General features: G+C 41.4%; 2 protein-coding genes across 3 annotated transcripts in view; both read right to left on the bottom strand.

Moving 5' to 3' along the window:
* The window catches only part of mrps15 (mitochondrial ribosomal protein S15), a 25,062-nt gene extending 8,524 nt beyond the window's left edge, over window positions 1-16,538 (bottom strand). Inside the window, exons 1-6 of the mRNA XM_034174066.1 lie at window positions 16,328-16,538; window positions 12,348-12,413; window positions 9,005-9,080; window positions 6,207-6,255; window positions 5,957-6,041; window positions 4,448-4,506 (exon numbers count right to left, since the gene is read on the bottom strand). Coding sequence (XP_034029957.1) covers window positions 4,448-4,506; window positions 5,957-6,041; window positions 6,207-6,255; window positions 9,005-9,080; window positions 12,348-12,413; window positions 16,328-16,439 — 447 coding nt within the window. The 5' untranslated portion in view covers window positions 16,440-16,538. The remainder of the gene's footprint in view (window positions 1-4,447; window positions 4,507-5,956; window positions 6,042-6,206; window positions 6,256-9,004; window positions 9,081-12,347; window positions 12,414-16,327) is intronic.
* Window positions 16,539-21,292: 4,754 nt separating this feature from the next.
* csf3r (colony stimulating factor 3 receptor (granulocyte)) lies at window positions 21,293-66,452 on the bottom strand. Of its 2 annotated transcripts, none has more exons than XM_034174064.1 (17): window positions 66,301-66,452; window positions 56,424-56,525; window positions 49,165-49,239; window positions 48,745-49,041; window positions 37,429-37,561; window positions 37,173-37,339; window positions 33,053-33,204; window positions 28,775-28,934; window positions 28,413-28,495; window positions 28,079-28,286; window positions 25,503-25,691; window positions 25,202-25,303; window positions 23,052-23,198; window positions 22,833-22,973; window positions 22,223-22,307; window positions 22,059-22,137; window positions 21,293-21,953 (listed from the first exon to the last, which is right to left on the bottom strand). In XM_034174064.1, the coding sequence occupies exons 3-17, from the start codon at window positions 49,226-49,228 to the stop codon at window positions 21,471-21,473; spliced, it is 2,490 nt and encodes an 829-aa protein (XP_034029955.1). In that variant the 5' UTR covers window positions 49,229-49,239; window positions 56,424-56,525; window positions 66,301-66,452; the 3' UTR covers window positions 21,293-21,470. The 2 variants fall into 2 exon arrangements, with proteins under 2 accessions (XP_034029955.1, XP_034029954.1); XM_034174063.1 differs by having other exon boundaries at window positions 66,297-66,433.
* Between the last annotated feature and the right edge of the window lie 5,637 nt (window positions 66,453-72,089).

Here is a 72,089-nt window from a genome sequence, read left to right as displayed (position 1 = left end):
CAGGGCAGCAAACAGGTGCAATTAATACAGGAAAGAGTGCAGAATAAGAGGGCTTCTTAAATAAAAATTAACAAAATTCATACTTGTTGGTTGGTGTTCAAATACTTATTTGCAGCAGTAACATACAAATTATTAAAAAAATCATACATTGTGATTTCCGGATTTTTTTTTTTTTTTTGGATTATGTCTCTCACAGTGGACATGCACCTAAGATGAAAATTTCAGACCCCTCCATGATTTCTAAGTGGGAGAACTTGCAAAAATCGCAGGGTGTTCAAATATTTTCCTCACTGTAACTCCCATGGATGACCCCCCCCGACCAAAGTTTTTTCTCAACGGATTTACCCTGATCGTGGAAATGGCCCAGAAACCCAGAAAAACTCCACAGAAAATTCTCATCCCTGCAATATAATCAAAATTCATGGTGTCTGGAAACAGTAGAATTTCCACCCATGTTTGTTGAAATTCAAGCAGGATGCTGGGAAGGAAATTTAACCCTCTGGGGCTAAGACCAAGCTTTACAAAATTACTGTATAAATAACTTTTGAATGATATGAGATAGAAACTTACTTTTTTTTTTTTTGCTGAAAAGTTAACTCCGCGGACTTTCGAGCCAGCCATTGGCCATCTTTGTACTCTTCATAGACGTTGTATGATGACGTGCGCAATGTGAGCATCCAATCGGAATTGGTTCACCGTCACATGGTTTTCCAAAATCCAATCGTAGGGCAGATTTACCTCACGTGAAAAGCCAAAGATCGTTTTCAGGAGTGATATGTTATTAGTTGGCCCGTTTGAGTAGCTCACTGTGTGATCCAGTGAGCACATACTATTAGTACATATTCAGTGCGCCCTGCGCCATTATGCACAGCGATCAGTGAAAGCAGGAGCACACAGAGAGCCTCTGATGACAATCTCACATGCTGAAACAAAGAGTGTGTAACTATCAGGATTGCTCCACTAGTTTGCATGTGAATGTTACTGGATAACTCTGTTGCTTTCTCGTCATAAAGCACTGTTTACCATATCAATGCACAACAAAACGCATAGACCATTTTGTATACATTGTTCAAAATGTGCATTTGTGTTATTGTTTGAACCTTTTTGTTGTACAGTCTTTCACATAAGACCTCAAATTACCTTTATAAAGTGTCAAAACAGTTGTTTATTATAGTTTGAGGTGTGTTTTGAATAAATGTGTGGAAAATTATTTTTCGCTTTATTTGTTCCTTGCCTATTTTTGATTGTAAACCTTTATTACACTTATAGAACACAACAAAAACATATATATTCTGAAAGCACAGGTTGTCCGGAAAAAAGAGACATAAAACTTGATTGTGGGATGCAGGGAGAGCTGTTAACAGCAATAATAAAACATTTATGCCAGGCGAGTGAACTGTCCAAAAAATGCCCTCAGACCCCAGAGGGTTAAACTGATCTCACAAACGATACAGACATGGAGGAGAGGACAGCTGAACGTGGCAGACCAGCGAAAGTGACTGAAAGTGCAAGAGAAAGATGAAACGCTGAGGAAGAGCGAAAGCGAAGGAGGCAGCTCATAAACATAGGTGATCAGAGGACACATGTCGAAGGCTCGGGAGAGGATGGCTCTCGAGAGGGCGGAGCAGCTCTCGTGTGGCCAATCAGGACAGTGTTTTACAAAAGCTTTTTGTTGACAAATCCAGAAGGCAAATAACAGGGCACAGCAGTCTTGTTCAGTGTTGCCACAGTTACTTTGAAAAAGTAATCCAATTACTGATTACTCCTTGGAAAATTAACTTAGTTACTTTAATGATTTCTCAAATTTAAAAGTAACTACGTTAGACTGCTAGTTACTTAACTGGTTACTTTCAGCAGCTGCCGACAACCCCCCCCCCCCCCACCGTCACCTCATCATGAAAATGATACCCGTTTTGTCAATACTCACTTTATAGCCAGCCTTTCTTGACTTCAATGAACATAAATACTTGTTTATAAAAAAATAAAATAAAGACATCTTTCTTGACCTCATATTTAACTGTTGACAGCATTGTAACGGTAAAACTTACAATTTCTAACCTACATTGTTTATAAATGGAACTATCAAACTCTTTGTAACATTTTCTCACATTTAAATTCTTTCTAAACATTTTAGTTGTTGAAATTATTATTATTATTATTGTAAGTAGTATTGGTAGTAGTAATAGCATTAAAAAATGTCTTCAAAAGTGGACCTTTAATGTAGGGCTGTTGTGTGGATCCACGCCCCGCCCCCCTCTCCCCCACCCACATGGATTCGCCCCTGGCTGAGAGTTAAGGCGCATTTGGGTGAAAAGAAAAAAACAAACAAAAAAAAAACCAAACGTTAGTATGTGCTCGTCGCAGATAATCTGTTTTTAATGAGGACATGCACAGAGTTTTACAGGAAAAAAGCATAAAAATGTCTTTGTAAAACCATAGCTCTGAGCATTACCACACAGAGGCAACTGTTCAACTCGGAGCTGAGCTGCACAGTGGATGCTGCTCTGTGCAGCAGCTCACTGAAAGCTGGCAGTTCAGACCTCCCCTGCATCTCGCCGGGACACCTGTTTTAAAGCTGCGATCGACCCACAATACAAACATAATAGCACAGTGACTCAGAGAAGTAACTTTAATCTGATTACTGATTTAGAAAGATTAACACGTTAGATTACTCATTACTGAAAAAAGCAGTCAGATTAGCGTAATGCGTTACTAAGTAACTGGTCTCATTTGAACCCTGCGTGATATCGCAGGATTTGACCACTTGACCACTATATTGCACAACGGAGTACCTGTGCTCCGTTGTGCAATATATACACAGCATAAATGGTGTACTGTTTTGTTTTCGGCTGCAATCACCGAAGCAGTTGTGAAAAGTTATTTTTTTCTGGTTCCCAGTAGAGAAGAAAGAACGAGGCGAGTGAGAGATGTCATGTTGGTAAGTGTTAGCCTACACAGCTAACCAGAGTAGCTCCGTTCTCTTGCCTGCAAAACCACCTCAACACATTTGGGTTCGGGCTTACAAACAAACTGCAACACATGTCCACACATCGTCACATTTTCTTTGCGTGTAATTTGCCCAAAAACCCACAGAAAATGCCATGGTTTGTACCCCGGAAGAAAATTACATCATATGCGTCATATTTTACTCCTTTAGCGCCCGCCCTCAAATGAGACTGGAGTCATTTCAAGTTACTTTTGTTTACAAATTAAAACCATAGGTGAAAACTGTTTTGTGTTTGATGTCTACTGCCACACGTCTGGCGCACTATATGTTGAATGTAAATAACTCTTCCTTACAGCAGTGGGCAGGGAGCACAAAGACAGAAGCTCCGACTCGTTTGTGTTGGGTGTGTGATTACCTTTGATTCTACTCAGAAGCGTCAGTGGTGCTTAAACTCAAAACTGGCTTGTCAGTAGATGACAGTGTCTCGGAGCCAATACTAAAAGTCATCAGTTACCTGTAGCTTCCGCTAAATTTTTTACTGGTTTATCGGTTTAGCGTTATAAAACTTAACTTTTCAGTTAGCGGATTAGCGGCTATCAAAGCTAACTTTGTGGTCAGCTGTGCCCACCACTGGATTTAGGTAGAAACTAAATGTCAGTTCTGTGAAATCTGAAGAACTGTATAGCTTTAATTCCCAAGCACTTCACAAACCATTTGCTAGTATCATTTGACAAATCAACCGCAGTCACAACTCAGAGACAGAAGACATCAATTATTTCCAAAAGCTGTGAGATCAGACAAACCCTTGGAGGCTGGCCTGCTGCTGTGGAAAGCCCTCACCTCATGGATAGAAACCGACATCAGAGATAAGTCCAGAAGGATGTGGCCATTGATTATGACTTTAAGGAAGTGTTTAAATTACCCAGCACAACTGAGTGACTGGCCAAGAATTCAACGTGTATCTGTACAAGTATTCTTTGTAGTGTTATTTCTTTTCTCCATGGTCTAGTCTTATAAAAAGCAAAATCTCAATATACTGCAATACATGTGGAATCCAAATTCTCCAGTACTGGAATACGCATTGGGTCGGCACCCGTTTACCGCGATCCATATCGTATTGGGAGCAAACTGTATTGTCCCAGCCCTAATTTTGATCCAGAAGATTCTCAAAGCACTTCACAATGATGGCTTACATTAATTTTCCCAGCCAAGTTTGGAACACATTTTTACAGCGAAGTGGACAGCAATAATGTAGATTGTCTTGTTCAAGGACACAGACAAGTACCATGAGCAGGAGTCAAACCCAGGTCTACATACTGGCAGACCAGCTCCTTATCCACTGAGTTACCTGCTCTACAGTGATGTGTTTTGCTCTCTCTTTCGCCACAGAGAGAAACACTGTTCATTCCATGTCCTAACTTCTTTTGACACGAACTCTGTTCACTAGACAGAGACATGAAATAAAATCCTCTACAATCCTCCAATCCTATAATTACTCACCTTGTGATGCTTTTGTAGGTGTTCACGGCAGTTTCGGATCATTGTTGTCAACTCAGCCACTAAAAAACAAGGAAAGAAAAAAGCAATTTATACAACATGCAATTAAAGGATGAACAGACTTTTCTGTAATAACTCTAGTCACTGAAACACTGATTAACATCTGATTCCTCAACTCAGTTTAGAGAATAGCTTTGACTCGTAAAAAACATTTAAAAACAGTTGTTTATGAAAGAATGAATGAATGAATACCAAGGTAGCCAACACGGTAAGTATAAATAAATCTACCATAAACTCAAAACAACAATAAAATAACTCTAGAAGCCTCCTTTGTAGATTGGTGGCACAACCACATTTGAAAAATATGGCCACCTGGGTGCATTTTTTTTTTCTAATATACTGGTTTACAGCCAATCTTACATCAGGTCAGTGGGATAAGAGTTGGGCTACCAATTTGGAGGCCTGAGTTTGATTCCTCATCACACCACCTGTCTGTGACACCTCATCTGCATCATCTGAGTGCACTCAGCAGTAAGCGGGTACCGGCATTCGCTAGGCAAGTAATCTGTGAAGGACTGCTGTCCTATCCAGCTTTAGCTGATACAAAAGACATGCATCTCGGCATGACTCTCTGATGGTCCATTTTCGCTTTCTGTGCGGCCTCTTCAAAAACAGTGCCGTAGACAACACTTGGTCATGCCTCCATATATACACCATCAGGGAGTTCAGACAGACACTCTCTGGAGCGTTGTACTGACCTATGCACCTGTGCTTTCATCACCTTGAACTCCACAGTCAGGGCTTTAACTGGGAGCTGTAGCTTCATTCCTCTACCATACAAGCTGATGTAATGATAAATACTGACAAACACCACAATCACCAGTTTTATTGCAGTATGCATAGAATGTGCAGAACTGCAACTTTTTTTCTGCATATTATGCAGAGTTTTATCATATTCAACCAACTTCCCCTTAGAATTCTAGTCGATAGCCAATATATGCCTACAGTTCAGACTTAGTTTTGTTTAGCTGTTGATGTAATGAGTGATTTTGGTCCAATTTTGTGTCCCCAAAACTGTGTCAGACCAAAAAGTGATTGTTGTTATTCTTCTTGAATTAGCGAGTGCTGTGTGTCAATCCTGGAGAGTCCTGGCTTGTGCACAAAAGGGGACACACCATACATGGCACGATAACAGTGAGGAAAGCAGAGACCTGAAACACTTTTTTATTTATCCACAAATTGATAAAATTTATCAGTGATTGCCGAATATTTTATGTGGACATTTAATAATAATTACACATTAAACAGAAAGAGAGAAAAAAAAAAAAAAACAACAGTTGGAAATTATATTATGGTTTACTGTGAAAGTCCTTTCATTACTCCAAATACATTTTGATGTAGTCAGCTCAAGACAGTGCAATTCCGTGCATGTGTATGATGGGTAAGGAGATCAGGTCTTCAGCCTGTCATGTGATTGAAACATATGATTGTGACTGCAAAGCAGGAACTCACCCCTGACCTCCACTGAGTCACGATCAGTAGGATCCCTCTGGACTTTCGCTATGAGCTGTTCTTTTTTAACCTCAACTTTATCCCTCTGGAGATATATAAGAAGAACAAAAGAACAAAATTCTTATAAGTCCACATAATTAAAATGGTAGTTCATTTTTACCATCAACTCAAGTGAAAAAAATAAACACACAGTCCAAAAAACAAACAAAAAAAAAACAACAAAAAAAACAATAAGGACAGACGAACATACCTTACTTGCCAACTCCAAAGAAAGAAGTCGCTTGACAATATCATCAGTTCTATTAACAGAAAAGTCAGTCAAAGTCGGCTTTATTGTCAATTCACATGTACTAGACATACAAGGAATCGAAATTTCGTTTCTCACCTTCCCTCTGTGATGACAGGACAAGACATTTCGACAATAAGGACAGTAAAGTGCAAAAGTATTTACAGTGTAGTGTCTGAGGTAGTAGTAAAAGTGTAAAGTGCAGAACTGCAAACCATTCAGTATTTGTAGCAGCAGCAGATTTTTGTTAAGACAGTGTGCAAGGGAGTGATAAAGTGAAAGTGCAGGACATTGGTCATGGGAAACAGATTATATCTTACAAAATAGTTGGTTCTTTTGTGTTTGATAACCCACATTAATTCATACTTTTGTCCACATTTATTTTATACGTATTTGTTAATACTGTTACTGTAGGTTTAACTACGCTATTATACTTTATACACTAATTAACATTTTTGTTTATCGTGTTAGCTTGCTGGGTACGGTTGGATTATTAACGGCTAATTTAGCTCTTCTACTATAACTACATTATTTTCGCTATTTACAATTTTATTTTACATGGTGTAGCTTTTTAATGATTCATCAGTTTATGTGTTCCATTAAAGATATCAACATATAGTACCTAAGATCTTAGGTTTCCATTTTATAGCATAATGATTATACTTTTTATTTTCCTATAGTAGGCTAACAGAGTTACTTTAGATAGATAGCAGTACACACACACGCACGTGTATATACACACACACACACGCACGTGTATATACACACACACACACGCACACGCATATACACACACACACACGCACACGCATATACACACACACACACGCACGTGTATATACACACACACACACGCACACGCACGTGTATATACACACACACACGCACACGCACGTGTATATACACACACACACGCACACGCACGTGTATATACACACACACACACGCACGTGTATATACACACACACACGCACGTGTATATACACACACACACGCACGTGTATATACACACATATATATGAAAATTCAGTAAGGTATATATTGTATTCCAATTCTGAGGTGGAACTATGCTAGTATATAAAGGTATATCAAAAAAGGAAGAGTAAAATAGGGTAGAGTAGAGCTGAGCCACTTAGGTGCCTGGTCTTGAGAACCAGGGATGTTAGGTTGAAAAGCTTTTTTATGCCATGGGAACTCTCCCTACACCCAAGCGGCTCAAGAAAAAGGTATATATAATAAATAATAAGACATAAGAAGGATAAGACATCACAGGAGAAGATTGTAGTATAGGTAATTTAGTATGTAGACTAGTCGTAAAATTAAATATAGTTAGTAGGCTAAGCTATAAATCTGGTATTTTATTGTAGAAACAAAAGCTATGAGTGTGTGAGTGTACTGCTATCTATCTAAAGTAACTCTGTTAGCCTACTATAGGAAATAAATCATATATATATATATATATATACATACATACATACATACATATATACATATATACATACATACATACATACACGATGTCTATTAGAAAAGTATCCGACCTTATTATTTTTTTCAAAAACCATATGGATTTGAATCGTGCGATTGCGTCAGACAAGCTTGAACCCTTGTGCGCATGCGTGAGTTTTTCCACGCCTGTCGGTTGCATCATTCGCCTGTGAGCAGGCTTTGAGTGAGGAGTGGTCCAGCCCCCCAGCGAAGCCTCCACTCCTCTTTCCATGACAAAAACTCCTATAACAGTGGAATGTGCCATTCATTTCCAAACTGGACGCTGTGTTTTATCCGGGACGTCGTCTGACTAGCACAGGAATTGTGAAAAGACGTGGACATCAGCACTTTTTCGGCACATTGAGACAGACGTGCGGAGGAATTCCGCACGTTGCGGCGGTGCCGCATGGCGCAAAGCAACGCCGTGATGAAGCCTCACGGGACATGTTCTGGCATGTCCAGGCACATCCACAATTTCTCGGATAATTACTTGATGGAAAAACCACCGACAGCTGTCTGAACGCCATCTCAAAGCCGTCCTGTGAGACCAAAACGGAGGTGGTTTTGTCTCGCTCCAGTAGCGAATCCATCGTGACGCACGAAGCCTCCGCTCGGCTTTCCATGACAAAATCTCTTGTTAAAAGTGAAATCTGTTGGAAAATGGTTGATGTCCAGCTCTTGTGATAACCAGAGAAATGGCACACGATGGTCACGGATCCAGACAGCCATCCGTTTAGAAATGAAATGGTCGTTCAGCCTGTCGATGGCGGCTTCGGAGCGCGGCACGCCCCACAGCCGCTGGGGGCTGTCCTTAAAGTGACAGTGACACTCCTTATTCTCTACCAAGTCCGTAACATTTTCACCAAAAGCCAGATAAATTTTTCTAATGGTTTCCAGCTGCCAGTCTCTAACAGTTTCTGAAAAAATTCTGATGGAAAAAAAGCCCAAATCATTCCACCATTTCCTGGCAATGAAAATCCGACGGGAGGGCTGGACCACTCCTCACTCAAAGCCTGCTCACAGGCGAATGACGCAACCGACAGGCGTGGAAAAACTCAGGCATGCGGGTGAGGGTTCAAGCTTGTCTGACGCAATCACACATGATTCAAATCCATATGGTTTTAATAAGGTAGGATACTTTTCTAATAGACCACACATACATATATACACACACATATACATATATACACACACATATACACATATACATATAGCATGAGTGCAATGATACACATTCTTTTATTTTACTTGCATAAATCAATGTGTGCCCATACGTTGCAGCGAGGGGAACAGCTGAATATTCCTTCTTCAGCATAGTGGGAGGAATGTCGCTCAGTTGGCTTTCCGGCACTGGAGGTGAAAATGTTCGGACAAAAAGTGAGCATGGAAATTCACAGGTGTCAACATGTGATTAGAGATGACATGACAATGCTCCCTACCACATATAGTCAGATCCAGGCCACCGCAGGGGTGCTCTATTATTATTTGCCTTATTTTGAAGAGATTTTCAATCAGCTATGCTTCCTGTTGTGCTCTAACCAGTGCAGCAAGTGTTAAAAACACATCCAATAACTGCAAACCAGTGTGGACAAACTACTAAATGCTCGTACAACAGAGCCGCACCCCACTGATGTTACTTCTCCTGAAACTGCACACAGTAGTTGGTATGCAGATGATCGTAATGCTATCCACAGCTGCTTTGGGCTTTGTATGCTTCAATACAGTGCACCTGGAAAGTATTCACAGTGCGTCACTTTTGCCACATTTTTATGTTACAGTATTATTCCACAAGTGATTTCCAAAATGGATAATTTTTTTCCCTCAAAAATTCTACACACAATGCCCCATAATGACGATGTGAATAAACTTTTTCTTTTTAAGATTTTTGCAATTTAAAAAAAAAAAAAAAACCCCAACAACTAATACATCACATTTACATAAGTATTCACAGCCTTTGTCATGAAGCTCAAAATTGAGCCTAGGTGCATCTTGTTTCCACTGGTCATCCTTGAGGTGTTTCTACAGCTTAACTGGAGTCCACCTGAGGTAAATTCAGTTGATTGGGCATGATTTGGAAAGACACACATTTGTCTACATATAAGGTCCCACAGTTGACAGTGCATGTCACAAACCAAGCATGAAGTCAAAGGAATTGTCTGTAGACCTCTGAGACAGATTGTCTCAAGGCACAAATCTGAGGAAGGGTACAGAAACATTTCTGCTGCTCTGAAGGTCCCAATGAGCACATTGACCTCCACCATCTGTAAATGGAAGAAGTCCAGATCCACGAGGACTCTTCCTCGAGCTGGCCGCCCAACTAAGCAATTGGGGAAGAAGGGCCTTAGTCAGAGAGGTGACCAAGAACCCGATGGTCACTCTGTCAAAGCTCCAGCATTCCTCTGTGGAGAGAGGAGAACCTTCCAGAAGGACAGGCTGCTCTGCAGAAATCCACCAATCAGGCCTATATGGCAGAGTGACCAGACAGAAGCCACTCCTCAGTAAAAGGCACATGGCAGCCCACCTTGAGTTTGCCAAAAGGCACCTGAAGGACTCTTAGACCATGAGAAACAAAATTTACTGGTCTGATGAGATAAAGATTAAGTTTAAGTGTGATAAAGATTAGGTGTGAATGCCAGGCGTCACGTTTGGAGGAAACCAAGCACCATCACTACAGTGAACCATGGTGGTGGCAGCATCATGCTGTGGGGATGTTTTTCAGTGGCAGGAACTGGGAGACTAGTCAGGATTGAGGGAAAGATAAATGCAGCAGTGTACAGAGAAATCCTGGAAGAAAACCTACTCCAGAGTGCTCTTGACCTCAGACTGGGGCAATGATTCATCTTTCAGCAGGACAACAACTCTAAGCACACAGCTAAGATATCAAATGATTGGCTTCAGGACAACTCTGTGAATGTCCTTGAGTGGCTTAGCCAGAGTCCAGACCTGAATCTGATTGAACATCTCTGGACAGATCTGAAAACGGCTGTGTACAGATGCTAGTCGTCCAACTTGATGGAGCTTGAGAGGTGCTGCAAAGAGGAATGGGCAAAACTGCCCAAAGATAGGTGCACCGAGCTTGTGGCATCATACTCAAGAAGACTTGAGGCTATAAATGTTGCCAAAGATGCATCAACAAAGTACTGAAAAAAGGGTGCGTCTACTTAAGTACATGTGATTTGTTAGTTTTTTTATTTTTATTTTTAATAATAAAAAAAACTTTGTCATATGGTCATTATGGGGTGCTGTGAGTAGAATTTTGAGGGAAAAAAATGAATTTCATCCATTTTGGAATAAGGCTGTAACATAAAGAAGTTGTTTAAAAAGTGAATTGCTGTGAATACCTCCGGATGCACTGCATTTCAAAGTTCTACTTGATGGTCATTAAACATCGGATTGCCATCATCACCTTTGTATCTTTTGACTCCTTCATATGTCCAGTCAGAGTCAATATGCTGGGAAACTTGCATATACATCGCTAACAGCTGGCAGTGCTAAATGCTTCAAAGTCCAACATCTACACCAGGGGTGGGCAACTTGTTCCTGAAAGGGCCAAGAGGGTGCAGGTTTTCTTTGCAGCCACTGACTCCACCAGGTGATTTCACTGATTAATATCACTTTGAGCAGATGGAATCAGTTAATCAGTGAAATCACCTGGTGGAGTCAGTGGCTGCAAAGAAAACCTGCACCCTCTTGGCCCTTTCTGGAACAAGTTGCCCACCCCTGATTTACACCACAGCTATCCCACTTAGATCACTAATTTGATGTTGCTTCTTCTCAAAGACGTCATGGTCACAGGCTTACAAAGCTTAAATAAACTTGTGCAGCTTTCTCGTAGACATGCACACAAACATTATGAACAACGGGACTGCAAAATCGATTGAGTAAAAATAAATACACTGATAAATAAAACAAAACAGATGTTGATGAAGCAATGCTTTGTGGGTCAATTTTTTCCTTTATGCGAAAGGGAGAATTAGGGAATAACCCTGTTGTGTCTGATGACTTGTGGATGTTCATGGTGTTATACGGTCGCAAATAGCTGGTAAAACTCCTTGTGAGACCGTATAACCAGCATGAACATCCGCAAATTATCAGACACAAGGGGGTTATTCCCATTGCAATTTAATTCCATCGTTTGCATAGTTTATTTTTCCGTAGGTAATTCGGTTGGCGAGGTTTACCATTGAGCCGAGGCAATGTCGCTCCAACAGCGGTCAGGGCACAGACTAATCCATCAAATGTGAAACTGTAATTCTGTATCAGAATACACATCTATACGTTCGTATGGTAGCTTAAATTCACCCATTTCGGCAGCGGCGGCGCTACGTGACTTTCTTTCACTGTCAGCTAACAGCGCTAAAAGCGAGCAGCGCGCGCAGCCAGTGTTCTGTCGAACTGTCCGTCTCGTTGCATGAATCAACAGTTCCGCTTCCCGACAATATTCCACAGAGGACAGGAATGACATCTCATCAGAACACCGGTCAGGGCGCAGAGTAATACATGTGAAACGGTGGAATATTTTGCCACCGTTACTCCAATATCATACAGTCTGAAATCTCACATGCTTAACTAATCAGATTTGCGGAAAAAATGTAATTGGATTAGAATTAAGCATACCTGTCTCTTTTTTTGGTGGTTGAGCATAGTGTCTCACTGGTGGATGGATAGCAAAACATCTCGACCCTGAGGGAAGAAAAAAAATAGCCACTTATGCATTTGTACATGTAGATCAGAAACATCCAAGAAAAACAACCAATGCTAAATTATATCAGTTTCAATCCCATACAGTTTTTTGTTTTGAGAAGTGATTGCCGTGCCTGTGGCCTGTTTATCGAGTCACCATACCCATCTCTGTCACGTATACTGAGCTCTTATCCCATGCTATTTGAACATAATACACACGAGGACAAAATTATCAGCATCCCTATATTTTATGTACACATTTTAAAACATGGTCAAAAATGAATGCAAAGAAAGCAAATTTGTTTCATCAACATATTTTTTAAAAATGTGCAAAGTTTTTTGGCAACAGGAACTACTTCATTATGAGGCTGTGGTGTAACAGACAAAAGTGGATGCACTATGCACAGTTTCTCCAATCATAGCCACAGAAGCCTATCACTTCTTCAGAGCTGTCATGAGTGTCTTGGTGGCTTCCCTCACTGGTCTTCTTCTTGAAAGATCACTCAGCTTTTGAGAACTGCCTCCTCCAGACAAATTACCCATACAGTACCATACTGTTCGTCCTACTTAGATTATGTCCTCCTTCTTTTCTTTCGATTGTTCCTGTTTGCGATCGCCACAGCAGATCAATCGTTTCCATCTCACCCTGTCCTCTGAATCCTCCTCTGTCACACCAACCACCTGCATGTCCTCCCTCAGCACATCCTAACGTCATCCAAATACAGCTAAATTCAGTAATCTTTCAATAATGTGAGAGCGTATAGATGTGCTCAGCACCCTAACGTGGAGTGCAGTGTGAGTGCAGGCCAGCAGGTGAGCGGGAAAAGTCATGCACAGGCATGGTCCAAGGCACCCCAACCTAGTGCCAGTATGCCCAAACAGTTTGAGGGGTAATACATGCTGCTAATGGAAAAAGCCCAGCAGTCTTGATCACAAACTGCCCAAGCTGAGATACTGATTAGAACAGTTCTGAGGAGCGGAGCTCAGCTATCTGAGAAGCTAGATAACACAACACTGTGCAGTGGTGTGCAGTAATTTGCTTTCTACTATCACTATCATCAGAACATCAAATGATTCTATTTCCTGTGAAACTGATATTTTCTTCCCCTAAACACATACACAGAGCCCAAAAAATGACACTGTTCTGCTGTTGCAGTGTTTCTCACCATTATAATAGTTTCTGCTAAATGTTTACTGTTTTGATGCTCAAAAACAGTTGACAGACTACTGCCAAAACAAGACAAGATTTGGTGGCAGATATCTGCCTGCAGCAGAAAGTGTCAAAAAGGTGTCAAAATTTAGTACAACACACTCTTAACACAAAACTTTCTTTAAACTGTTTTGCGGCATATGTTTAATTCACAGAACCTTTCAACATGACCTTCACACAAAAAGTGCAAGGAGATATAATATTATTATGGCGAACAATTTTAAAGAGCCGACAAAGCTCCAGTCTTCACACTGCTGTCTTCTTCTATGCCAGTCTGTGGGACAGCAGCCTTCAGCACTGGTGGGCTGAACTTGTGACATCTAACAAATCAAGTTGTGCTGTGAGAGGAACTTTGTTACAAACCAGAAAGTAGCTATTGATATTTTAAAAGAGCGGCATGGGCTAACAGCCAATCAGTGACTGACGTCAGGGGCCACTGGCTCGATACAATGAACCCTTCACGCACGTCAGTGGGCAAAATAAATTAAAGTAATTCAAGATTTTTAATGTTTTGTAATCTACTGTAAAAGACAACTTGAGGCATATGAAGCAAACTAAACCATCAGAATCAAAAACCCATCAAAACTGAATTGTGGAGAAATAAAACATTTCATTTGCCCTGTTTTGGACTGTATTTTCCTTGACCTTTGACCAAAGTACTCCAAAATCTGGTCACCTCTAGAAATTGATTCAAGTTATAGTCCCACCTACTTTCAAGGAAATAGAGCATAAAAGGTCCTCTCTGTGGAAAGTATGACAGTGTGGTACTGAAGGATCATTCACTGCATGGCTGTGACCAGGTCCAAACTTAACGTTGCTCATAGGGTTGGACACCTAGAACATCTTTTCTCTTAGCAAGATGACATTGAACAGTTTTGCACTGCAACTGCAGTGCACTCTGTGTTCTGAATAAAAAGAAATGTGTCAAGTTGGACAGAACCTCTAATCAACTGAATATTAATGTAAGTAAGTCCCTTCGGTTTCTCCCTTGTTTTCACTTAAGGTGTCGCTACAGCAAATCTGAGGTGGATCTGCATGATAATATGGCACAAGTTTTATGCCGGATGCCCTTCCTAACACAATTCCACATTACATGGAGAATGGGCAGGGGTGGCCTTGAACCAGGAACCTTCTGCATTGGAAACAAGTGCCTTTCTGTGTGGAGTATACATGTTCTCCCCGTGTTTGTGTGGGTTCCCTCCGGGTGCTCTGGCTTCCTCCCACATCCAAAGACATGCAGGTTAGGTGGATTGGAAACTTTCAATTGCCCATAGGTGTGCACGCAGGTGTGAATGTTTGGATGTGTTTGTTTGTTTATATGTGAACCTGCGACAGACTAGCGTCCTGTCCAGGGTGTACCTCGCTTCACATCCATGACTGCTGGGATAGGCCCTGCGACCCTTAACTGGAGTAAGTGGTTGAAGATGAGTGACTGAAAGATCTGTGTTAATAATCGGAGTATTATGTGGGTAGAGCTAAAAAAAAAAAAACCTATTAATAAAGAATCGTTCATCAATCATAATAAAAGGTAACAGCATGAAATTATAAACGATACTGATCTTGAGATACATCATGCAATCCTAACTCTGAGGCCAGCATACCTGAAAGCAACAAATTCTCAGTGGGTGGATACACCTACTTTTGCTCCAATGGTCAGCATACTGAGGAAGTTACGGTTGCTGTGGTGGAGCGGCTCCTCCACACGCTGTCAGACAACACATCTGATACAGTGTGTCTTATGAGGCTCAGACTTATGTTGTGCCTGCCTTTCATTTATGCAACTACAAGTGAAGCAGACTAGACACACAACCTGTTAAATGCCTGAGTACAAAACGAGCAGTGACTTAGGGAGACGCAGAGACATTAATTGGACTCTGAGGAAACGTCAGACAGGACATCTTGGCCATGTGGTGCTGTGGTTTCTCTGGGCATGATCCAGCATTCAGATGCAGCATTGTTGAGGGCTCCAGCAGCTAGAGGACACCAAAGGAACACCCTCGTTTCACCTAACTGAGGCAGACAGACGGCTAATTTTGAGAAGTGGAGATGGGCTGGTTGACTACCTCGGTGGTTGCTGTCCAGGACCCAGGTCAGTTCCATAGTGTGCTGGATGTGGCCAAGTGTTGCAGCAGTGCATATGTTCTGTGCATTTTGCAAATCTGAACGCTTCCCGAATGGGACCTGGACCATGCTGGAATTGTGCTACTGTGTAAGTACGCAAAGTTGTGATCCAGATTTGGAAGTACTGTTCAAACTTACAAACATTACATGTAGTTTACAAAAAATTCTTCCCCAACCTAAACCTAACCCAGAATTTTAGAGCCTCCTTCCGACCCTGGAAGCACTTCCAGAAATGGCGGTCACATGTGGGAGTTTACAAAAAAATAAAATAACTAATAAAAAGGCAGTATTGTTCAATTTCCAGTCGTATCATACATTTGAGAGAAATCAAACCCTAACCTTTAATTTCAACCAAAACTACTGAAAAGAACGCCATGTGTAAGGTTGCTCGGCAGAATCCAAAAGCGCGTAGCTTCCCTTCTGGAACTGACGGTCAGATTCCGGAGGGTAGCATTCTGCGGTAAAAAACACTGGCGTCCCAGCTAACTGCTGTTAACATTCGTGACAGACAGGGAATAAACCTTCTATCGTAAATAAATACTCAACGTATGTGAAGGAAGCTTTTAGCAGCTCGTTAACTTACCACAGCTGAGTCTCCACATTAACGCAGAGCTGCATGTAGGGGAACAGAACGAGGGAAACAAAACGCCTACTGACGACTTCAAAACACTTCGCAAGGCTAAACCAGACAACATGTTTGAAAAATACCTCACAAATTTCGAAAATAAAGTGTCTAAAGGGAACAGCAGCTCGACCCTACACGAAGCTCGCCATCTTAACCAGAGAAAACTAGCAGAGCAAGAATCGAAGAATAGATTCACCGAGGCCAAAGATAACGATGCCAGAACACATCGATAAAGCAGACACCCACTGATCTGATCAGTGCAGACAACACGTTCCTGCCTTACAAAGCTAACAGAAGCGTTGTAGGAATACTGTTTTTATATAATCTGTGATATAGAATTGGTCTGATTTTTGTGCTGTGTGTAAGGCAGAAAATTAATTTAACGTAAAACCAATTGTGCTCGCACAAACACAAGTCACATGTCACAATCCCTTTCATTTTAAGAATCTTTTATTCCTTTTTTGAACAATAATAAAATACGTTAAAATTAAGTACGGTTAGGGTTAAAGTAATTAGGGTTAAAGTTATGATCAGGGTCAAGGTTAGGTTTAGGGTTGTGCAGGATCTGTGATGCAAGGCTGAGTAGGATTACTTTGAAAGAACACATGTGTGTATGTACATACATTTGGATTACTTGTATTTTGATTACTTTTGGATTACATTTCAAAGTGATCCTACCCAACTTTGGATGTTGGGTATCTTAAATAACATCTGTACTAATAGCATCCTATTAGTACAGATGTTACAGTGTCAGCAGACCAAGCAGCTCACCCCACACTTCCCTATCCTCGGTCAAGTCCTGTGACTCTTCCCCGGGGGATCCTTCCAGTTGGATATGCTCGTAAGCCCTCCTTCAGGGGACAACCTTTTCACTATATGCCTGAACCACTGCAGCTGGCTCTTTTTGTTGCGAAGTTCTCACCCTGTCCTTAATACATCAAAATGCTTTTATTTGTAAAATACATCTGCCCAGACTTCATATTGATTTCTTTTCAAGATTGTAGGAAATATGTCAGTCAGTCTGTCAGAGATGTACAAATGAAATCTTTCTCATTGTTGTGTTTGTTCCACTTCAGTCCCAGTTTCTGCAAAAGCAAAAAGGTGCAAATGTCATTTAAAATGAGGTGAAAACAACACAAATACAAAATGCAAATTTTGAGCATGATATATGAAAACAAATTTTTAAAACATTTTTGAATTCCTCATCTTGCCACTTCTTTTGTCGCAGACTCATAATTCACTATAATTTTCTTATAAAACAACAGTACAGCTGATTGTCTGTGAGTACCTTTTGTTCCTTGCATTAATAATTTTGAACCAAGACAAACAATCAAACAAGTTACAATCCATTTCTGAAAAATGTTTCATTACCCACTCAGGGGAAAAAATGACAACAACAACAATACTAGTCCTACAACTACCAATAATAATAATAATAATAATAATAATAATATTTATTGGGCACATAAGGTGGTTGTTTAAATATGGCTTAGTTTTATATGTTTATATTTTGTGAATTTACATTCATTAACCGCATAAAAAGATCGTTCCAAGAACGGGTGCAAATGGACCAGGTGTTTATATTTGCCTCACAATACTCTTTGTTAATGTGACAGCGGCACCTAGTGGAAGTGATGAACAATAGCAACGATTTTTTTCAATTCCTCTTTTATAAATCATAAATAATAATGAGCTATTATTGCCAGAATGGAAACGACAGACATGTCGTTTTCTGATTTTTGCTTCAGAATCAGAAATCCAAAGAATAGCAGTTATATGGACAATTTGTATCAGGAAAGCAAATGTCGGTCACTCAACATATTGATATTTCATTTTTATTTTCAATTATGGAGTGAACTGTTTTGTGAATTGTTTGGAAACTTTAAATAATGTTTGAGAGTATATTTTATCTATCTTTCAAAGACTATCAATCTGCCAAATTTGGATGTTGATCAGAATTTGGGGGAAACATTACATTACATACGTTACATTAGTGGACAGACAATAATCTGTGCAACACTGCACTACACTACAAATAAATAAATAAATAAATACATACATAAATAAATCAAGAAACAAATTATCTTAAAGTGATTATTGTATATGAGACGTGGCTCTAACTCACCAAAATTTAATGGGTAGCACATTTATATTCAACCCACAGGTTCAATTCCTGGTGATTCAGCTGACTTGTCTGTGTCCTTGAACAAGACACTTCATCTGCATTGTTCCAGTCCACCCACCTGTGCCGGCCTTACCTCGAAAATAACCTGCAAATGACCACCGTCCAGTATGGAGTCGTGAACTTATATATATATATATATATATATATATATACAGTGGGGAAAATAAGTATTTGACCCCCTGTCAGTTTTGCAGGTATTCCCACCTACAAAGAATGGAGAAGTCTGTAATTTTTATCGTAGGTACATGTCAACTGTGAGAGACAGAAACAAAATCCAGTAAATCACATTGTACGATTTTTAAATAATTAATTTGCATTTTATTGCATAAAATAAGTATTTGACCCCCTAGAAAAACAGAGCTTAACAATTGGTACAGACACATTTGTCTGCTATTACAGAGGTCAGACATTTCCTATAGTTCTTGACCAAGTTTTCACACACTGCAGCAGGGATTTTGGTCCACTCCTCCACACAGATCTTCTCCAAATCTTTCAGGTTTCGAGTTTCAGCTCCCTCCAAAGATTTTCTATTGAATTCAGGTCTGGAGACTGACCAGGCCACTCCAGGACCTTGAAATGCTTCTTACGGAGCCCCTTGTTGTGTGGGCCGCCAGAAGAGGAGGTACTGCTGGCCTACCACCAGAGGGCGCAGCCGCCTCACAGGAGCAGCCAGGGTGACAGCTGTCACGCATCACCTGCAACAGCTGTTACCAATCATCTGATCGGCAGGAGTATATCAGCAGGACGACGTCTCCACCTCTTTGCCGAGATATCGTTTCTACCGAGAAGGTAATAATCTCAGCTGACTGCTTGACAGTAACTTTTGTGATTTTTGTGAGTGATTGCAGAACTTTCCAACGAGAGGTGGAGGCAGCTTACCTGCCGTTCGGATTCCTGGGTGCGAACGCGCCCTCCTTTAATTGTTTATTCCTCGCCAGCAGTACCAGGTCCGACACGCGGAGGCAGTGGCCACCTGGGAATTCGGGACTTGGCGGCTCCAGTATTCCTGGGGTCTGGTGGCGGAGGAAACCGTGTGGTTCCGGTTCTACTTTGGAGAGGCGTCTCCTATCTTCGAGCCTGCCCACACGACACCTGTGTGAATTTGACTTTGTCCATTATTGTAATCTGTTGTACTTGTGCATATTCACAACAGTAAAGTGTGTTATTTGACCTACTCCATTGTCCGTTCATTTGCGCCCCCTGTTGTGGGTCCGTGTACTTACACTTTCACAACACCCCTCCTTACTTGCCCTGGCTGTGTGTTTGGGGTCATTGTCATGCTGGAAGACCCAGCCATGACCCATCTTCAATGCTCTTACTGAGGGAAGGAGGTTGTTTGCCAAAATCTCACAATACATGACCCCATCCATCCTCCCTTCAATACGGTGCAGTCGTCCTGTTGCCTTTGCAGAAGAGCACCCCCAGAGTATGATGTTTCCACCCCCATGCTTCACGGTTGGGATGGTTTTCTTGGGGTTGTTCTCTAAACATGGGAAGAGGAGTTGATTCCAAAAAGCTCTATTTTGGTCTCATCTGACCACATGACCTTCTCCCATGCCTCCTCTGGATCATCCAGATGGTCACTGGTGAACTTTAAATAGGCCTGTGCATGTGCTGGCTTGAGCAGGGGGACCTTGCTGCCCTGCAGGATTTTAAACCATGACAGCATCATGTGTTACTAATGTAATCTTTGTGACTGTGGTCCCAGCTCTCTTCAGGTCATTGACCAGCTCCTCCTATGTAGTTTTCTCAGAATCATCCTTACCCCACAAAGTGAGATCTTGCATGGAATCCCAGTCCGAGGGAGATTGACAGTCATCTTGTGTTTCTTCCACTTTCTAATAAATAATCATAACAGTTGTTGTCTTCTACCAAGCTGCTTGCCTGTTGTCCTGTAGTCCATCCCAGCCTTGTGCAGGTCTTCAGTTTGTCCCTGGTGTCCTTAGACAGCTCTTTGGTCTTGGCTATGGTGGACAGGTCGGAGTGTGACTGATTGAGTGTGTGAACAGGTGTCTTTTATACAGGTAACAAGTTCAAACAGGTGCAATTAATACAGGTAAAGAGTGGAGAATAAGAGGGCTTCTTAAAGAAAAATTAACAGGTCTGCAAGAGCCAGAATTCTTGCTGGTTGGTAGGTGTTCAAATACTTATTTGCAGCAGTAACATACAAATAAATTATTTAAAAAAATCATACATTGTGATTTCCGGATTTTTTTTTTTTTTAGATTATGTCTCACACAGTGGACATGCACCTAAGATGAAAATTTCAGACCCCTCCATGATTTCTAAGTGGGAGAACTTGGAAAACCGCAGGATATTCAAATACTTATTTTCCTCACTGTATATATATATATATATATATATATATATATATATATAATATGTGTGTGTGTATATAAAATAAAGCTCATAGTTCCAGATCAGACCTGCTGGATGTGGGAGGAAGCTGCAGCACCCAGAGGGAACCCATGCAAACACGGGGAGAACATGCAAACTCCACACAGAAAGGTCACAGGTGGGAATCGACAGCTGTAGGCAGCAGTGCTAACCACTAAGCCATCATGCTGCCCCCACCCCCAAATCTTATCCAAAAACATTGAAATATCTGATGTGACATCTTTTTTTATGTCTTTATTTTATGCATTTAATCCTCAATATTTGTTCTGGAAAAAATACCTCATTGGTCAAGAAAAAAAATCAAACAATCAAAAAAAATCGTAAAAAAGTGTGTTTTCTTCAAAAGAGGTAACATATTGACACTGTGTGGCACAGACACAACTCATGATTAACACTTTTTTTTTTTATCAGCAAATGCAACATATTTACAGTGATCTTAACAGATTTGTGACACATTCAGATCAGCATGAATATTGTGCAAAAAGCATTCGGTAAGTTCGTATCATCAGCAAAGTGTTTCTAGTCAGTCTGCGACTCATTCATGGCTAACGCTCTTAGAAAAGGAAAGTCATCCCAAAAAACACCCATATCTGCTTCTTCTTGAGGCTCATCATTATGGTACCATCCAAAGAAACACTGCTCGCTCGATATGCCATCAGCGGTCATGTTCTGATAGCAGTGTGGACTGAAGGTTTCTTCTGTGTCCAACAGTGGCTGGGTGGAGTCAGAGCGCAGATAGTGAGGTCCTTGAGCTGTTGGGCTTGTACCTGGACCAGAAAAGATGACTGTGGCATAAGGAACAGTGTCACTGTTTGTCCCAGAGTAGCCAGGGACAAACGGTGAACCAAGTATGGACTCTCCCAGGTCACTGGTATCATCTTCACTAGTGTGCAACCATGAGTCATCCTTCTTTTTATCTGGCATGTTGGGTAACTCCAAGAAGCTGAGGTGCGACAGATATATTGGATTGGGCTCCTGAAAGTCCCACACAGGGTGGATATCCTGCAAAACAATAACAAAAAACACAGTTATTTAATCATCATCACTGTTCATCATCACTGTCCTGACAGCTTTTTATCTTAACACAAATGGACGTGAATTCTGCACCTGGCAGGTTTCTGAAGTCCATTTTTTGATGCTGCTATTAGCTGGATCTGGCACAGCTGCCCAACAATGCACCTTTATCCTGCCAAAATAAAACAATTTGCAATGCAGCAAGTTGTTTTTGCAAATAACCCACACAACAGCTTCAGAGTTATCTATGATCTCACCTTTTTTGCTTGAAAATCACGACTGTACAAATGCTCAGTGACAGTACAATAAACAGTAGAACTGGCATCACAACAAGAACTCCATCTGAGTAGGAAAGAAAAAAAATGAAAGGCATCAGAGTGGTGATGCATCCCCTGTGCTTGACACACCTCAGTAGGAATGTACGAGTATAAGTAAATATAAATATGCATGTAATGGTGTTTTTGACGATGTATGACTTCATCATGTGACTTTATGATGGCCTTTCGTGTCAGTCAAGCAGAAATATTTTGCTGATCAATATATGCTTTAGATCATCCATCAAGGCTTTTTGGTTGTTGAGATATACCAAAAAGAGGCTTTTTTAGACCATATTTTTCTTGCTTTCCCTTTGACCAAACTACTCCAAAATCTAAACACTTCTAGATATCTATCCAAGTAATATTCCTACCAAGTTTAAAGGAAATCTGTCAAGCCAATTTTTGAGTTATCTCATGCACAGATGCACAGATATGCACACACATGCCAGTGAAAATAATATCATTTTTCGCCGGAGCCCAGGGTAAAAAGGATGCCTGAAATACTAACTCTCTCAAAAGCCACTATTATGATACCAGTAATGATACTAACCGAAGGGCTCGAACTTGAAATGAATTATTGAACCATTCCTGCTTCCACCGTATGTGCTGACCATCAGGAAAGCTTCATACTGAGATGAGGGACTGAGACCTGTCAGGATCACGCTCCTGCTTTCAAGGTCTGCATCCACAACTGGAACAACAATCACACATCAGATGTCAGCTCCAGGAAATCCATCACCAAATAAATAAAATAGGATCTTTAACTTACCCTTAATGTTGTCCTGTTTATCCCAGTAGAAGACCTTGTAGTTTCTGATAATCCCATTTCTTTGCTCTAACTGTATTTCATCCCAGATAAGCTCAACATGGGGCTGCCAGGACGTTGTAATTCTTAGTTTTGGAACAATGGATGGCTCTTCAAAAGGAAACATATAATTGTGATATTTTTATGACACTTAATATGATTTATCTTCAAAAAACACAATTGATATCCACCAGAGGGCAGCATTTGATCACAAATGAACGTACTGAGCTTTTGCTCTTTATTATTATTATTGTATTATCATTATTTACTTATTTCATTTTCTTTTTAGAAATTTAAAGTCCAATGTACAGTTTCACAAAGACAACCAACAGGATAATAAGCAATGAAATATGAAATTTGTAAAACTATGGGAATTCTTTAGATCTCCAAAACTAAATCAGTTTCAAATGGCAGAGAGAATATATTTATTAAATTTCATTTTTAATGCTGAGCACAGTTTATTTAAATTATTTTATATTCTGACACCTTTCATTATTATTGCTGCATCTTTGCTTTAAGAGAGTGGTTTTCAAACTGTGAGGTGTGCCCCCCTGGTGGGCACCAAAGTTCTTCGTGGGTGGGGGTGGGGGGCGGACAAAAAAATAACTGTAAACACTGTTATCCAACTAAAGAAGAAGGGGACAAAAGGAAAAAGAAAACATTGTTTGCTAACATGCCAGGATAAATTTTAGTGCATAAATCTACCAATGAGAAGACAGAGTTTGGGGCAACCCAAAAAAAGCCCCCCTGTGCAGGCGAGGCGCCTCTCATCTGATCACAGAGTGACACCTTGGTCTGTGCGCTGAACGGATGGGGGCACGGCTGGCTGCCAACAGCTGTCGAGACATCTCTGGTCCTGGATGTCACAGCTGCAGAACACGTACCGTGTTTTGGTGGACATACGCATGTGTGTCTTTGCTGTCCTCACGTGGAAATACATAAAAACATATGTCGCTTTTGTGACGGGCTGGAGAAATGAACCGTTAATTAATTTGGACACGCAGCAGGCGATCTGAATGTCACGTCTGTCTGACAGGACACGTGTGTCCTGTGAGTGGCGCGGGACTATATGACAAGCCAACAGTGTGACAAATACGCCATTTTCAGTCATGTATCAGCCGGAGTTTGTTACGACGTAACAAACTCTGTTTGGTCAGTTATCACGGTGCTTTTCTCTCTTTCTTAAAAATACATTTATCTGCTTGTTGATTTTAGCCATTTCATGCTCCTGTTGTAAGACAGTGATTGTAGCGCAGTGGTAAAGTTTCTGTCTGGTAATCAGAGCGTTTGTAAATTGCAGGTTCGAATCCCATGAGTGGCATTTATTTTCTAGTTAACCAGGGTTATTTAACCGAGGTGTTCTGTATTGTGTCCTGTTTTATTTATTATTTATATCAACCCAGTGATATTAACTAATTATACAGCTGGTTTTTATTTTATTTTTCTCCACATCAGCGGGGCAATGTGGTGCACCACATCCCAGCTGTTCGCCTTGTTTTCCTGCTAACACAACACCGTCGCGTGCAGGACACCATCGCAGCGGGTTTGTTCACGCCTGCCCGTCGGCTTGAAGTTTTTGTGGTTCGCTCATACAAGCTTGTTTTGCCGTGATTCACCCTGATGTGTGAAGGGGCCCTTAGTTATGTCAAAGACATTTAAAAACACACAGAGATGTCTAAATGTTAAAAAAAAATATGTTTAAAATATGACAAAAGGTAAAATAGAAGAATAGGAAGTATTTTTAAATGTTTGAAAAGGGTGTAAAATGTATGAAAGAACAGAAAGTTATTTAAAAATGTTTAAAATGTTTACAAAGGCTGTAAAATATGTAAATGCATAGACAGTTCCTAAGAAAACATAAATATATTTCAAATGTGTTTAAGATGTGTAAAAGAATAGAAAGAAACACACGAAAATGTTGAAATTGTGTGTATGTGTGTTGTGTGTGTGTGGGGGGGCTATTCATATGTTCTCTGGGGGGGGGGGGGGGGGATTTTTGCATGCAATTTCTCTTGCAACAAACTCTCGTCTCACTTCTTCAAAGCCATAGCAACCTGACTCTCGCACCTCGGGCTGCACTTTGTGTGATCTTTCTTGGGTCTTTGGTGACTTACCCTTCTGGCTGGAGTAGGCATTAACAGTCTGAGGACGGCCCATCCCATTCTTAAAGCGAGGATACACTGAGATCCCGTAGGGCTTGTATGGCTCAAAGCTGCCTATTGATGAGCAGGAAGAGGTTAGAGTGGATCAGTGCCTGTAAGCTCAGAACAGTGTGTACAAGCAGGCACAGGAAAAGAAGGCCTTGTGGAAGAGTGGCTGTTTGATTTTTAGGGTACAGCATGAGGATCAGGTTGTAGTCACAGAAAAAGTGAGGATACCGACCTGAATACCCGTGAAACAAATACAATTACAAACCTGTTATTAGCAGCCCTGACTGGTTTCTGTCAGCCACAGCAAACCGGAGGGAGGCGAGGCCTTCGTCTAGCAGCGGCTTCCACTCCACCACGTAATCACTGAGGTCAGAAGATGCCAAGCTTGTCCACTGGACCAGCATGGATTTGTCATCATGAGGACGCACAGTAACATTTGATAATGCTGTACGAGCTGCAGATACAAAACACATCATACACACTGTGACTGAAACATGTATAAAGTGTGTTAAACTGTGTGTACTGCCTACAGAGGTGCCAAAGTGGTGCCACACAGCCTGAGTTTGGGCCAAAAAAACAGATTATAGTCCATGGCCTAGTAATTGTACTTTTAAGTGGAAACTTTGTGTGAGCCAGGATTTTTTTTCTAATATTTTAAAAAAATTAATTAATTAATTAATTTATTGTTTTCATGTTGGGGGAAAATGTATTTACCTTCTTATCAGAGCATTTTATTTATTTATTTTTTTGTAAGACTGACAATGATATGTGTAGAATGTTCGGGCTTGGAGGACTGCACTCCACTGAGGGCCGTTCTATCTGCAGCCAAATTGGTGCAGAGAAAAAATAAAAAAAATAAAATAAATAAATAAATCAACAATGCCAACTGTAGTGCCTGTATTTGAAAAAAAAAAAAAAAATTGCGACAGATGTTCTATTTTCAGCTCAATTTAAACACAAAAAACAAATCCACTGGCTGCCTACTTTGATAAATATTTCAGTAATTATGAACATAAAGAATTGCTGGGGCCAGAATGACAGACCGGCTTCTCTTTTTCTTACCTTTCTCTGTAAAACCTAGAGATGGTTGTGCGTGAAAATCCCAGCAGATCAGCAGTTTCTGAAATATCAACAATGATACTACCTCACTTAAATCCCCTTTCTTCCCTATTCTGATGCTCAGTTTGAACTTCGGTAGGTTGTCTTCACCACATCTAGATGTCATCACATGTGATGTTCATGGACAGGATATTGAGGCATAGTTGGGGAGAGGAGGGTTTCCACTTTGGTGGGCTCAGGGTACAATCACTGCTTTTTGCAGATGATGTGGTCCTGTTGCCTTCATCAGCCTGTGGCCTCCAACACTCACTGGATTGCTTCGCAGCCAAGTGTGAAGTGGATGGGATGAGGATTAGCACCTCTAAATCTGAGGCCATGGTTCTCAGCAGGAAACCATTGCCTACTCCGGGTAGGGAATACGGTCTTGTCCCAAGTAAAGGAGTTCAAGTACCTCGGGGTCTTGTTCACAAGTGAGGTGATCAGTGGAGCATGAGATGGGCCGTGGGGATGGTATTACATTCAAAAAGACAAAGCTCTCAATGTACTGGTCAATCTTTGTCCCTACTATCACCTATGGTCATGAGGATTGGGTCATGACCGAAAGAACTAGATCGTGGGTGCAAGCGGCCGAAATGCATTTCCTCAGGAGGGTGGCTCGTGTCTCCCTTAGAGATAGGGTGATCCGGTCAACCGTGGGGAGCTCAGAGTAGAGCTGCTGCTCCTTCACATTAAAAGGAGCCAGCTTGGGTGGTTCGGGCATTTGGTAAGGATGCCCCCTGGATGCCTACTTAGGGAGCTGTTCCAGGCATGTCCAGCTGGTAGGAGACCCCGGGGAAGACCCACAACTAGTTGGAGAGATTATATCTCCACGCTGGCCTGGGAACACCAGGAATGGTCAATGTGGCTCGTGAAAGGGAGGTCTGGGATCCCCTGCTGGAGCTGTTGCCCCTGCAACCCGATCACAGATAAGCAGTTGAAGATGAGTGAGTGATGAGTGTGAAATTTGCTAATATATTATAAGTATGTTTATTTTGGTAAATTTCATCCAGTTTAGAGTAGATTTATCCATGGGGTTACGCTACTTTGTAAATAAAGCATATACAAAGCAAAGACCAGGTAGTTCAAGGAGTTGGGTAACCAACATGTAGACCTGGGTTTGATTATCAGGCACGCTATCTGTGTATGTTCTTGGCGAAGATACTTCATCCGCATTGTCTCATTCAACCCAGCTGTAAATTGGTGCTGGCCTTGGATGGGTAGGAGCAACCTGCAAAGGACTGGCATTTCATCAATGATAATTTGTCAGAATATACACACATACACACTCATCTTCAACCACTTAGTCCAATCAAGGGTCACGGGGGGCTGGAGCCTATCCCAGCAGACATAGAGCGCGAGGCGGGGTACACCCAGGACAGGACGCCAGTCTGTTGCAGGGCCACAAACAGACAAACAAACACATACACACCCACTCGCACACCTATGGACAATTTAAAGATTCCAATCCACCTAACCTGCATGTCTTTGGAAGTGGGAGGAAACGGAGCACCCAGAGGAAACCCACGCAAACACGGGGAGAACATGCAAACTCCACACAGAAAGGCCACAGGTGGGAATTGAACCCATGACCTTCTCGCTGTGAGGCAACAGTGCTAACCACTAATCCACCGTCAGAATATATATTTTACTTAATTGCACATCAGCCACATTTGACAAACAGACCCCGGTCAGGAGGATTCCAGTAATTCAGGTATGAGACCACTTTCTGGTCATTGGTTTTACCTTGTGGAAACAAAATCCGGACTTCAGTGGGGCGCGACTTTCCTGCTGCATTTACGGCACTTAGAAATACGTTCTGTACTCTTGGATGAAGTTGGAAAGTGCAGTAACTCTCAGTTGTGGAGCACAGCTGTCCTTTTCCACCTGGCTGTTTTTGTCTTGACACAATGTATGACACATTCTGGCCATTGGTGCGGAATTGTTTTGATGGCTAAAAAAGAAAAAGAAAAGAAAGAAAAGGGAAGATATTTTAAAGACTAGGCATCCCAGACATAACCAGAGCTGAAACACGTGTCAGTTTGTGACAGGTGTTAAGCAGCATATGTGATGTGTGTACCTTCCAAAACAAGTCTACGATGAATGGTTTGTGCATGCTATCCCCTGATACCTTCATCCAGGAGTCTAATTGTCCAGTGGGAGCTGAAGAGAAAGTGATAGCTGTCAGCTTCATAGCTCATCAAAAAGCCTGCACTATTCTCACTTTAGAAATTAAAACTTTCCCATACACGACAGACGTATGGATTCAGTGGCAGTGTGTGAGGCAAAGCTCAATACATCAGTTCAGCCTGTGCAATCAAGCAAAGCAACGGGCGATGCAGATCATGACATCAGCATATATCGAAATCAAAACCAGGAAATGGAAGAAAAGGGAACAGTCTGAAAAAACTTTAAGTGTCACTGAATTGATCAAAAACCAACCCTTCTCCAAGGTGACTCCGGACTGGCTGGTGCTCCATTCACTCCATGGGCTCTGTTTGTACCTGACTCGAATCTGGGCATCATACCGCGTCCAATGGAGTAGATTGCACACTTCACACTGGTCCACAGATCTCCCTTTCATGCAGCCTCTCATCAAGATCTAACATGCAGCATGTCCACAAACATGATAACACAGCGAACATACAAATATGACTTGATTTGCATGTTAGCCACAAACATTTAGACATTTCAGCCATTTTCAAAGTAACTCAATTTGTGGATTTGTTCCGATTTTAAGATTTTAAGAAGGAAGAGATATTGTCTCAAGAGGCTACCATGCTTTCTCAGAGCTGCCAACCATCCCGCATTGGGTGGGATTTACCTCCGTGACTGCATCCCGCATGAGTGTGTGGGACGCCCATTAGTCCCACAGTTGTGTGGGTCCAGGCACACCACCGGAGCCCCCCCAGATACACTCTTCGTGCCATTAGTGCTTGCGGCCACACGTGGGTGTCCCGCATTGGTAACGTCAAATGTTGGAAAGTATGCTTTCTTCCTAAAGAGAAGGGTCATGGTTCAACACCACCAGTACACAATTACATTTACATGGAGTTGTGTGCTGTGTACTTTAGTTCAATATTTGTATGACTTTTTGAATAGAATGAAAAAGAATGTAACAAGGTTAAGTTGAGACTGAAAAGTAAAAGTTCCTTTTTGGCTGGCTAGTTCCTATTTGGCTAAGCAGGTAGCAGGTTCATCTTGAGAGTGAGAAGTCTGTTGTTAAAACCCCACCTGAGTCACAAACATATACGAGGTCTGTCCGTAAAGTATAGGTCCTTTTTATTTTTTTCAAAAACTATATGGATTTCATTCATATGTTTTTACGTCAGACATGCTTGAACCCTCGTGCGCATGCGTGAGTTTTTCCATGCCTGTCGGTGACGTCATTTACCTGTGAGCACTCCTTGTGGGAGGAGTCGTCCAGCCCCTCGTCGGAATTCCTTTGTCTGAGAAGTTGCTGAGAGACTGGCGCTTTGTTTGATCAAAATTTTTTCTAAACCTGTGAGACACATCGAAGTGGACACGGTTCGAAAAATTAAGCTGGTCTTCAGTGAAAATTTTAACAGCTGATGAGAGATTTTGAGGTGATTCTGTCGCTTTAAGGACTTTTCACGGTGCGAGACGTCGCTCAGCGCTCTCAGGCGGTGTCATCAGCCTGTTTCAAGCTTAAAACCTCCACATTTCAGGCTCTGTTGTTGATCCAGGACGTCGTAAGAGAACAGAGAAGTTTCAGAAGAAGTCGGTTTCAGCATTTTATCCGGATATTCCACTGTTAAAGGAGATTTTTTTAATGAAAGACGTGCGGGCGGATTGCAGCGTCGGCTCGCAGCCGCCACGACGCTCCGCCACAGGAAAAACACCTCTGTTGGAAGCCTTGAGGACAACTTGGAACATCTCCAGCTGATAAACAATTTCTCATATACTCACTCCACTGAAAGCCATCAAAAGCCAACTGGATTTTAACAAATGGTTATCAACACGGAGGTGTTTTTCCTGTGCCGCCGCGCCACGTCGGCTGTGTCCCGACGCGCGGACCCGTCCGCATGTCTTTCATTAAAAAAAATCTCCTTTAACAGTGGAATATCCGGATAAAATGCTGAAACCGACTTCTTCTGAAACTTCTCTGTTCTCTCACGACGTCCTGGATCAATAGAGCCTGAAATGTGGAGGTTTTAAGCTTGAAACAGGCTGATGACGCTGCCTGAGAGCGCTGCATGACGTCTCGCACCGTGAAAAGTCCTTAAAGCGACAGAATCACCTCAAAATCTCTCATCAGCCGTTAAAATTTTCACTGAAAACCAGCTTAATTTTTCGAACCATGTCCACTTCGATGTGTCTCACAGGTTTAGAAAAAATTTTGATCAAACAAAGCGCCAGTCTCTCAGCAACTTCTCAGACAAAGGAATTCCGACGAGGGGCTGGACGACTCCTCCCACAAGGAGTGCTCACAGGCGAATGACGTCACCGGCAGGCGTGGAAAAACTCACGCATGCGCACGAGGGTGCAAGCATGTCTGACGTAAAAACATATGAATGAAATCCATATAGTTTTTGAAAAAAATAAAAAGGACCTATACTTTACGGACAGCCCTCGTATGTCAGTTGATTACAAGAATGTTATTTTCATTTGTTAAAATTATATTTCATTGTTGTTTCGCTGTCTTTGTCTTTACTTGTGCGACTGAAACAAAAAACAGCCAAGGTTAGATTTTTTTGGAACACATAGTTTTTGTATATATCAACAAATATTTGAATTGTTAAATTCAGAAGACTTATAAAATGCTTTCCTTAATAGATTCCTGCTCAGAGAAGAAGAGACTTCTGTGAGACTGTGAGACTTCAACACAGAGGTGCTTTTGCTCCGCTGTCAGCTTCGTGCTGAAGCCATCGGCATGAATTTCGCTGCAACTCTTTTCATGGCCAAATCTTCTGTCACAGTGGAATGTGCCGAAAAAATGCTGATGTCCACCTCTTCCACAATTTCTCGGATAGTCACATGACGGTCCCACATCACCACAGCGTTCACTCTGGAAATGATCTGGTCATTTCAGCATGTTGATGGCCGACCGGAGCGTGGCTCACCGTTGTGCGACCATCTTTAAACCGGTTGTACCGCTCCTTAATCTGTGTGATGCCCATAGGATCGTCACCGAAAGCCGTCTGAATAATCCAAATGGTTTCCACCTGGCTATCGCCCAGTTTCTGGCAAAATTTGATGCAGTCGCGCTGCTCCAGTCATTCTGCCATTTTCCTTGCAAAGAAAATCTGACGAGAGACTCCACCCATCCTCACACAAAGGCTGCTTACAAGCAAATGACGCAATTGACAGGCGTGACAAAACTCACGCATGCGCACGAAGGTTCAAGGTTGGCTCATGCAAGCACACGTGATTCAAATCCATCAGGTTTTTGCAAAAAATAAAAAGGTCGGATACTTTTCTAACAGACTTCGTACATTTACTACGTGTCTTTTACTCTGGCAAACAATGCATTAATCGACGTATTTCGGTTGTTTAAGCAACAGGGTTCAAAACATATGAAAAAAGCAGCAGCTTTTTAGTTCGTAAATGAAGGTGTATCTAATACCGAGATAAACTGTGACTTCCAATACTATGTTTTAATGCTTTACTGTGTTTTACTGCTTTTGAAAGATGATGACAGTGTCTGGGGTTTTATTTTTTTATTCATTAATTTTTCGTGTGTTCGTATGTGTTTGTGATCCTTGAATTTACCCAGCAGCGAAAAGTGAAAGTGAAACTGGTTTATCAGAAGCCGACAGTGTAATCTGATGTGGCTGCGTCCAAATCAATACTAAAAGTTATTGGTTATCTGTAATAAAGATAATTTTTTTTTTTTTTTTTTTTTTTTTGCAGTTTTAGGGAGGTGGTGGCGTAACAGCTTGCACGTTGGACTGGGATGCCAGCGACTCGGGTTCGCTTCCCGATCGCAGCCACGCTCCCGACTGGGGATGAGGGAGCGACACGTGCCATGGGCCCTTCTGGAAACAAGTTTCGTGTTTCGTTGGTTACCCACATTAAATATGATCCTCTTTCTTAGCAGTCATAAAAGATAACGTTTCAGTTATCGGATTAATGGTTACTGAAGCTAACTTTTTGGTTAGCTGTGCCTATCACTGCCTAACTCTAACCATAACCTCATGCCCTCCACCATGTCTCCCCACAATTTGGTGATACTATCATGAAATTATTTTGTGATAATGTCACAAAAATGTAACACATTTCACGATGGTATCACGAACTTATACTGTAGATGAAATCACTGGTTGTGATAGTAAGTCCCTTTGGCTGCTTCCTTGTTTGCACTCGGGGTCGCCACAGCAAATCCAAGGTGCATCTGCATGTTGAATTGGCACAGGTTTTACGCCGGATGCCCTTCCTGACGCAACTCCACATTACATGGAGAAATGTGGCAGGGGTGGGATTTGAACCCGGAACCTTCTGCACTGAAACCAAGCGCATTAACCACTTGGCCACCACCCCTGCTCAAATCACTTGGTGTGAGATTGGGTTTGCAACTCCACATTACATTGAAGTCAATGGGCATGGATGGTCTAGAACCAATAAACCTTCTGCTGTAGATGATAGTGCACTGATCATTTTCCACTACGTCACCTGCTTATTGATACCATACTGGATTAAAATTTTAACAATGTAACCTAAATTGCAGATCATATCAATAAGAGATGGATTTATGCTCACCGGTGGACTGCTCTCAGCAGGTACGAGTCGGACTTCCATGTTGAAGTTGGAGTCAAGAACCCAGGTCTGGGACAAGGTCCATTTAAGATATAGGCAACCATATTTTTTTGGCACCACTTCAACCTTCAAAATGGTTGGTGGGTCAAACTTAGCTGAAATAGTAACAAAGGAAAAACACAAATAAAATTTAAGATTCAAAATCTGTTCTTTATATGATGTAAAAAAAAAAAAAAGTATTGTAGTGAAGCAGATGACATCAATCATCAGTCATATCAAGTGCTGATCAATGCACCAAATTTGGTGTGATAATTCCCAATGCAGTATTTACCAAATCTGGTTGATTGGCAACTTGAAAATTCTAGATGATGGCCATTTTCAAAGATGGGCACTAAAATGACCCACTAAATATTATTTTTTTCCATAGACATGCTCTTACTTGATTGATTTTTGAAATATTCATGGCAAACTGTGTGTTATTCATCACAAAGGATCTGTTTTACAGCATCAGTGAAACCAACATGTTGTCTAATTTCAAGATGGCCACCAAATTGACCAATTTTTTTTTTCTCTCAAAAATATCATTACTTATTTGATTTGTGTGATCTTGGTGTCGAATTGTAGGTTTTCACTTATGCCAGATTAATTTTTCATGTTCCAACAACAATATGACCAGTGTTGCCACAGTTACTTTGAAAAAGTAATGCAATTACTGATTACTGATTTCTCCTTGAGAAAGTAACTTAGTTACTTTACTGATTACTCAATTTTAAAAGTAACTAAGTTAGCTTACTAGTTAGTTTGCTTGTTACTTTCAGCAGCTGCTGACAACAATCCCCCCTGCCACCTTAACATGAGAATGATAACCTGTTTTGCCAATACTCACTTTATAGTAACCCTTTCTTGACCTCAATTAACATGAATACTTGTTTAAAAAAAATAAAAAATAAAGACATCTTTCTTGACCTCATATTTAACTGTTGACAGTACTGTAACGGTAAAACATACTATTTCTAACCTACATTGTTTATAAATGTAAGTATTAAATTCTTTCTTACATTTTTCTAACATTTAAAGTCTTTCTAGCCATTTTTGTTGTTGAAATTAACATTATTATTACTATTATAAGTAGTACTGATAGTAGTAATAGCATGAAAAAATGTCTTCAAAAGTGAACCTTTAATCTAGGGCTGTGGTGGGGAGCCACGTGCCCGCCCCCATCCATGCCACCTTCCCGCATGGATTCACCTGGCTTGCTATTTGAGCAGAAGAATGGATAATATTTATTTATGCAGGAAACACGAGCAGACTGACAGGTAAGAAATTTTTTTTCTTTTTTTTGGCATGTCATTTTCAGAAAGAGACATATGCATTTGGGTAGAAAAAAGCATGAGTATAACGCGTCATGGATCAGCTGTTTTTAGTGAGTAGACACACAGTGGCACAGAGTTTTAAAGACAAAAGAAGGGCGTAAAATGCCTTTGTAAAACCATAGCTCTGAGTGTCACCGTGCTTTGAGAGACAACTGTTTTTCAACTCTGACCTGCTGCACAGTGGATATGGCTCTGTGCTCGCAGCTCTGTGAAAGTGGGCAGTTCAACCACACACTGTCCTCCCCTTGCTCACCGGCCGGTTTTAATGCTGGGATCGACCCACGACACAAAATAATAGTAACACACTGTGACTTGGAGAAGTAACTTTAATCTGATTACTGATTTGGAAAGATTAACGAGTTAGATTACTCGTAACTGAAAAAAACGGTCAGATTTGCCCTACCGGCATCACTGAATATGACACTCTTAGTGATATAAACTGTCATTTAACCATGTTGACTGTAGATATTAAAATAACAACACAATATATTCAACACTAAACACCTTAAACTAGGCCTACATGCAGTATTTTCAAGAGATGAACACTTTCAAAACATGTACTGGATGGAAACCATTACTTCAAAATGTAATAAACTTCATTCATGAGTCTGGTCTGCTTGACTTTTCTCCTTCAAAAATGCCAGAGGGAGTTTTTCCTGACTACTGTCCTTGCTCAGGGGGATTGGTACGGTTAGACCTTACCTGTGTAAAGTGCCCTGAGGCAGCTTTGTCCTGAATTGGCACTATATAATTCAATAAATTCTAATTTGTCTCATAAGGAAAATAAAACATAATCAATACTGTAAATAACAAATAAAATATAAAATACACTCAACAAAAATATAAACGCAACACTTTTGGTTTTGCTCCCATTTTGTATGAGATGAACTCAAAGATCTAAAACTTTTTCCACATACACAATATCACCATTCCCCTCAAATATTGTTCACAAACCAGTCTAAATCTGTGATAGTGAGCACTTCTCCTTTGCTGAGATAATCCATCCCACCTCACAGGTGTGCCATATCAAGATGCTGATTAGACACCATGATTAGTGCACAGGTGTGCCTTAGACTGTCCACAATAAAAGGCCACTCTGAAAGGTGCAGTTTTATCACACAGCACAATGCCACAGATGTCGCAAGATTTGAGGGAGCGTGCAATTGGCATGCTGACAGCAGGAATGTCAACCAGAGCTGTTGCTCGTATATTGAATGTTCATTTCTCTACCATAAGCTGTCTCCAAAGGCGTTTCAGAGAATTTGGCAGTACATCCAACCAGCCTCACAACCGCAGACCACGTGTAACCACACCAGCCCAGGACCTCCACATCCAGCATGTTCACCTCCAAGATCGTCTGAGACCAGCCACTCGGACAGCTGCTGCAACAATTGGTTTGCATAACCAAAGAATTTCTGCACAAACTGTCAGAAACCGTCTCAGGGAAGCTCATCTGCATGCTCGTTGTCCTCATCGGGGTCTCGACCTGACTTCAGTTCGTCGTTGTAACCGACTTGAGTGGGCAAATGCTCACATTCACTGGCGTTTGGCACGTTGGAGAGGTGTTCTCTTCACGGATGAATCCCGTTTCACACTGTCCAGGGCAGATGGCAGACAGCATGTGTGGCGTCGTGTGGGTGAGCAGTTTTCTGATGTCAATGTTGTGGATCGAGTGGCCCATGGTGGCGGTGGGGTTATGGTATGGGCAGGCGTCTGTTATGGACGAAGAACACAGGTGCATTTTATTGATGGCATTTTGAATGCACAGAGATACCGTGACGAGATCCTGAGGCCCATTGTTGTGCCATACATCCAAGAACATCACCTCATGTTGCAGCAGGATAATGCACGGCCACATGTTGCAAGGATCTGTACACAATTCTTGGAAGCTGAAAATGTCCCAGTTCTTGCATGGCCGGCATACTCACCGGACATGTCACCCATTGAGCATGTTTGGGATGCTCTGGACCGGCGTATATGACAGCGTGTACCAGTTCCTGCCAATATCCAGCAACTTCGCACAGCCATTGAAGAGGAGTGGACCAACATTCCACGGGCCACAATTGACAACCTGATCAACTCTATGCGAAGGAGATGTGTTGGACTGCATGAGGCAAATGGTGGTCACACCAGATACTGACTGGTATCCCCCCCCCAATAAAACAAAACTGCACCTTTCAGAGTAGCCTTTTATTGTGGGCAGTCTAAAGCACACCTGTGCACTAATCATGGTGTCTAATCAGCATCTTGGTAATGCACACCTGTGAGGTGGGATGGATTATCTCAGCAAAGGAGAAGTGCTCACTATCACAGATTTAGACTGGTTTGTGAACAATATTTGAGGGAAATGGTGATATTGTGTATGTGGAAAAAGTTTTAGATCTTTGAGTTCATCTCATACAAAATGGGAGCAAAACCAAAAGTGTTGCGTTTATATTTTTGTTGTGTATTATGTAACTAAATAGAATATGACATTCAATATCATGTTAATCAATCAAAGGAGCATTTCTATGCAAAAAGTGATTTGGTGATTGTATCACAAAATGCACAATTTTTCCATTATTCATTTCAGTTAATTATCTGCTCCACTATTTGATGACAAACATTCCTAGGGAAAATGGAAGCTTGTCAATGGAAGCTTGATTATTGGTATATCAGTGTATTGATAGAGTATATTAGGTAATTGTCCATGCAAGTTGTAGACTTACTCCTTATTGACTATAGAAACAATTAGAAAAAATGTTTCTCACCTACACTGAGGGGTTCCACAATAATAGGCAGTGAGGTTGCTTCTCCAAGTTCATTCACCACCTTCACATATATTTTCATTTCTTGGTACCAGGAAAAATCTGAGCGAGGGATGGCATAGTGGTGGACACCTGCTGGCACTGCATAACTCTTGTGCTTATTGAATTTACTGAAATCACACCATGTGAAAAACAGTCACTGACACATTCCATAACAATATTTGCTTTCTGTTTCAGTGTATTGCACTCAGAATATTACCGCATCTCTGTGTGGAGGGAATACTCCGTGAGTAGATGAGACTCCCACTTCCCAGGGTCCCACTGACAGGTCAGCGTGCTTGGGCTGGTGAGGTTTGTTTGACAACTGAGACTTTCCGGGACCTCTGGTGGGTCTGTCAGTAAATAAACAGTGAAGATTTTGTAGAGGTGTTGATATTAAATTATTTTTGCCATTTTGTGAGCCAAGCCGTGCAACATATCTGCTGATTTAAGCAAGAAGCAGCATGCTTTTGTGTCTCACCACTATGTACATACAGTAATATATAGGACTTTCTATCAGTATGCCCGTGTCTATCTAGTCTTGTCAACACGATAAGTCAAAATCAACATGTTAGATATTAATGACACAATAAGGGCTTGGAATGTAAATGAGGTTATTCAATTGGACGGGGTGCTTCTTTACATATATTTGCATACTAATGAGAGAACGACAATGGGCACCACTATCCCACTCACTCATCTTCATCCACTCTTTTTTTATTAAGTGCAAACCGTTCTACTCACCCCGTGAGTTCAGCTCTTTCATCCAAGCTGGTGTTTACATCACACCGCTGGCTAACGTGCATGATGCATGCTCGCTGACCAGATACTATGTGTGGAGTGGACTAACCCAGACTCTTTAGTTATTGTCCTGGGTGACCAACAAAGGTAATCTCTCCCACGAACTTCCCAAATACAGACAGCTCATTAAATGTCTGACCAGAGAGGACAGTATTCTGGATCACTGTAACACAACTATGAACAATGCTTACCATGCTGTCCCACATACTGCACTGGGACACTCTGACCATGCCATGGTCCACCTGATTCCTACCTACAGGCAGAAATTAAAAGTCTGCAAACCTGCAGTGAGGACATCCAAACTGTGGAGCAGTGAGGCTGTGGAGGATCTACAGGCATGTTTAGAAAAAATGGACTGAGATGTGTTCAAGATTGCCACCAACAGTCTGGATGAGTACACAGATGCGGTGACTTCATATGAGGCTTCTGTGAGGACTGCTGCATCCCATCATGAACCACGGTGAAGTATAACAATAACAAATCCTGGTTCAGTCCTAAACTCAGACAGTTAAGGAGGCAAAAGGAGGAGGCTTTCAAGAGTGGGGACAAGGTCAGGTTTAAAGAGTCTCTGACACTTGCATGACTTTGATCCGCACACTTTCACGCACGTCGTTGCGATGATCCCACCCACTGTGTTCCCAGCTGGACACCGTGCTTTGTTCCACTGGCTGCCACGCGCTCTGCGCTGGACGCTGCATATACTTGTATATAATTATCTTGTAGCAGATTAATCATTTTCTCTGCAAGCTGGCTGCTGAAAACGGTTCTAATCCTTCCTGAATCACAGAGGACTGCTCCAGTCTCAAGGCCATCTCTGACCCCCAGCTGGATCCCCTGCAGTTTGAATAACGAGCCATCAGGGCGGTCGACAACACTGTTAACACAGCCCTCCACCTCATCCTCCGGCATCTGGACTCCCCAGGAACCTACGCCAAGATTCTGTTTGTGGACTTCAGCTCTGCTTTCAACACAATCATCCCAGCCCTGCTGCAGGACAAGCTCTCTCAGCTTGGCTTGCCCGACTCCACCTGCAGATGGATCACTGACTTCCTGTCCAACAGAAGGCAGCATGTGAAGCCTGTTATTCAAGATGGCCACCAAAATAGAGCTTTTTTCACTTAAACACCAATGATTTCTGTCATTATTAAGTCTATTGTTTGTTCCTACTATGTATTTTAATGATAAGGGTCTATTGGTGGCCATTTTGGATGCCATTTTGAATCATAAATCCATGAATGAATTTAGTTTAGGCACAAATGAGTTTGTTGTGACCTGCAATGGTCTTCCCGTTGAATCTCTGATATTTAAGTTGTTTATATGTTGTGTAAAGGTGTTTTAGTGAAAAAACCCTATTTTGGTGGCCATCTTGGATAACTGGCTTGATGCCTGTTTTTATTTTTGGGAGCATCCTGACTGTGTTTTGGGGTCATCTAAGGAACCTAAAACAGTTGGTTTGGTTTAGTCCTGGGGGGGGGGGTGCAAAGGTAGTGGTCGAAGCTCCCCTAGTAGATGGGGACGAGTCTGCCTACAGATGGGAGATCGACCTCAAGACACAAAAAAATACTTTTTTTCTGTCTGCAGCTAGACTTATAAATAATGCCAGAGACCCCATTTACCCTGCCCCCCACATACCCACAAAGTACAGGCTGATCATCCCTGTGCTGTTCATCTGTATGCTTGCACAGCCCCATTCCACCATTTCACGATATCTATTGGCCAGCAAATTTAGCTTTGCCCATTTGTCTATTTGGCTCCTTTACTTTACAGAAGTACTTTTTTCCTTTTCTTTTTATTGTTGTTTATGCACCTATTACTTCTTACAGAAGTACTTTCTTTTATTGTTGATTATGCAACAATGACACCAGATGAAATTCCTTGTATGTGAGAACTTACTTGGCAATAAATGTCATTCTGATTCTAAATGATTACTCCAATTAAGGGTCATGGAGGGCTGGAGCTTGTCCCATTAGCCATGTGTGAGGCGGGGTACACCCTGGACAGGACGCCAGTCTGTCACAGGGCCACAAACAGACAAACAAACACATTCACACCCGCACGCACACTTAAGGACAATTTAATTTTTCTAATTCACCTAACCTGTGTGTCTTTGGATGTGGGAGGAAGCTGGCGCACCTGGAAGGAACCCATGCAAACACAGGGAGAACATGCAAACTCCACACAGAAAGGACCCAGGTGAGAATCAATCCCCTGACCTTCTTGCTGTGAGACAACACTGCTAACCACTAAGCCACCATGCAAAGCTGACATTCAGACTACACCCCCCTAGTATGGAGTAGATGACTGTTGCTTTGATATTTCCAAACATTTCCTTAGTAAAAAGAGGTGTTTAATTTGTGCAAAGTTCATATTTGTGTCATGAGTACCTAATGTAGAATAGATGTTGGATGTTCGAAGGTGTTCCCATATTAACAGATTTGGTGAAGTCTGACTATATCTCACCATTTTTAACATTAGAAAGTTCATAGTTATGTCACAAGTACGTCATGTGAAGGAGATTGCTGCTATGCTATTACCTGTGATTAGCAGGGAAAGCACATGATTGAGTCTGTCACTCAACAATGAGAGGGTAACATTTCCATAAATGAAAATTCCACAAATCTGTAATAACTACTTCATATACAGCTTTGAACTTATGAGTTCTGATAGCTACAAATGGAGAGCAGTGAACCTCCTATTTTGGGTTATGTTGGCATCTTTTTACATGAACACTGATGATAAGGTAAAATAAAGGCTGATAGGCCTGTCGAATTGCATGTGAGGCCTTGTTGCTTATCTCCAACCACAGTACATCATATTGAGTAGGTGAAATTTTTACGTTTTCTACCTAACAGTAGTGATGTGTTGAGTAAGTGCTTGGTTTCATTATTACCTTGCCCACTGTTATACATAAGCTCCACATATCACATTGAACAAACAATTTCAGTGTTGTTGCAGAAACAGATAACATGTTGCATATTGGTGGTTGAATTGCTGCTTTGATAATTATCAAAGCAATACATTACAATGGATTTAGAGCAGGTGTGGTTGTAAATGAGAGTGAGACAGTATTTACATACAGAAATGCACTAAACAGAGAACTACACTGTTATTTTCAGTCAGTTTAAAGGTCTATAAATGATCCTTATGCTACCAGATATCAGACAGATTTCAGGACCAAACTAAAGCCCTGGTCCCACCAAATAATTGTAATTGTTTGTGCAATGTTTTTTATGAACATTGTGCAAACAATTACAAACGCTGCGTGTGAGTGCAAGTAATTGCATCAGCGCACTGCATCACAGTGCAGCTCATCTGATCAATTATAACGAGATGTTAAATCTATCATAAACATACTTCTACAGCTATTCATAAAAAGGAATGGACATGCAACTGTTTTACCAAGCCATTACAATCTAAACATTACAAATAATTACATTTTAGATGGTTCCAAATATGTTCTCCACCTTATGAAGCGCAGGGGCGAGAGAGAAAACAGTGCTTCAGCTGAAACGGTCCGGTTAGACGTGTTTTCAACAGGTGTTTTCTGAAAGAAAATGATTAATCTACTGCAAAATAATTACACTGTATATGCAGCATCCAGCGCACAAAGCACGGCATCCAGCTAAACAAAGCAGGTGGGATTGTCACGACGTAGTGCGCGAGAGGGCAGAGCAAAAATAGCCTATCCAAAATAGCCTGTTCTATCCTCGTAGCCGCCAGGTACTCGTGCTCAGCATCATACTAACCACTAACATGCCTCTAACATCGTTGTTTTTCCTCGTAGTACCCTGTACACAAACTGCCCCACATTGTTTTTGCTAAATTTTGGATTTCTTAAAATTAGCGCCACATTCAGAGATGAGCCTCATTAGTTGAATATTCTGCCTCTAAGAGCCTCTAAGAGCCACTATTCTCCCACGTTTGTTGAATAACTCGAGTTGTACAAAAAAACATGCTACGTGGCGCATTATTCAATGTTTCTTATTCAGTGGGACCAGGGCTTAAGACCAGTGGTGTAGTCTACGTGGAACGCAGGTAGATGCTGTCTACTCACCTAAAAAGACCGGGAATTTCCGTCTACCCACTTCAAATTGCTCCGGGGAACGTGACAGTGTAAATAAAATGAGCGCTTATTGACTGTAATTTTATTTTCTCCCTTTAAAAGACAGCCATCAGGCGTCCATCACTTCAGAGTGCACCGTATGTGTCCCATCTCCCCCTCCCCCAGCTCGCTCTGCTAGATAAGAGTTTTAAATGGCTCATCGATAGATGGGGGCTGGGCTACCAGCTAATCAGCGCGAAAGCCACACACAAACAAGAACAATGTTGGAGAAAGTATCGATGGTGATTATTACCCGAAAAAATGAAAAGAAAACAGGCCTCGGTTTTAGATTTTTTTTTCGAAAACGTCCACCTGCTGCTTCAGGGCCGAATGATGAAGTTTGCACCCTGAGTGGAGGAGATAAACCTGGTGCTGTCTGCATTGCTGGTAAGTGGGCTAGCCTACGACAGCTACTTTTTTTATTTGTTCACTAAAGTAATGGGCCTTTCACACTGAATACGTCAGACGCGTCAAAAAACGGTCTAAAAAGCATTATTTTCAAAGAGAAGTGTTGCTTTTTAGATGCGTCAGAAGTGTCGCGTCAAAAGCCGAGCTAAACCAATGCTTCTGACGGGAGCGCGCATTGCCGCTTGTTGGCAGGCTGACGCGTCAAAGTTCAATCCAATCCAACTTTTGATGCTCTGAGCTGTGACGTACCTTCGCGTTGTCCAATAGGAACGACGCGTTGGGCCAAAACACGGAAGACTAGTGGCAGAAACCACTGATCTCTACAAAATGGATCGGTGTAGAAACAAACCACCGTGTCACAGGACTGCTCATTTATGGGGCAGTGTTCTGAAGAAAAATCCTTGGAAATGTTTTTTGTTGTTGTTTGTTACCTCAGAATTTCTGATTACTGTTAAAAAAAAGTTTAGAACACTTGTAATTAAAATAGCTAAATAAATCAATAAATGGTTCTTTAGAAACCTTTTATCTGTAAATTAAAACCACCTGTTATTTCAGATGAGATAATTTCTTGTTTAACATAAGGAACCTCTGACATTATTTTTAGACAAAATAACATGGAAATTTGTACATTTTTTTTTAAGTCTGGTAGATTATTTATATCTCATTTCAACCAGAAAAACAGACACTGTAAATAAATACAAATGTTTATTATAAATGTAACAGGAAATAATTTAACAATGACTGCAGTGTGATTGTAAAGTAGGATTTCTGTGACATAAACCTCTTGATGAATTTTTTAATGGTCATTTGAACTTATAATTTTGCCAAAATATGTAACTGCCTTGAATGTTGTTATCAGGACAGAGTCATTTCTAAAATATGAATATGAGCACAATAAGTGGAGAGCTTCTACTTGTGCAAATGTCTTTTGACTTTGATTCGTGGACATTTTTAATGATCCATTCATTTATTGTTAAAATATCAAATGAAACAGCTTTTTAAAAAATACTAGAGTTTTGCCCGTAATCTACAGATGTCTCTTGAGCTTGAGTCCTGTTGGCTGTTGGATAGTGTAGCTTTAAAATGACTGGAATTGGTAAGTGACATACTCTCCGGTATTAGTTGCATGGTTGTCTTCATACTATACTTTTGTGCCACTGATTTGGCCTACAATGTTTTTGTCATTGGTTGAAAAGGTTTCTGCAAAGTAAAGCATCTACCATATTTTCATTGTTGTATGTGAATTTTCTGGGAGCTAGCTTCTGTCCTTCAGCCTAGCTGCTGTTTTAATGGAACTTAACGTATACTAATACTAGCTTGTTTATACTGGGTAGGTTTCCACAAAGCCTACAGGTTCTACTCCCCCGTCTGGACCTGATGATGGACTGTCAACTTCAACAGAGATTGTGTAGGAGGCGTGAGGCTGTGCAGCCAGTGCATGCTCATGTAGACCGGTGTGTTCTGTTTTGTTTTTGTTTATGCATCTAAGCTGTACACAAACAACATGGGGGCATGTGGATTATGATGAAGGGTGAATCTTGCAGCTGCTGAATTTGACAGTACAGGCTCATATCCGGTACTAAATAGAGGGAGGAAAAGTGAACTCTTGCAATATACTTAGTTGGGAGGCAATAATCTGCTCCTTATTATTGCTAAGAGAACTTTTCTTTCTTAATAACAAGGAGTCACAGTCACTTTTTTTTTTTTTTGAGTGACTGTGACTTAAAGTTGTCTTATTTACTGTTAAACAATGCACAGTAGCTTGCATATGATACTTTTGGCTGGATTTAAACATTGTTTATTCCTGGTTTATGACCTGATTAAATTTCTTTGTTAAATTAGGTTTTCAGATGCCAAAAAATAAATGTATTTGATCTTTGTATTTTTAATCACTCTTTTAGATTTACTGTTGTATACTGTATTTTGTAATTGGTGCAAATTACTTACTTACATTCTGACACATTTCTCACATTTATAGTGGCAAATATAGAATGTAAATGATCAGATGGAAAGTATAGATCTATTTGTTGTTATGGTGTTAAAAATGTTAATAACCAGGGGCGCAACGCACGAGGTTGATGACGGGCAAAAAACACAGTCTACCCACTTCAAAAATGTAGACTACACCACTGCTTAAGACTTCCCTCTTTGGCCACCCATCCCCCTCGCCCTCCAAATCAAGTAGAAGGAAGGCCAGTTGGCGCCTGTTACCATATGTTGCTGTTACCATATGAGCCTGTTGCTCCATATGGAAAAAGCCAGTTATATGTTGATTGTAGGACAATGGCATTGTTGCACAGAGGTCTTTTTAGGTCTCTGAATGTAGTTTTTGGAAGTATTTCTGTTTGTATTTATTTAGAAATGTTATATTTATGAGGTCTGTTAGAAAAGTATCGGACCTTTTTATTTTTTTTTCAAAAACCATATGGATTTGAATCACGTGTGATTGCATCAGCCAAGCTTGAACCTTCGTGCGCATGCGTGAGTTTTTCACGCCTGTCGGTTGCGTCATTCGCCTGTGAGCAGGCTTTGTGTGAGCAATGGTCCACCCTCTCGTCATTTTTTTTTATTGCGAATAAATGTCTGAATGATTTGGAGCTTTGCTGCATCATTTTTTTCCAGAAACTGTGAGAGACCTCCAGGTGGACACCGTTCGGAAAATTAATATGGCTTTCAGGGACAATTTTATGGGGATTACACAGATTAAGGAGTGATCCAGACGGTCTAAAGACCGCCCACAGCTGCTGAGAGTGCACCGTGCTCCGAGCGCCGATCGACAGGCTCAAACCCCACTGAAACAACCAGATCATTTCCAACGTGAAGGGTTTGTTGATCCGGGACGTCATCTGACTTTCACAAAAAGGCAGAAGGCGTGGACATCAGCACTTTTGTGGCACATTCCACTGTTACAGGAGTTTTTTTCATGGAAAGAAAAGCGGAGGGACGCACCACAGAGCTTCATGACATGGCACAAAACCACCTCCATGTTGGTCTCACAGGACGGCTTCCAGTTGCTTTTCAGTCGTGTGATTATCCGAGAAATTGAGCATGAGCTGGACATGTCCCAAGATGTCCTGTGAGGCTTCATCACGGCGTTGCTTTGCATCATGCGGCTCCACCGCGACGCGCGGAACTCCTCCGCACATCTGTCTCAATGTGCCGAAAAACTGCTGATGTCCACGTCTTCCGCAATTCCTGTGCTAGTCAGACGACATACCGGATCAAGACAGCGTCCAGTTTATAAATGAACGGCACATTCCACTGTTACATGAGTTTTTGTCATGGAAAGAGGAGCGGAGTTCCGCGCGCCACGGTGGAGTTGCATGGCGCAAAGCAACGCCGTGATGAAGCCTCACAGGACATGTTGGGGCATGTCCAGCTCATGCTCAATTTCTCGGATAATCACACAACTGAAAAGCAACAGGAAGCCGTCTGAAAGCTATCTCAAAGCTGTCCTGTGAGACCAACACGGAGGTGGTTTTGTGCCGCGTAATGAACGGCTCCGTGGCGCGTCCCTCCACTTTTATTTCCATGAAAAAAACTCCTGTAACAGTAGAATGTGCCGAAAAAGTGCTGATGTCCATGCCTTCTGCCTTTTTGGAAAGTCAGACGACGTCCCAGATCAACAAAGCTTTCACGTTGGAAATGATCTGGTTGTTTCAGCGGGGTTTGAGCCTGTCGATCGGCGCTCGGAGCGTGGCGCACTCTCAGCAGCTGTGGGCGGTCTTTAAACCGTCTGGATCACTCCTTAATCTGTGTAATCCCCATAAAATCATCCCTGAAAGCCATATTAATTTTCCGAACGGTGTCCACCTAAAGGTCTCTCACAGTTTCTGGAAAAAAATTGATGCAGCAAAGCTCCAAATCGTTCAGACATTTATTCGCAATAAAAAAACGACGAGAGGGTGGACCAGTGCTCACACAAAGCCTGCTCACAGGTGAATGACGCAACCAACAGGCGTGAAAAAACTCACGCATGCGCACGAAGGTTCAAGCTTGGCTGATGCAATCACACGTGATTCAAATCCATATGGTTTTTTTAAAAAAAATAAAAAGGTCGGATACTTTTCTAACAGACCTCGTATGTTATGGGGAGGTGATGGTCAAGTGGTTAAGCGTTAGGCATCAGACCAGAGGATCCTTGGTTCAATGTCCAGTCAGATCAGAAAATCAGTGAAAACACTGACAGTGTTAAATTAACACTGCCAGTGTACATATGGTCCTACTGTGTAAGGTCCTTAATCACCAAGTTGCTCCCGGTGTGTAGTGAGCGCCTTGCATGGCAGCACCCTGACCTCGACGTGTGAGTGTGTCTGTGTGAATGGATGAATGTAAGGTCTAATTGTAAAGAACTTAGAGCTTCTGATGCAAATGGAAAAGCGCTATATAAATGCAGTCCATTTACCATGTTTATTTTCAGACTGTGACTGATGACCTGATTAAGGTGAGCACTTTAAAGCAGTGAACCATAACAGATTTAATTGTTCATGTGCCCTGAAAACGAGGTCATCTTTTAGAAGTCACATAAAGTGATGCTCGCAGGTAACATGAGCATGAACGATTGCCTCCTGTCTAAGCATTTTATTATGAATGTTATTTCTACCTTGTTCTTTTATGTAAGATTTTGCCCCTTACCAAAAACCAAACCATTGCATTCCTCATTTTGAGTTTATTCAAGGTCATGTTAGAAACCAGGCCTGGGACCCTCACAGACAGTGTTCGTCTTGTGAAAAGGCCCCTAAAATGAGTCATACAACACTTTTATACCTTGTGGGTGTTAACATGGGTGTGGTTTAGTCTTACATTTCTAATGTTACTGGCTCTCACCAACAGGGGGAGCTCTCCCTGTGTCTGAAACTTGGACACATGATAAAGTAAAACTTAACTTATATTTCTCAGAACTTCCAAACAAATAATACAAATAGTTGATAGCTAACATAAAATAAAGAATTAGCACAGATATTACCTAACATGAATAACTAATAGTGTGACTTATTGTGCAGTTAATGGTCCTAATGGATCATCCAAGAAGCGTGCGCTCCAGTATTTCTGCTGAGTGAAATTCTTGTGTAATTTTGTTTTTCCAATGTTAACGTGTTAGGCAGGTATCATAGCTTTGCTGATGTTAGCTCAACTACACAAGAACAATAAAACTTTTTAACAACAATTTTTAATAGCCACACCCCACCTAAACCCCTGCTAAGTTCACAAAGCTATACATTAATAAATACACGAAGTAAAGGCCCCCTGACACTTGAACGACTTTGATGCACACGCTTGCATGCACTGTGTCATGCAGGAGAGTAAACGTATCATTAACGGGTGTAGACTGAATGTGAAAGGGGCGCTGGCACGTACAAGTGCACAAAGAGAATTTTGAAATGTTCAAAAAATCTCTCATGCATCAAAGTCATGCAACAAATGTGAAACAATAGTACTTGCCAACAGTACGTGCAGTTCATCAAGTTGAGGAAAGAAGTGAACAGTGTGAGTGGTTGCGTCAGCGCACCACATCAGAGTGCAGCTTGTCTGAACGATTAGAATGAGATGTCAAATCTATCACAAACATACTTTTACAGCTGCACACAAGAAGGAATGAACATGCAACTGTTTTACTAAGCCATTACAATGTAAATATGACAAATAATTAACTTTTTAGATGGCTCTAAATTTTTTCTCCATATCGTTCAGTGCGTGCGCGACAAAAGCAGCAGCTGGAGCGCTCCTCTGTGATTCCAGAAGTGATTAGAGGCATTTTCAACAGCTAACTCCAACAGAAAATGATTAATCCACTACAAAACAATTATTTTATATATGCAGCATCCAGCACACAATGCATGGCAGCCAGTACAACCAAGCATGGTGTCCAGCTGGGAACACAGTGGGTGGGATTGTCATGATGATGTGCGTGCAAATGTGCGGATCAAAGTCGTGCAAGTGTCAAGGCACCTTAAGGTTGGCCTGTTAGCTTTGCTTGTTTGGTAACTACTGAGATGGTAACAGTTTCAGGCTTTATTTCTTCCCTGCAAGCCACGTCCAAATGTTTGGACAGCACACTTTCACATTTAACTGAATTAGCACCTAATTATAAACTGGACATATTCTGCGAAAATCTCGTTCTGAAGTACTTTGTAACATGGTGGGCCATGCACAGTAGGAAAAAAAAATGCCTGTTTGGATTTATTATATGAACAGGGAAGACAGCTGCTATATGATCATACTCACATCCAGCCCTGATCTCCATTCCACCTACGATTTGACAGGAAACATTCTGGACACAGCAGGTGAGGAATGCTCTGGTTTCATTGAAGCTCTGTACGATGACTGTGGAATTCCTGCCATTGTAATTGGCTGAAGGTTTGCTGGGAAGATGCTGGTCATTAAGATGCCACTCAATCTGGACAGTTCGTCCTCTGACCAGAGGACAGTCGTCTCTGATTACGCAGTTGGCCATGACAGGTGACCCCAAAACCACCACTGATCTGGATACCCGGACCCTCCCACACAGTGGAATGTCATCCTCTATCAACAGCAAAAATATTTATTTCACAGCTTAAAGTTCATCATTTTCAAATGTTGCACCAAAACAGAAGACGTGCAAATAATAATAACTGCCAGTGCTGCTTGACTCACAGCAGCGCTCACCATTTGTCACTCCACTCACAAGCACCACCAGCATGACAATCACTGATTCCCATGTGAATATCATGATGAAAAAACCTGTTCGGAAGCCAAAAAAGAAAAAGAAAAGTAATGAATTAAAAAGTTTCATGCCCTGTCACAGCAAAATTTGAATTATCATTCCTTGCAAAACAATATTGTGAGATATTGCTGAGAAGGAAATCTGCAGTTTTAAGACGTCATCAGCAGTCTGATGTGAGCGTGGATGCGATCTCCATAATGCATAAGATTTTGGAAGTCAAAGCCTGCACCGAGGCTCAACAGTCCTCTGTTGACCTGTGATTGAGCCGACGTGCAGGGGGTGGTGCTGTTTCAGCAAAGCACAAGAATCATGGAAATCAAAGGCAAATGTAAAAATATGATTAAAAAAAATTATGTTGTAATGGAATAAAGTAATAGCCCAAAGGCACCTGAAGGAGACAGTAAAAGTTTTGAGATGGTGTGCATTTGATCCAGATGCCTAAAAGATGGGACGCAAGGGCCTGCATGGTTTACTGTACATCACTAAATAAGGGGACAATGAATAGCTTCCAGAACCTGGAACGGCAGTTTGTCCTGAATAAGAACATTTTTACAGATTCCCTTCAAGTCCAACCCTACTTACTGACAATGTTTTGCTTAAAGTTTTTTTTTATAGATGCTAAACCTTGCTGGCTCAAGTCACAAAATAATTAAAAAAATGTACAAGGGGTGTCAGTGACTCACACACTCACTCATCTTCAACCGCTTACTCTGGGATGGGTAATGGGGGCAACAGGTCCAGCATGGGACCCCAGACTTCCCTTTCCCATGCCACACTGACCACCTCTGACTGGGGGATACTGAGGCGATCCCAGGCCAATGTGGAGATATAATCTCTCCAACTAGTCCTGGGTCTTCCTCTGGGTCTCCTTCCAGATGAATGTGCCTGGAACACCTTCCTAGGGAGGCACACAGGGGACATCCTTACCAGAGTTCAAACCACCTCAGGTGGCCCTTTCAACGCCAAGGAGCAGCGACCTCTACTCCAAGCTCCCCACGGATGACTGAGCTTCTCACCCTATCTCTAAGGGAGACACCAGCCACCCTCCTAAGGAAGCCCATTTTGGCCGCTTGTACCCACGATCTAGTTCTTTCGGTCATGACTCAACCCTCATGACCATAGGTGAGAGGAACGAAGATTGACCAGTCGATCGAGAGCTTCTCCTTTTGGCTCAGCTCCCTATCATCACAACGTACAGTAGAGTGAAATGCAATTACGCTCCTGCTGCACGATTCTCCGGCCAATCTCACATCCACTGTCCCCTCACTTGTGAACAAGACCCTGAGATACTTGAACTCCTTCACTTAGGGCAAGACCACATCCCTACCCGGAGTAGGCAATCCATCGGTTTCTGCTGAGAGCCATGGCCTCAGATTTAGAGGTGCTGATCCTCATCTCAGCTTCTCCCCACTCAGCTGTGAACCAGTCCAGTGAGTTACAATAAACAAAAGGTAATTCACTTCATGTAAAACAAGAATGGGAAAGGAAAGAATCTTAGTTCAAAAGGAATAGGATTGGGAGAACTTGTCTGAGATACAATGGAAAGCCTCTATAGCTCCTCCATATGGCGAAAGCTTTGCTGGAAAAACCTGATTAGGTTTTTCATAACTCCAACTCAAAAGAGACATTACACCAATTTCTTCTCATGCTGGCAACAGTGTGGGTGCCTCGAAGCACGTCATTTTCACATTTTCTGGTTTTGTTTATCACTTGAGTCCTTCCTGCGTGATGGTTCAGAAATCTTGGAAAAGGTTTTTTTTTTTTTGGACGGACATTCCATTTAAGTTACAGTCCTTATATTTGGCGCTTTAACTTTAAACTGTGTCCTCTAATGACAAATACTTATTTTGGATGCTAAGTGCTGCTAGCAAAAAAGCCATTACTAGAAGGTGGATAAAACCAGGAAAAGATTGACATAATAACTGACATAACAGATTGACATAATCTATGATATTTTTAAGAGAAAGGATAATTTTGCTTTGAGGCTGCAACAGGGATTTTTTTTTTTTAAAGAGGGGAAAGATGGATAATGTATGTCTGAATTGGAATTTTGTGTCCCTTTTGAGTTCTTATACATCCCCTTTTAAAAAGGGATTATGTCTTTGAGGTTTACCCCAGCAATTATTATTATTATTAATTTTTTGGTACTTTTATTACTGTTATAATTTTGTAATTTTACTTGGTGTTGGTTCATATCTTATTTTATCTTACTTTAAAATATGGTTAGGTTTATATTACAGTATGTTTATATTAATGTCCAGTGAGTCTTTGGTTGTTTCTGTATTATTTACCAAATCTGTGATGCCTTGTTAGGGGCTACAAATGTAGATTTACAGATGGCTAAATGAGAAGAATGACAAGTATTATAAATGATTGAATGGACCTGGAGAGAATAACAGCAACAACAACAACAACAACAAAAAACAACAAAAAATGATGTGTCAGCAATGCATCTGACCCAATCAATCACCCTCGCCACCAAATTTAAGTCAGATCTGTTCATTTGAGTTTGAGATGTCCTGCCAACATTCAGAGCCCAAAACATCACCTCCGTGGTGGAAGCAAGAAACAGTGGGCTTCAGAATGTTTCTGGTGTGATTGCAAAAAGGTTTGAAAGGTATTTTCAGGCCTTAACTGGAAACTAGAGGTGCCAAACTGGTGGCCTGAGGTCTGGAATCAACCTGTTATCTACTGGTGAAACTAGAAAATGTGTGAATATGCTGTCTACAGTGATGCTTCAAAGTTTGGAAAACCTTGAGCTTTTGCACATCTGAATTTTGTAATGACATACAAAAAAAAAAAAAAAATTCTCATTTACATTCACATTTCCATAATAATTGGGCACCACAGTCTTGTTTGAGTCTTGTTTGTTTTTCTACATCCAGGGACAGCCCGTATCTGTCCCCAGCAGAAACATGGCACTTTCTCTGAGTTTTTGGGCAAATGACATGGCAAACAAAATGAAAATGCAAAGAAAAAATGATGCCGTGGTGGAAAGTGGACATGTGCTGCAGTTTGTTTATGACCTGGAGTTCAAACATGTTGAGGCAAGTTGTGCAGGCGAGAGACCGTAGCTACTCTGGGTAGGTGTGTAGGCTAACAGACACGTCTTCCACTTGCCTCCTCTTCCCTTCTTCACTGGGAGAAAAAAAAAGCCTGCACTTTTCGCAATTGCTTCGGTGATTGCAGCCGAAAACAAAACAGTACACAATTTTTCCATTACAGAAATGACGTTGTTTGTGGGAGAAACTAATCCCTGGACAGAGTGTGGGAGTGTCAACACAAACCATTCGGAGGATGGGGGTTTCAGCGGAAACCGTTTTTAAACTGGCACGTCTTCAACTGGCACGTCCGCTAAGTGGCGGCGAGTATGCTCTTAACTTTACCAAGCCAGGCTGAATGGTTTGTGCTGAAACTCCCACACTCCGCCTGGGGATTAGTCTCTGCTGTGTTCATGCAAGCTGTCCCTGGATGTGGTCAAATCCCACAATATCCAGGGCTTGACATTGGCCACTTTTTGCCACTGGCCCACAGGGCCATCGGCTTTGAGACGTTACTGGCCCCACCAAAATTCAACTGGCCCAGGTGTATGTGCACAATGTGAACTACAGCTACCAACATTTTTAAATTCTGATGCAATTTTGTGCATTCTGGTTCATTCTAAAGCTGAAATTAATGAACACTAACTGCACAAAATTGCCATTAGTTTACAACTTTTTTGCATTTCAGTTCTTACTTTGTACATAAATGTTTGTGTTACTTATTTACATGTTACCTTGCATGCACTTACTAATTTAAGTTATTTTACGTTTACTTACCATTTAAGTGTTGTGAATGAATTTTTAAATTGGAACTCCTGTTGTCCAGATTTGAGTGGTTAAAAACCCAAGCAAGAAAAAAAAAACAACAACAGGAGAACTAACAACAGAAGAACACAATAAAACAAATCAACTAAAACAGAGCATGCAAACTAAGACATAATGATGACTTCATGACTTTCTTTGCTAACAAAATTTTGACTATTAGAGAAAAAATTACTCATAACCATCCCAAAGATGTATCGTTATCTTTGGCTGCTTTCAGTGATGCCGGTATTTGGTTAGACTCTTTCTCTCCGATTGTTCTGTCTGAGTTATTTTCATTAGTTACTTCATCCAAACCATCAACATGCTTATTAGACCCCATTCCTGCCAGGCTGCTCAAGGAAGTCCTACCATTATTTAATGCTTCAATCTTAAATATGATCAATCTATCTTTGTTAGTTGGTTATGTACCACAGGCCTTTAAGGTTGGCAGTAATTAAACCATTACTTAAAAAGCCATCACTTGACCCAGCTATCTTAGCTAATTATAGGCCAATCTCCAACCTTCCTTTTCTCTCAAAGATTCTTGAGAGGGTAGTTGTAAAACAGCTAACTGATCACCTGCAGAGGAATGGTCTATTTGAAGAGTTTTCAGTCAGGTTTTAGAATTCATCATAGTACAGAAACAGCATAGTGAAGGTTACAAATGATCTTCTTATGGCTTCGGACAGTGGACTTATCTCTGTGCTTGTTCTGTTGGACCTCAGTGCTGCTTTTGATACTGTTGACCATAAAATTTTATTACAGAGATTAGAGCATGTCATAGGTATTAAAGGCATTGCGCTGCGGTGGTTTGAATCATATTTGTCTAATAGATTACAGTTTGTTCATGTAATGGGAATCTTCTTCACAGACTAAAGTTAATTATGGCGTTCCACAAGGTTCTGTGCTAGGACCAATTTTATTCACTTTATACATGCTTCCCTTGGGCAGTATATTAGACGGTATTGCTTAAATTTCATTGTTACGCAGATGATACCCAGCTTTATCTATCCATGAAGCCAGAGGATACGCACCAATTAGCTAAACTGCAGGATTGTCTTACAGACATAAAGACATGGATGACCTCTAATTTCCTGCTTTTACACTCAGATAAAACTGAAGTTATTGTACTTGGCCCCACAAATCTTAGAAGCATGGTGTCTAACCAGATCGTTACTCTGGATGGCATTTCCCTGATCTCTAGTAATACTGTGAGAAATCTTGGAGTTATTTTTGATCAGGATATGTCATTCAAAGCGCATATTAAACAAATATGTAGGACTGCCTTTTTGCATTTACGCAATATCTCTAAATCAGAAAGGTCTTGTCTCAGAGTGATGCTGAAAAACTAATTCATGCATTTGTTTCCTCTAGGCTGGACTATTGTAATTCATTATTATCAGGTGTCCTAAAAGTTCCCTAAAAAGCCTTCAGTTGGTTCAGAATGCTGCAGCTAGAGTACTGACGGGGACTAGCAGGAGAGAGCATATCTCACCCGTGTTGGCCTCCCTTCATTGGCTTCCTGTTAATGCTAGAATAGAATTTAAAATTCTTCTTCTTACTTATAAGGTTTTGAATAATCAGGTCCCATCTTATCTTAGGGACCTCGTAGTACCATATTACCCCATTAGAGCGCTTCGCTCTCAGACTGCGGGCTTACTTGTAGTTCCTAGGGTTTGTAAGAGTAGAATGGGAGGCAGAGCCTTCAGCTTTCAGGCTCCTCTCCTGTGGAACCAGCTCCCAATTCAGATCAGGGAGACAGATACCCTCTCTACTTTTAAGATTAGGCTTAAAACTTTCCTTTTCGCTAAGGCTTATAGTTAGGGCTGGATCGGGTGACCTGGACCATCCCTTGGTTATGTTGCTTTAGACGTAGACTGTGTTTCATAATTATTGTATGGCCTTGCCTTGCAATGTGGAGCGCCTTGGGGCAACTGTTTGTTGTGATTTGGCGCTATACAAGAAAAAAGTTGATTGATTGATTGATTAAGACAAAAATCCACATCCTGACACACTTTATCCTTCTCTAAAATAAAACCCTTAGACCATATTTAATGCATACTGGCTGCAAATGCTTTGAGTTAAAGAGGTTTTGTCCTTGAGTTTGACCTTTTAAGCTCACCCAAGATCAAAGGTCATGTGACCAAGAGAAAGGAGATATTTGATTCTTATTAGTGTTCAACAGCAACTACTATAGCTGCAACTTTAATCAATTCTTTGATATACTGTAGCTCCACCAAGTATCCAGTACGGAATAGAGATATACAGCGCTGCCAGGGTCCTGATGAGGGTACACAGGCATGAGCATATCACCCCCATTCTTCACTCCCTCCACTGGCTCCCCATTCACTGCCGTATTCAATACAAAGTCCTCCTGCACACTCATCACTGTCCCCACGGTGTGGCCCCCACTTACCTCACTGAACTGCTCGGCCAACAGCACTGTCTAGCCGTGCCCAGGACACGGCTCAAGACCATGGGTGACAGGGCCTTATCAGTGGCTGCTCCCCGTCTATGGAATGCCCTCCCAGACCACCTCAGGGCTCCACAGACCATGGATGCTTTTAAAAAAGGACTCAAAACCTACCTTTTTACTCTGGCCTTTAGCTAAATAACTGCTGCTGTTTTATCGTTCTTATTTTGATTTTATTGTTACTGTTTTATTGCTTTTACATTGATTCATAGTCTTCTGTGTTCTTCTGTTTTATACTGTAGCACTTTGGGATTTGGTGTCAAATATAAAGTGCATTACAAATAAAATTTATTATCATTATTATTATTATATAAGTGCAGTCCAGATGTGTGCGAAAATAGAAATGTTTAAAAACAAGATTGGAAGGTATTTGCATATTTCTCCCTCTAGTGCAAAATGCAATTGAACAATTTAATGAATTTAGAGGAATTTCAGTCTGTAAAAGGCAACACCCACGCTGTATATTAACAAATGAAATGAAGTTGACCACACAAAACATGAAGAAGTCAAAGTAAATGTGAGGGTTTTTTTTGTCCTTTCTGCAATATAATTTGTATTTTCCCTGCTGTCCTGCAGTTGTACATGAGCTGTAGCTGTTCTTTCAAAATGTATATTGTACCTGCTTTTTATTACCAAAAATTAGAGGGATATTTGGTAACTGTCATTTACTAGTAAACAGACATGTTTGATGGACATGTGTTCCATAGGTGATCGGACATGTACAGAATAATGAGCTAAAGGTTGTTTTCTAAGCTAAACAGATGGAAAGAATTCAGCAACATGTTATATTTCTGATATCTGTAAGACTTTTATGACCCGTTTTTAAAATTCAAAAATCAGGTAGCACCACAGTGTAAAAGTACAATTGTTAATTAACACTCACCATTACACAACCATGAAGTTATACAACCGTGAAATCTGCTTGTTGGTTGACCACGTGCCACCAAGGAGAGACAAACATACCTTCACAACATGTCTGCGTAACCTGTAAAAAACAAAACAAAACAAAACAAATAACCAGAAATTTAAAAATAGAGATGATTGATTCTCTCTTTTTTTTTTGAAATGGTACAAAGAAATGAAAATGTGTAAAATCCAAAGTGTTTGTAGACTTGCTCTCTCCACTGTTATTCTAGATTAGATATGTTGATAATAAATGAGGCAAATATACATGTTAAGACTTTATTTTTTGCAGTGTGTGTGCTTAAGACTTTTGGCCAATACGTGTGGTCAGACTGTGCACCATGTGATTATGATTGAATTGTTGTAAGTGGAATTTCTTGTAACTGTCCTCAGACACATGCATGCACATAAACACAGCCAAGGAGACACACATGCAACCGCACACAAACTCATGCACAAACAACCAGTGTGATGCTGCCAACCGAGACCACAAGATTGAGTAACATGTTCATGTTGTCTTGTACTTATGTGAAGACAACCCTCTCTGTTTCTGCTGTGTCTGCAATCCATTGTTTCTCAGCCTCAGCTTTCAGGATATCAGCACGTTTCTCACGACTCTGAAGACTGAAGTCACGTGATGATTTTGTGTGAGACTCAACAGATTTTCATGATTTGCTGTATGATTTGAAGAGTTCAGGTTCAAAACCTTTCAATGATTAACAGCAGACGGTATGAGTTCATCAGTGAAGTCACCTGGTAGAGCTGGTGGTTACAAAGAAACCTGCACCCCTTTGCCCTTTCTGGAATCAGGTTGACACCTATGAGTGGCCATAAATGAATGAATGAATTGCCTGTGCCAAAGGAAGTTATGGTTTCACCAAAGGTGGTTGGTTGTTTGATTTTCACAAAGATTACTTCACAACTCACCGGCCAATTGTTATGAACTTGTTTGAAGGGATGTGGGCCAAGAGGGAATCTGTAAATTTTTTTGAGTGGACTTGATTTTAGGAGTGTTTCAGGGATATTATATTTTTTTAGATATTTCAGCCCGGGGCAAACTCTGCCCCAGATGTGAGCTGGGCCTGTGGCTAACCCTACCCCTACCCCTGACCCTACCCCTACCTTTGACCCCAATCCTACTCCTGATCCTAACCCAACACCAACCCTAATGTAGGCCGAGTTCTCCCAGGGGCCGAGTTCTCTGGTTACCATATTTTCCCTTTTGCACCAACATGACTTTTTTATGGTGGTGGTGGTGGTGGGGGGCAGGATGCCAGTCCTACTCAGGTTACTTCCCCAGCCAAGGCTGGTATCCATTTATACCTGTCATGTATCATGTTAGTGTTGGGGTTTTTGTTTGTTCCCTTTTGTGGCTGGGTGGTTTGTGTTTGTGTTTTTGGGTCTGTATGTCTCTTGGCTGCCTTCACTGTGCTTGGTGGGGGCGGTACTCGGTGAGTGGGTCACGCCCTGTTCTGGGCCTTTCTACACTTGTTTCCGGGAGTATTTAGACGCTACTAGTTGCACTTGGTGTTGCCTGATCATTGTGCCCTGTGCCAGTGCTTCAAGCTCAGTACTACGTTTTGTTAAGCTGTCTCTTGGTGTTTTGACTGCCTGCCTGTGTTTTTGTCTACGCCTCTGCCTGATGTTTCGGATTTGGTTGCTCTTCTTGGACTGTCTGTTTGTGTACCGAACCTTGCTAAGCACCTCAGTAAAAGCCTCTCTGAACCAGAACTGTTCCAGTGAGTCCTGCATTTGTCTCCTGCCTTCCTCATCTGACAATTGTGATAGAACGATCAGGCTAACAATGGAGACAGCGGACTCGGATCCATTCCAGCAGGCCGTTCGCTTCCATAGTCGTCAGCTGGCCCAACAAGAAGACCGCATCACTGCTTTAAGCACCAATATAGCCGACCTGGCCACAAGACAGGACGCCTTCATGTCCTCTGTCAGCTCTCAGATCAACCAGCTCGTAACCTCTCTGACGCCACAGACACCGTCTGCCTTGGCAACCACCAACCAGCCACCGATGGGACCAAGTACGGCCCCGCGGTGACCCTGTGCCGCGGGACTGCCCTCCGGGAAGACTGTACGTCCCAGAGGCTCTTAGGGGGGAGGTGATAAGGTGGGCTCATAACAGCCGTTTTTCGTGTCATCCCGGAATTGGGAAGACAGCCACGATCATCCAGGGAAGATTTTGGTGGCCTCGGTTACTTCCCGACGTCACAGGTTATGTGGGGGCGTGCATTGTCTGCGCTATGCACAAGTCAACCAACCGCTCACCGTCCGGCAAGCTCCACCCATTACCCGTCCACACCCGACCATGGTCACATATCTCGGTGGATTCGTTACCGGGTTGCCGCCATCCAAGGGGCATACTGTTATTCTGTCAGTGGTGGACCGTCTGTCTAAGATGGCCCATTTCATACCGCTACCGAAACTCCCATCAGCTAAGGAAACCACGGAGGCACTGTTGCACCATGTGTTTAGATTACACGGTTTCCCGCAGGACATCGTGTCCGATCGTGGGCCACAGTCCGTGTCACACTTCTGGAGAGAGTTTTGTCGACTCCTGGGAGTCACCTCGAGTCTCACCTCCGGGTATCACCCTCAGGCGAATGGGCAGGCTGAGAGGGTCAATCAGGAATTGGAAAAGGGGTTACGTATCCTCGCCTCTCAGCACCCCGCTTCCTGGTCGTCACAATTAGTATGGGTAGAGCTTGCTCACAATAGTTTACAGTCTGCCTCCTCTGGTTACTCCCCTATGCACGTGTCGCATGGATATCAACCTTCTTTGTTCTCTCCTACAGTCTTAACCACCCGGGTGCCTTCGGCCCTTTCCTTAATCCGTCATTGTCGTCTAATCTGGGAGCGGGCCCGTCGAACATTGCTGCGCTCTTCAGCGATCTACAAGGCTGCTGCCGACAGGAAAAGGACTCTAGAACCACATTACTCCCCGGGACAGCGGGTTTGGCTCTCCACCCGGCACCTATCCCTCCGGGGTCTGCCACGGAAACTTGCTCCTCGGTTCGTGGGGCCGTTCCCCATCACGAGGGTGATCACTCCGGTCTCTGTACGCCTTTGTCTGCCCCGGACTATGAGGATACATCCCACCTTCCACGTCAGCCAGGTCAAGCCTGCTCGGTCCTGTGTCTTGTGCCCTCCGGCCGTTCTCCCGCCTCCCGCCTGGTTTGTGGCCGGGGGCCCGGTTTTTACTGTGCGCCGCCTTGTGGGGTCCCGGCGGCATGGGCGGGCGGTGCAGTACTTGGTGGACTGGGAGGGTTACGGACCTGAAGAATGCTCATGGATTCCTTCTCATTTCATTTTGGATCCTGGACTGATCGCGGACTTCCATGCTCGGCATCCTGGGTTCCCTGGGCCGTCAGGTGCCGGCCGTTGAGCGGGGGGTCCTGTCATGTATCATGTTAGTGTTGGGGTTTTTCTTTGTTCCCTTTTGTGGCTGGGTGGTTTGTGTTTGTGTTTTTGGGTCTGTATGTCTCTTGGCTGCCTTCACTGTGCTTGGTGGGGGCGGTACTCGGTGAGTGGGTCACGCCCTGTTTTGGGCCTTTCTACATTTGTTTCCGGGAGTATTCAGACGCTACTAGTTGCACTTGGTGTTGCCTGATCGTTGTGCCCTGTGCCAGTGCTTCAAGCTCAGTACTACGTTTTGTTAAGCTGTCTCTTGGTGTTTGACTGCCTGCCTGTGTTTTTGTCTACGCCTCTGCCTGATGTTTCGGATTTGGTTGCTCTTCTTGGACTGTCTGTTTGTGTACCGAACCTTGCTAAGCACCTCAGTAAAAGCCTCTCTGAACCAGAACTGTTCCAGTGAGTCCCTGCATTTGTCTCCTGCCTTCCTCATCTGACAATTGTGATAATACCTGGGTAGACAGGGTCAATGCAGATGAAGTATCTTGTTCAACGACACAAAATGCAGCATAATTGGGAATCAAACATAGGTCTACCTAACACTGAGTTTGTTTAGGTGTTTTTGGGGTAGGAAATCTGTCAATTTGTCATCCTGCTTTGCTTTGGTGTTCTTACACACACTTACACACTTACACCGCTCAAGTTTTATTCCTTGTTCATTGAAGTGGCTCCATTTACAACCCCTGGCAAAAAATTATGGAATCACCGGCCTCGGAGGATGTTCATTCAGTTGTTTAATTTTGTAGAAAAAAAGCAGATCACAGACATGACACAAAACTAAAGTCATTTCAAATGGCAACTTTCTGGCTTTAAGAAAACACTATAAGAAATCAGGAAAAAAATTGTGTCAGTCAGTAACGGTTACTTTTTTAGACCAAGCAGAGGGAAAAAAAAAATGGAATCACTCAATTCTGAGGAAAAAATTATGGAATCATGAAAAACAAAAGAACGCTCCAACACATCACTAGTATTTTGTTGCACCACCTCTGACTTTTATATCAGCTTGCAGTCTCTGAGGCATGGACTTAATGAGTGACAAACAGTACTCTTCATCAATCTGGCCCCAGCTTTCTCTGATTGCTGTTGCCAGATCAGCTTTGCAGGTTGGAGCCTTGTAATGGACAATTTTCTTCAACTTCCACCAAAGATTTTCAATTGGATTAAGATCCGGACTATTTGCAGGCCATGACATTGACCCTATGTGTCTTTTTGCAAGGAATGTTTTCACAGTTTTTGCTTTATGGCAAGATGCATTATCATCTTGAAAAATGATTTCATCATCCCCAAACATCCTTTCAATTGATGGGATAAGAAAAGTGTCCAAAATATCAACGTAAACTTGTGCATTTATTGATGATGTAATGACAGCCATCTCCCCAGTGCCTTTACCTGACATGCAGCCCCATATCATCAATGACTGTGGAAATTTACATGTTCTCTTCAGGCAGTCATCTTTATAAATCTCATTGGAATGGCACCAAACAAAAGTTCCAGCATCATCACCTTGCCCAATGCAGATTCGAGATTCATCACTGAATATGGCTTTCATCCAGTCATCCACAGTCCACGATTGCTTTTCCTTAGCCCATTGTAACCTTGTTTTTTTTTCTGTTTAGGTGTTGATGGCTTTCATTTAACTTTTCTGTATGTAAATCCCATTTCCTTTAGGCGGTTTCTTACAGTTCGGTCACAGGCATTGACTCCAGTTTCCTCCCATTCATTCCTCATTTGTTTTGTTGTGCATTTTCGATTTTTGAGACATATTGCTTTAAGTTTTCTGTCTTGACGCTTTGATGTCTTCCTTGGTCTACCAGGTATGTTGCCTTTAACAACCTTCCCATGTTGTTTGTATTTGGTCCGGGAGTTTAGACCACAGCTGACTGTGAACAACCAACATCTTTTGCAACATTGCGTGATGATTTACCCTCTTTCTTAAGAGTTTGATAATCCTCTCCTTTGTTTCAATTGACATCTCTCGTGTTGGAGCCATGATTCATGTCAGTCCACTTGGTGCAACAGCTCTCCAAGGTGTGATCACTTCTTTTTAGATGCAGACTAACGAGCAGATCTGATATGATGCAGGTGTTAGTTTTGGGGATGAAAATTTACAGGGTGATTCCATAATTTATTCCTCAGAATTCAGTGAGTCCATATTTTTTCCTCCTGCTTAGTCTAAAAAAGTAACCGTTACTGACTGCCACAATTATGTTTCCTGATTTCTTATAGTGTTTCCTTAAAGCCAGGAAAGTTGCCATTTGAAATGACTTTAGTTTTGTGTCATGTCTGTGATCTGCTTTTTTCCTACAAAATTAAACAACTGAATGAACATCCTCCGAGGCCGGTGATTCCATAATTTTTGCCAGGGGTTGTAGAAGGACAAAATCTGGCCAACGGCCCTGAAGTAACGCGAGTCTGTCACACTGATCTAAAGCAGCTACTTGGCAGTTTGCAGTAATATTCAAACCTTTGTCCATAATGGACTTTAGCATCGGTAAGTATCGCGAGCCACCCTGTGAGACAAAATATTCCCATTACTTTAATCATTTTTAAACTCGTTTCAAACTAACAGGGAGATCGCTGCCCTCAGTCCACAAAAGCAACCATTCAGTGAGGTCTTTTATAGCGATGTGAGAGAAATGGAATTTCTCCCCATTTCTTATCAGCCTCATGCATAAAGGCCCCATTTTCTCTGCTGGCCTTTTTTTATAATTTCTGCGTCCCACTAATAGGTAATTGCCTGTGCTCTGACAAAAGGCAGCGGATGGAAGTGGGGGGAGGGATGGGGACAGAAGGAATGACGAGATATGCGATTGAATTCAGGCTGTATTTGTCAACAAATTACATTTGATATGCTGAAAATGAAGGCAATCTTAAATTCTGCTTTTTAAATGGAGTAACCAATCATCACCCTTTGAATCACTACACACTTTTCATGCGGTTTCCTCTTTTCTTCTTGGACAGAATGCGTGCCAGCGAGGCGTGCCGCTATCTGTCGAAAACTTAATGATTTTGCTACAGCCACCATATGTTTCCTTTCCTGTTACTGTTGGAGATTACAAAACGCCCACTTTCAGGATTTGGCAACATCCTTGACACAGTGCAATGACAAACCCGCTGCTGCTTCCTCTTTTTGGTTCTATTTCGCAGAAAAAAACACATTTCATTTCAGAAAGATTTGTAAAGTGTAAATAATTTTCCTCAGAAAATGCTATTTATGTTGTGGTTGTACAAATCAGTGGACCGTTCCTTTTAGATAAGACAAATTGACCTTTGTGTCAGCAACTGGAAAACACTAGAAAAACTACCAAAATATTATAAAGAGGAAGGCCATCTGTTTCACTCCCTCTTTTTTGAATAATGATCCCAACATATGTTGTTAATGTCAGCATGTGGAAAAATCTGTGATGAATACATTTTTTTTTACCTCAAATCAAAATTTTAAAAAATTCTAATTTTTTGCTTCATATTACAATTTATTTATTTGCATGTAACAGCAAAATCAAAACAGATTCTGACAAGATGAAAAAACAATGAAAATATACAGTATATAAAAAATAATTAATGGATTAAATAAGTCATGATGGTTTGTATACATTTTAAGTGACCTGTGTCTGAAGTAGGTGGCTTAGTGGTTAGCACTGTTGCCTCACAACAAGAAGGTTATGGGATTGAGTCCCACCCTCTCCGTGTCTGAGGGTTTTTTCCAGGTGTGCCAGCTTCCTCCCACATCCAAAGACATGCAGGTTAGTTGAAGTGGAAACTTTAAATTGAGTGAAGGTGTGTGTGCAGGTGTGAATGTGTATGTCTGTCTATATGTGGCCCTGTGACAGAATGGCATCCTGTCCAAAGTAACACCTCTCAACTGTGACTTATGCGTATTTATGAAAGTTTATATAGACAAGTTGTGGAAGGGAAATTTGTCTTTGTCTCAGATGCCAAACACATAGTATCGCTGCTTTTAATAGCAAGTCCCTTCAGCTGCTCCCTTGTTTTCACTTGGGTCACCACAGCAAATGCGAGGTGGAGCTGCATGTTTAAATTGGCACAGGTTTTACACCGGATGCCCTTCCTGTCGCAACTCCACATTATATGGGTTTGAACTGGGAACCTTCTGCACCAAAACTAAGTTTACTAACCACTTGGCCACCACCCCTGCGTTTAGTATAGCTGCTTTTAATAAACAAAGCAATAAAAAAGTATATTGACAAAATACTATCATATCAAAGTATTGCACATTTCTGTATTTGCATATTTCTATGATACTGCACATATCACCCATATTGCACATATTATGCAGCACACCGCAAAGTGTTTCACATTTGGTAGATAAGAAATAAATATAAGAAATATATTTTTTTAAGGTTAGTTTGTAAGTAAGTCAGCTGGAGCCTACTCCAGTGGTTATTGGACGAGGAACACCCTGGACATGCTGCTACTCAATCTCAGGACCAACGCATATAGGCAAAGAAACCCAAGACCTTCTCAATAAGGCAACAGTACCGACCACTAAGCCACTGTGCTGGCCATAATAATATTAACTCGTAATCGATAATAATAATAATAATAAAAACCCTGTATCTAACGGCCAGATGTGTGTGGTTCTGTACTCTGTCTGTGATGGTGTCCACAGAAGCTCACATGGAAGCCTGTGGCACATGGTTTACACATGATCTGTTACACCAAATATCCACACAGCAAGCCATATTATTACATCCATTTGTCATAAAATGCTCACACAGGAGCCATTTGATCAAGCTAATGTTAGCTGTTAGCATTTTGCTATGTAAAAGATGATGACGTTTTCAAGACATAAAAGATTAAATCTATTATGAATCACTGGTTTAAGGCACTCACCTTGGTCACTTCATCAAAATAAATAAATAAATAAATAAATAAAAATAAAATAAAATAAAACTAAACTCAACAGGTATAAATTAATAAAAAGGAAATGACTCCTTTGTGTTTCTCAGTGGATCTCAAACCAGCTTTAGAGGAGCATTCCACCACCTACACTGAAAAAAGAGCATGTTTGAACCAACTTAAAAAAGTGTTACAGTTTGTAAAAACCTGAATGAATTAAGTTGTTTGAACTTAAGTTTGTAAGTTAGAGTTGATTTAACTTTCAACCTTAAGTTCAACAACTTAATTCATTCAAGTTTTGTACAAATTGTAACACTTTTTAAGTTGGTTCAAACATGCTCTTTTTTCAGTGTATGTTATGGACTGTTGGTGAATCACCCCATTAACTATTCTAAGTCAATACAATACAGAATGTGAAGCAATTAAAAAAAATAGTAAAATATACAATCTATTACTTCACACTATTAGTAAAAGATACCATGAGCAAATTTATACAGCACTTTTGAAACACTGAACGAGAGCATTCTGTGAGTGCTTTAGTTTATTTATAGCCTAAAAGCACAGCTTTGATGTCCTGATTCCAACTGTGTGCTTCTTTAAAAAAACACACTCACAACCCCCCCCAAAAAACAGGAAATTGTCTTACTGATTTTCAAGTTTAAAAATACATAATATATTTTATGTAGTCAAATTAGAATCATAAGAAATGTGGTTTCATTTCTTCCTTGTGCTATAATTGAGAAGAAAATCAGAAAAATGAACGATCTGAATTTGTTTATTTCTGTTGAGTGGTTGGAGTCTATCCCAGCATTTTTTGGGTGAGAGGAGGGTCGTACATCCTGGACCCACTGCCAGTGTATCAGAGCATCGATACATTGTAGACGGACAAACACATTCACACAAACATGGGAAGAACATACCAACTCCACACAGAAAGGACCTGGTGGGCAGCAAACCTGGGACCTTCTTGCTGTGAGGCAGTAGTGCTAACCACTAAATTATTCCACTAATCAGCAATTACTTTATTACCTGACATGAATTCTTTGTTGTCAGGTAAGAGGTACTACACCGATAAAGAACTTCTACTGCTACAACTCATAATAACAACAATAGTAATATTAAAAGCTAAGGTGTAATGTCTAAAAAAATAAGGTTTGTATCTGAACAGTAAATTATACTATTTCATAATTGACAGCCCATCTGATTAAAAGTGTTTATGCACTCATTAACATTTGAAGAAAAAAGTACACTAACTTTTCTTCAAAATAACTGCATAATCGTAGAATTCCACATTGACACATAAACATAGTCCAGAGAACACTGGCAACATTACAGTGTGATAGATGGCACATGTACAATACAGAAAAATCTCATTAAGGCAGCCTTTCTCATCTATAAATTTAATTAGCAGAGCAGTCCATTACTTGGAGGTGGATGTAACACTTCACATCACTTGTGTCATTTAGAAACAAATTTTGGTAAGCTTCCATTTTCAGTATGTTACACCAAAATGAAAGTGGCAGCAAATGGCTTGATGTGATAAAGGAGCGGCATCAGAAGGGCTCGTCACTCACCACACAGCAGCTCCAGCGGACTCACAATCAGCACTCACTCTCATCAGCTCTCAAAGTGTCACATGAAATAAAGCGGCTCAAAGCACCTCGCAGTGGCTGACCTTTGTGTGTGAACCGAGTAACACCAACATCCTTGTTTTGAATTTGTGAAACTTCACTGTTTTATTCAGGAAGAAAAGCATGACTAACAAGGCCCCGTTCTGGAGGGGAAGAGGAGTGTTCAAATGAGATGAGAGCTGTTTCGTCCCAGCGTAGTTGTGTGGATCTCGAACCTTTTCAAGGTGAACAACAAATGTGATTCACAAGCAGTGTTCCTGGGATGTCAATACTCAGATTAGTATGGAATATTCAGACAGAAAAACAACGTGGAATGTAGAAAATGGACAGCTTAGGTCAGGCAAGAAAGAAACAGGTGCACTGTAAAAACAATGTTGAGAAAGGTAAGGCAACTTTTGACCTTATTCAGCTTAACAACGTTATTTTGATGTGTCGTTCACAGAGCTCTGAAATGGGATGTCATGTATCCATGACAGCACTTGAGCTGGTTACAGACTACAGTATATTTGGCTAATCTGGTAGAGCCTTCTGAGCAATCTGGTGTTTTAGACCAAGGCTTTGAACCAGTTAGTGGAAAGAAAATGAAAACCAGAAATTTTTGGTATTTTGCTAGGAACAAAAATGAAACCAGAAACTTTATTTTTTAATGTTCCAGAACAGAACTCTTATGTTAAAATAATGGTAAACGGTTAATACAATTACTTTTTCATTCATGAAAAAGTTTCCATTTACAATAACTCAGTAAGGTTCACTTCCTGTTCATTTATTTTGGTTGTTGTTGGCGGGACAAAGGGAGGGCGTCCTGTGTTTCACACTAAGAAACGCACTCGGAGCAGACAAACATTGAGGGGCTTCTTGAAAAACATTGAATTTATTTGCATGATTGTGTTTGTTGTTATTTATTTATTTATTTTTTGAATTTTCATGGAATTTATTTTCGAGATGACGGATGACTGAATGAAGTGCTGTGATGATGGAGTTCCTTCAAGTATTTCCCAGACATTGTCTAGCCAAAACAAGGACATCTTATTGTCAGGCTTTGATAATAAATCCAACTGAAATGACGTAACAAGTCAGATTAAGACTTTATATTTACTCGGTGTGTGAATGGTTTTCTAATTTCAAGCAGTCGGAACTGTATGAATGATCATGTGAGGACTGGAGCTTTAGCGTACGCTGTTGGTTAACACTCGCGCCATTATATGGTCTGCGAGGCTGAGAGTAACACAGTGCTGTGTCTTTTAAAAATACACAAACACCACTTCGCTTTAAAAACACAATAAGTGTTTGTGACGTGTGTCGTGTGTTGGTTTAAAGATAAATGTGCTTTTGTAAAATATTCCATTTTTATTTGTAAAAACAGGCATTTTTACGGAGCCCTGGAAGTGTCATCCAATTGCATGTTTTAAAACTTTTATGATGTTGTAAAACGTGCACTCAATATTAGTAAGTAAGTAAGTAAATTTATTTATATAGTGCCTTTCACAGACATAAGGCCATGTACACACGTTGTCGGGTATTTGTAAAACCGAATATCTTACCCTTTCAGTTTGGGGAAAAAACTTCATCCACACTACGTCGTTTAAAAAAAAATCCATCCACATCGAACCGTATAAATGTGTTGTAATTAGTCTGCCAAACCTTTGGGGTGGCGGTACTGATTAAAATTCTATCCAATCAGGAGCCTTATTCTCTTGTCGTCACTTCCACAAAAACTAAAAACATGGCGCCAACCTCATTCGTGTGGACCGATAAGGAGTCGGAATTACTTCTAACCGTAGTTTTAGAATACAAAGTTAACAAATATATGCACACAAAAAGTGCCTGGACAATGGACAATAACAACACTTTGAGAGCAGCCATGTACCTAGATGTTTAATACTGCCATGAACACTCCTGGCCAGTAGATGGCAGTAGCGGCCTTGAAAAAATGTCAAACAAAATTCCAGATAATCCGTGTCTGCTACATTTAAGATGCGTGGAATTTAACAAACACAAATACACTAACGTCTATAAACCCAGAGAATATATTCACGAGAGTTTTAGGCACTAGAGTTTAATGCTGTTATCTGTGGACCCTGAACAGAGTGTCTGAAATGCATTTGTCCTGTCGTGAACGTCTGAGATTACCTTATGCTACCCATAATGCATTGCTGCCTGGCACAGCATGTGCTCACAAAACCTTAAAAATCAGCACATTACTTTAAAACGGAAATATATATCTGATATTTTCACTTTATAAACTTCAGACATGACAATAATTTTAAATAACTTGTCTAAAATGAGTGGTTAAAATTTTAACCATAAGTTAAACATGTATGCCTCTGGATGACTTGGTGACATTGCGATTATATTAGCATGGTGTTAAAGGAAATTACTTTTTTTTTTTTGGTCACCAGTTAACAGGTAGGTCTCAACAGCTTTAACAGTTTTAAAAATGTTTTTCACTGTTCAGCTTAGTTTAGTACATTATCGGTCTAAAAGTTATCGGATGGTAATTCATCGGAAGATAATTAGTCCGATGATGGTTTTTTTTTAATTTATCTAAAAAGATAATTCGATAATGAAAACATTATCTTCGATAATTGTCTGTTATCGGATTATCGGAAGTGTGTCCACCACTGCATATAGCAATATTTAAATAAATAACCTTGTGGAAAATGTTACAGTATGTCAGTCAGATGCAGGTTAATGGCGTTCTCAGACGGGGAATATTACTTGCACTGTGCTGAAGCATCAGCTACAATAATTTGGCCATGTTGTGTGTTTCTCTCGGCATTATCCAGCACTGGGCAACACAGTGGCTTAGTGGTTAGCAGCACTGTTGCCTCACAGCAAGAAGGTCATGGGATCACTTCCCACCTGGGGCCTTTTTGTGTGGAGTTTGCATGTTCTCCCTGTGTCTGCATGTTTTCCCTCCAGGTGCTTTGGCTTCCTTCCACATCCAAAGACATGCAGGTTAGATGGATTGGAAACTTTAAATTGACTGTACGTGTGTGCGGGTGTGAATGTGTTTGTCTGTCTATATGTGGGTCTGCAATAGACTGGCATCCTGTCCAGTGTGTCCTGTCCAGTGTGTACCCTCCCTCATGTCATATGACTGTTGGGATAGGCTCTAGCTCCCCCCCCCCCCCCCCTCCGTGTTCCTTAATTGGAGGAAGTGTGTATAGAAAATGGATGGATGGATGGATGGATGAACCAGCACTCACATAAGTCAGTACTGGGGCAGCTGTAGAAGGCCAGAGATATGCCCACATTTCACCTGTCTCCAGCAGATAAATGGCTACTTTTCAGAGCTGAAGATGGACCTGTTGTCTACTTGGGTTGTTACCGCCATGAACAAAGGTGGCTCTGTTGGGTGGTTGGTGCAGTACCATAAAATGCTTTCAGGTGGAAGCGTGATTAAAATGCTCATTCTACAAACAAATCTCATAATTTCTTTCCAGTGTTGGTTCCCGAGATTTTTTTTTCTTGGTGGGATGAGGTGGATGCACAATTACTTTGTGATGGGATGACAGAAGTCATCATATTGATGTGGTAAACATCCATCCATCCATCCATTTTCTTCCGCTTTATTTGGAGTCGGGTCGTGGGGGGCAGCAGCTCAAGCAAAGCCGCCCAGACCTCCCGATCCACACACACCTCCCCCATCTCCTCCGGGGGAACCCCGAGGTGTTCCCAAGCCATCCGACAGATGTAGTCCCTCCAGCGTGTCCTGGGTCTTCCCCGGGGCCCCCTCCCAATGGGACGTGCCCGGAAGACCTCTCCAGCGAGACGTCCAGGGGGCATCCGGAAAAGATGCCCGAGCCACCTCACCTGGCTCATTTCGACGTGGAGGAGCAGCGGCTCAACTCCGAGCTCCTCCCGAGTGACCAAGCTCCTCACCCTATCTCTAAGGGAGTGCCCAGCCACCCTGCGGAGGAAACTCATCTCGGCCGCTTGTACGATCTCGTTCTTTTGGTCATGAACCAAATCTCATGACCATAGGTGAGGGTTTGAACGTAGATCAGTAAATTATTGTGGGCAGTCTAAGGCACACCTGTGCACTAATCATGGTGTCTAATCAGCATCTTGATATGGCACACCTGTGAGGTGGGATGGATTATCTCAGCAAAGGAGAAGTGCTCACTATCACAGATTTAGACTGGTTTGTGAACAATATTTGAGGGAAATGGTGATATTGTGTATGTGGAAAAAGTTTTAAATCTTTGAGTTCATCTCATACAAAATGGGAGCAAACCAAAAGTGTTGTGTTTATATTTTTGTTGAGTGTAATTTGAGGGTTCAATTAAAGGAAAACGTGCACACGTTTCATTAATTTGAGGGCTCAATTAAAGGAAAACATGAACATTTTATTAATTCGAGGGTTCAATTAAAGGAAGACGTGCGCACAAATGATCACGGCCAGGAAAAAAATGGACAACGTGCACACGCTTTATTAATTCAAGGGCTCAATTAAAGGAAAACGTGCACACAAATGATCAAGGCCAGAAAAAAATCACTTTATGTGACCTCTCCTGGGTTCCTTAATAAAATGCAATAATGGGTGCTATGAAAACTCATGGCACTACAGGACCAGATCAGTTACAAATAGCAGTGGTGAGAAACTGAGGTTGAACATGTGGCATTTTAATTTGTAAATGTTAATTTTCTGGTAGCTGCTGAAATTTTTTGGGTGTCTACAGCCCCGTCAATAGAGCCGCCTGCATGCCTTACAGACAGGGTTGTTTTTTCTCCACTTTGTTATTATAGATGTGGCTTGGAGTAATAGAACAATTAAATGTCAAGGAGGTGCAGCATTGGTGAGCTTGCATGTTCATTTTTCAAAGTTATTTCATGTTCTTTATAAAAGGTCCATGAAATAGCCTGCCCTCTTGCAGAGTGCAATAATGCCGGTTCTGCCTGACCTCTCAGTGTCGAGTGTGACATTTGAAGTAGCAGACCTGCTGTAGTATCACTGAGGCCCAAAATGTTGCTTCTCTGTGCCTGTCAAACCCTTTGCGAGCACCGTAATAGAACAAGCTCTTAAATAGGATTGTAAACTGTGCCTTGACCCCCCCAAGGGCACTTGAAGCTACTTGCCATATCACGTTTATTAGCTTATTAAATTGCAAAATGATCCTCTGGCTCAGGCTTTATTTCAAATGTAACGCCGGGCGAGAGAGTGAGCTCACACCCACTCAACTTTTAATTAAACAGCTGTGTCCATGCTCCGTCACTCAAAAACAAAAAGGACGTAGCAGTTCAAGAGGAAGAATGACACCACACACAGTGGCAGAATTTTGAATAGAAATCATCGAGAAATGGAAAGTGGACATTAATTAAAAATTAATTAACTGGTTATCATGCGTTGACATAGTTTGCTTGATACTTTATCCTAATCAGCAGTAATGAACAAAGTGTTCTGCATCCACTGGGTATTACATGCCACATTTCAGTGAGCAGTAAAATTAGCTGAGGGCCCCCGAAGCTAACTTGAACTGATGAAGCTTTACTAGGTTTGATTATGGTTCTTGTAGAGTGATTAATAGAAAAATGTTTCATTTTTTCTTCCGTTAGAGATGCAACTCATTGAAATTAGTCACTGCCTGAAATATCCTCTTATCTATGCAGAATTATACACCGTATTACTCCAAAATGCTATTTCTACCATTCATGGATGTTTGAATTCAAATCAGAAAAAAGAAGAAATCTAAGTCCTACTTTTTACCTGCAGAATTCTTATTATTTGG

Source organism: Thalassophryne amazonica, chromosome 7 (assembly GCF_902500255.1).
Source record: "Thalassophryne amazonica chromosome 7, fThaAma1.1, whole genome shotgun sequence".
Classification (NCBI taxonomy): domain Eukaryota; kingdom Metazoa; phylum Chordata; class Actinopteri; order Batrachoidiformes; family Batrachoididae; genus Thalassophryne; species Thalassophryne amazonica.
This window is presented reverse-complemented; position numbering and strand designations above follow the sequence as displayed.

Coding starts and splice junctions, on each gene's coding strand:
- csf3r (XM_034174064.1), bottom strand. CDS start 49,228: ATGATATTCACATGGGAATCAGTGATTGTCATGCTGGTGGTGCTTGTG. Junction 28,935..33,052: donor CTGCTGAGAGCAGTCCACCG/GTGAGCATAAAT, acceptor GCTGCATGTTAG/ATCTTGATGAGAGGCTGCAT. Junction 21,954..22,058: donor GGACTTCAGAAACCTGCCAG/GTGCAGAATTCA, acceptor ATTGTTTTGCAG/GATATCCACCCTGTGTGGGA.